Genomic DNA, 71,685 nt, shown 5'->3' with positions numbered 1-71,685 from the left:
TTATGAATTGTATTCGGTCTTTCATTGCTCACACATGGGTGTTGATATCCTATGTGCTCTGATAAGTTAATAGTACAAGAAGTCTCTGGCTAGAGCGATAAATGTGATTTATAGAAAAATGTTTCTCTAGTTGCACATACGATGTCACTATAATTTGTCAAAGATAAATCACATCATTATCGAATTCATTTGCAACTCTCGATAAACCAATAGTTGCATATTCGATCATGATATATATGTTGAAGGGACCGTACTGTATTATAATTATAACTTATTGTTTCTTGCATGCACTATCAATGATACCTAGGGGATCATGAGCGATGCTACTAGACAATTTTACCATGATCTGATAGGTGAAATCAAACTTGAGATCTGACGTTCTTGATCAATGGATTTATGAAAAGAATGGGGCTTTGAGGCAGATGAGAATTTGGTGACCTTCAATGCTAGATTAGTAGCAAAACGATATATTCAAATACAAAGAATTGACTATGACAAAATATTTTCTCCAGTTGCAATGTTCAAGTCAATTAGGATACTTCTAGATATAGCAGCATATTATTACTATGAAATATGAGTTACAACAGATAGATACGAAGATAATGTTCTTTAATAATGATATTAAGAAAGAGATTTAAATGTCTTCGCCTTAAAGATTCACATATGTGGGAAGTTAACATGAGCTATACAAAATTTAGAGATCAATTTATGGTCTCAAAAGGGCATCAATGAGTTGAAATCTCATATTCAACAACACAATCAAAGAGTTCGCTTTTGTTAAGAATCCTGAAGAACCTTGCGTGTACAAGAAAGTTAGTAGGAATGCAATGACATTTCTAGTACTTTATGTGGATGAAATACTACTCATTGGAAATGATTTAAGAATGTTGCAATCAACTAAAATATGGTTAATTTGTAAATTTTTCATGAAGGATATGGGTGAAACATTGTATTTTAGGAATACAGATCTATAAGAATAGATCAAAGAGGATGTTAGGGCTCACAAATCTAATTATATCTATATCATACCGAAGAGATTCTCTATGTTGTAGTCCAAGAGAAGATGTCTACCAATGTATCATGATGTTACTCTATCCAAGTCTATGTGCCTTAAGACTGGTGAGTATATAGAAACCATGACTTGCATTCCATATGCGTCTGTAATTGGTAGTATTATGTATGATATGATAAATACTCGACCTGTTATAGCTTTTTCATTGAGTGTTGCAAGATGATATCAGGCGACCCAAAGTCCAATATATTGGAAATACATGAAAGATATTCTTAAGTACTTGAGAAAGACTAAAAAATTGTTCGTGATATATGATGGTGGATAATTAAAAATTGGAAGTCTACAATGACTCTAGCTTCCAATCAGATGTGGGTAATTCGAAACCAACCTCTGGATTTGTATTCAAGCTCAATGATGGTGTTGTCGTTTGGAAAAGTTCAAAGTAAGACACCGCGACGGATTCAACAACTGAGACCAAATACATAATTGTATCAACATGAGCAAAAGATGCAGTTTAAATAAGGAATTTCGTCCCAGAGCTTGGCATCATTCCTAACCGATTTGATCCAGTCACGATGTACTACGACAAAATTGGTGCTGTTGCGCAAACAAAGGAGTCGAGGTCTCATCAGTGATCTAAATATATACTGAGAAAGTTCCACATAATCTGGAAGATTGTGAGAAGATGAGACATATCAATAGAAGAGTCGTCTGTGCAGATAACGTTGTTGATATACTTACGAAGCCCCTTCTAGGATCATTTTTTGATAACATCATGAACCAATGTGTTTGAGATATATGGATAGTTGGGCTATAGGGAAAGTGAGATATTATTATAGTAGGTGTTCAGCAAGTCAATTTATGACTTGAGCTTTATTGACTTAATGTAAAAACGATCTTTATTTTAATAAAATTTTACGATTTTATCCAATTATGACATTTAATTTATCTATATACACATGCAAGCTGCACATATAATGTCATTGAATATACAATAAAGTACCATGAGGTATGTCTCATAATGTAGATCGTGAATGATACCTAGGAGATCATGGGGTGATCCTACTAAATGTTTTTATCATGATCTGATGGGTGCAATCTGACTTGAGCTCTGACGTTCTTGATCATAGGGTTGATGAAAAGAATGAAGATAATTAAGGTTAGCCTGAATAAAAACAAACGTTGTCCTAAATCATATGAAGTTGTGAACTCACAACTAATTGTATCACTGAACCAATGAGGGTCACACAAATATTGGATAATGTGTTCTCTTTGATATAGTTGAATTTGATGACTTTAATTTGATGGAAATCAAATACATTGCATATAAAAGTGTTTATTAGTGTGTTCCATTTTTTGAAGTTGGAAAAGTTAGCATGACTGCTAATTTTTTGAGGAGAGTAAAACTGTCTAATTTAGTGAAAATGGTTTCCAAAATAGGCAGGTGCCATAAATGATTCGGTAGAAAATTCTGGTCTTCGAAATTTTCATTTTTCATCATAATAACGAGTTTTTTTATACACGTCACATTGGAGATGACAGATCGTCAATCGAGATTATGATAAATACGCTATCATTAAGTGTTTGAATAATTAACTTGAATTGTCTTGGTTATTCAAAACATTATGCAAGAGTTTTGACTGTGTTCTGGAGTGTTTTGATCATATTCTAGGCATGAGTTTTAACTTTGTGCGCTAGAGCGTTTAATCAAACTCGAACAAGAGTTTGAAACAATTGAGTTAGAGTAACCCAATGTAACTCTACAATTGAAAGTCAGTAAATATTAATCAACAGTCGATTAATAAACAATACAAATTGAGAATCAAAATAATCAGGGTTTTTTTTAAAAAATAATGTAATTAAAAAAAAATCAAAAATAATGTAAAAAAAAAACTTTTTCAAAACTACGGCAATCCACGCTTACGGAGCGCGGACGTTGCTCACGTGGAGCAGCGCCCGCGCTTCGTAAGCACGGACGCTGGTCCACGTAATCGACGGTATATTTTAGCGACTGGAATATATATCCAAACCGTGGCTAAAATTAAATCTGCGACGGTTAAAAAAACTGTTGCGTATTTTAGCGACGGTTTGAAAACCGTCGCTATATTTGAATCAGCGACGGTTTGAAAACCGTCGCTAATTTTAGCGACGGTTAAAAAACCGTCGCTAAATGCCAAAATACTGTTTCCCTCGGATAATTTTGAACTTTCAACGGCTTGCAACTTTGTAGCGTGCAATGTACGCTGCGGAAAAAGAATTTGTGCGCTGTGAAAAGTTATTTTTGTTGTAGTGAAGATAGAGAAAAAAAATTTGCTTAATGTTGGTCCGCAGCATCTTGTACATGACATTCGACCACAGAATGATGTTGAGGAAAATGAACAACATTCAATTGAGATCGAATAATTCTTACGATCTCTCCACAGTCCCATGAAGCACCAATCTTGGTTCCATGATCATTTCAAGATTGGCATCATCACATGCGCAGCCTCTTTTGCTCGATAAGCCATGAAAAACTTATTTTTTGTTGAACTTATTGTCTGTTTTTTTCTCTAACTTCACTACAACAAAAATGACTTTTCGCAGATCGCAAATTCTCTTTCGCAGCGTACATTGCACGCTCCAAAGTTGCAAGCCGTTGAAAGTTCAAGATTATCTACGGTGCACAGTATTTTGGCATTTAGCGACGGTTTTTTAACAGTCGCTAAAATTAGCGACGGTTACCGTCGCTGATTCAAATATAGCGACGGTTCTAAAATGCGCGACGGTTTTTTCAACCGTCGCGGATTAAATGTTAGCGACGGTTTTAAAAACTGTCGCTAAGTTAATTTTAGCGACGATTTTAAAAATCGTTGCTAAAATATACCGGCTATTACGTGGACCAGCGTCCATGCTTACGAAGCGCGGACGCTGCTCCACGTGAGCATCGTCCACGCTCCGTAAGCGCGGATTGCCGTAGTTTTGAAAAGGTTTTTTTTTTACATTATTTTTGAATTTTTTTTAAAAAATTACATTATTTTTAAAAAAAAACCCAAATAATCAAGAATCCAAAGTCTCTCTCCCCTCTATCCTCTACAAAAAAAATAGTTATATTAAAAACTATAAATATTATTTAAATTTATTAATAATATAATATTGATTATATAATATAAACATTATTCATATAAAAAATATATTAAATAAAATATAATAATTAATATATATAAAATAAAAAAAATATTTCAATAATATCATTTTTGGTGTAAGATTTGAATTAAATGAGTTGGATATAGATCTTGTATTTGGTGCAGAAATCACACTATTTTAATGTAAAATTTACACCAAAATAGATTTTGTACTTGAAGATGATCTTATAACTTTTTTTTCAAAAATGCAAAGAAGTATACACATTAGGCTAACATATATTTGAACAATGAGTTTAAATAATTTTTTATCTGGGTTTTTTTTTTTTACATTTTGTAAAAAAAAAAAATCACTTTTTATCGTTAATATAGATCGAGTCGCTTCATCTAATAATCTCATGTGAAAATACTCGAAAACTATATATAGAATTTGAAATATCATATAATATTTCGATGAATCGATATTATGTTCGAGGAGATTCGATCCTCAAAATATCTTATTTGTTGTGCCCAATTTAAGGAACCAGACAGGGAGGAGAATGGTAGCCGTCTATTCAACTCCCAAATTCCACGTGTCCCTATAAATATATGCTCACCACATATAATTCAATTTTATGTTTTTACGTTTACACAATAAAATGAAATATAAAATTAGTAACACTCAAACATAGTTTGTACTTTGTAGAATCGAACATTCGTCATTTTTTCGGATAAGTTGCATCTACCTGTCTAATGGCGAGTTACGACAAGTTACGAGTGAACCCCCGAACGACACCAAATTTTACATGAATTTGTCCATCTATGCGAGGGCAACTCTTTCCGCACTTAAAATAAGTTAGTAGCGTCAAAATCATAGTTCGTACCGTCTCTCATCAGCTCATTTTGACATCTACATTATCAAAGTAACTTAAACAATACGTTTCGATCAATTTTCGAATAAAAACAATTATTATATCATATCATCATCTAATTAATTATTAATATCTAAAAAGAAACACACCCCTCTTCATTTGACACGTTAATATTTAATAATACGTTGTGATTCCTTGAAAGGGGATACACTTTACGAATAGCTTTTTCCTCATTTTCTTGAAGTAATATTTTAATAATTGTAGATGAAAATAATAAAATAAATAAATTTATATTCGAGAAATAATATATATTATTGCTAATAATTGTAATTTTATGGATGTTATCGCTATTATTTCTCAAAAATATATATTTAGTTTTAATTTTATTGATTTATATGTTTATAATAAATACAATAAAAGGTGCTGCAGACACGTAGGAGTGGCAAAAAATGGACTATTTTTGGACAATACGTAATAAATCTGCGGCCTAATTTTTATTATTGTTTAATTTTACTTATAGTTTTTTCCTAAAATATTTATTGCCAAATATACATAAAATATAGTAAATTATTATATATATAATTCGTGTATGTAAATAATATACAATATTATATTACATTATTATATATAACATATTAGTTAATTAGCACATAGCTACTAACTAAATTTGATATGTTAATGTGACACCAAAATTCTTTGTAATTTTATTTTTTTTATAATATTTGTTAGCTAACTTCGTTGGGGTAAACTTATCACTGATTTTTGTCATATCTCTATTTTTTTCGATTTTTTATTCAATTTATTTTTAATTTATCTAAAATTTTAAACTATTTCAACAAATTTTATCAAATCTTTAATATATATAAATGTCATATGTTAAAAAATTAATATATATTTTTTTCATAAAAATTATCAAATAAAAAATTAATATCGAGTAGTTCTACTCTTACCAGTATTAGCCATTCATTTATTGCCACAGTACCTATTTTTCTGGAGGTCAACTGTGAAAAAGGAACGTGGCAAGCAATGACTAATCGGCCACAGGACTACTCGATATTTCCCAGTCAAATGGTCCTTGAAATCCTTGAAATCTACATCAATTTTCCTTTTCTGAGAACAAAGTTTTATATACCATTATTAGTGTCACAAAGATTTTCTTATCTTAGTTTGTGACGAGATAAGAGTAGGTCTTTTATAAGACGATCTCACGAATCTTTATCTGTGAGACGGGTCAATCCTACCGATATTCACAATAAAAAGTAATACTCTTAGCATTAGCCCAAATAAGAGATCTGTCTAACAAAATACGACCCGTGAGACTGTCTCACACAAGTTTTTGCCACGAGATATTTATTATAATTGAATCTTAAATTGAAGATCTCGTCTTAAATACGAAAAATTGATATCTGGCGGAATATTACTCATCGACTTAATATCACAAGATTGAGCTGAGTTGTTACATAAATTGATATAATTTAATTTGATTGACCTCAATTTTTTTACAAGCAAGAGATTTAGATATTACAGTATTGTAACTTTATAGATTACAAATCAATAGATTCAGTATTATTGAAGACTCCTTGTTTTCAATTTGGATTTGCAGATTGCCCAATTGGCATGATTTGTTAAGAGTGTGCGATAAGTAAAAAAAAAAAATTTATTAGATTTTGGGTTAAAAAATCAATTGTCTATGTTCATTAAACTCAAATTATGTGTTAATGTAAGACTGAGTGTTTTTCGCTTTACCAAAAGCTGATGCAACTCAAATATTTTAAACTGTATATCAGCTCAAAAATCATGATTCGATCGCTCTATCCAGCAGAGACAATTATTGCACGCACTTTAACAATCTCTCTCCTTATAATTGAGCTCCTTGCAATAAATGAGAATCGAACTCATGACCTTACTCTAATACCAATTGTACAATCGAGCGCTTGGCGCTTTAACAAAAATTATAGATAGTGGTAATTGTGCAACTCAATTTTTTTAAACTGCAAAGTAGCACAAGAGTTATGGTTCAATCACTCTAACCAACATGGACAATTATTGCACATCAACAGTTAGGCTTTGCTTAATTTAATTGAAATTCAAAGATTGGTCATATAGTGATTTTGATTATCCAAAAATGATTATGATAGTAGGTTAGAATTAAAATAAATTATTCATCAAATATTACTCATTTTCCATTATTATTTTTCATTTTGTTTTCAAACTATGTACTTAGTTTTTTTTCCATCTTTTCTCGTATATAAATTTAATCATTTCTACGAAAACATAATTTTTTACAAACACTCTCTTAACATGATTGGTCGAGATTTGTAAAGTATATGATTTTAAAAATATTGTAATTTGTATGAATATATTTCTAATTTTTGGTTGCAATAATTGTCCATGTTTAGTTGAGCGATCGAACCGTGGTGTTTGAAATGTTGTGCGATTTAAAATATTTGAGTTGCACCATTACCACGATCTATAACTTTTGGTAAAACGAAAAACGCTCGGTCTTACAATTGGTATCAGAGCTAATGTAAGGCCCGAGATTTTAATTACCGTAATCCGAGATTAATCTGAAATGATTTATTTATTAATTCAGATGATTATGGATGAAACGGATCAGACCGGGAGAGCCGAAAGAAGATTTGATATTTTGTGCAAGAAGAGTCCTCGCGCACATGCGCGACGTGTATGGGCGCACATGCGCGAGGTAGACAGAACCTTGCGCGCACATGCGCGAAGAAAGACGCGCATATGCGCGAGCAGCTCATGGCAAAGGCAGAGGACCTCGCGCATATGCGCGAGATAGGGCGCGCATATGCGCGAGGAGATGTTCCGACTTCAGTACCGAGTTCCTATCAACGCAGGCTACAACTGGACGTAAGTTTTGTTACGTTTTGACATGTTCTGAAATTATGATGTTGTTGGAATTGAATACACGTCATATATGATGTTCTTGACATGTTAGACATCATAGAATCGAATTCAGATTAAGAAACGGACTGATTATGTAATTGTTATGATTTTTGGAATTGATTGATTGAGATTCGATATCAGATTTGTATTGTTATTGAAATTATGAGTTGCACCGATATTGATTATGAATTCTGGTATTATATCTGTGGTGTTGGAATTGACTGGGTTATCGAGACTGTATTATTATACCGTCGAAACATCAGTTGATTGATATTGATCAGATTCAATATTGGTTGAGATTGTATTGTGGTATCGTATGTCGACTGGCATTGATCCGATTATGTTTTGATTTGAGTATTGATCAGAACAGGTTTTGAACTGAGGTATATACTGATATTGTATCTATTCGATTGTCATTATCAGATTGGGTATGGACAGAGTTGACTTCGATACTTCGTCTTCGTCGGACCGAGAAGATAAAGGTATAAACTAATGTTGAGTTGAGATTGCACAACTCGAGTGAGGTTTGGCTCGAGTTTCCCTAAATCACATACTTTACCTTATTGTATTGATTTGAGTGATATACTTGTTTTCTTGATTGATAGATAGCAGGTATTAGACGAGTATCTTGGGACAGAAGTGTCTGATAGTGGTGGGATCGCCACGGACACATTGCACGATGTCACAAGATAGTGTATTGGCGATAGTGCCAAAGTCTGTCACCGGATGATTGGCTATCGATGTGGATAGAAATGTGGCTTCTTCTATTACTGGTGATCGGTACTGTATTGATGTGGATAGAATGTAACTCTTCTATTACTGATGATCGATATCATATCGATGTGGATAGAATTGGAGTTTCTTCTATTACTGGTGATCGATACTATATCGATGTGGATAGAATCAGAGCTTCTTCTATTACTGGTGATCGATACCCTATCGACGTGGATAGAACTGGAGTCTTTTCTATTACTGTTGGTCGATATGGGAATGCTAACTTCTGGAAACCGGGATCCCTAGACTAGGATTGAGTCTAGTCTTAAATGTGAAGTCATGAGTCTAATTGACAGTTATATTGATTTATGTTGATTATGTTCCTGAATATGGTACATATTGATTTATGTTCCTGATGATGGTACATGTTTAGAATAGGATTTATTCTTGATGTGGATTTAAATTCTGATCTGAATACATGTTAGACATATCTGTTATATGCTTTTATATTGTTTTTATGATTGCATGTATACATGATTTATACTGAGAATGTAATTCTCACCGGAGTTATCCGGCTGTTGTCTTGTTTGTATGTGTGCATGGCAACAGGTGGGATAGGATCAGGGTCAAGAAGAGAAAGAGGCTGGACTAGATAGCGTGGAGATCCGGGCTTCGAAGCAACTTAGGATTCAGCACTGATATATAGTTGAACCTAGTTGAATTCTTGTAGATAATACAAGACTTGTATATTTATGTTTAATATGTAATTTGAATTGAATTACATTACGTTTTCGCTTTGTATTTGAAAAAAAAATTTAGACCCTGTTTATTATAATTGTTTGAATTATTTCTAAAGACGATTAAGGAATGAATTAGCGTCCGGGTCCCCACAGCTAAGGTCACGGGTTCGATTCTCATTGATTGCAAGGAGTGAAATTATTGGGATGGAGATTGTTGCATACAATAATTATCCATGTTTGGTAGAGCGATTGAACTGTGGTGCTTGAGCTGCTGTGTGATTTAAAAGATCTGAGTTACACCATTACCACCAGCTATAACTTTTTGTAAAGCAATAAGCGCTCGGTATTACACTAATTAGCTTAGGTTTATAACTAGTGTTTATCCCGAGGTTTGTAACTAGTGTTTATCCCGGAGTTCTTTGGATATTTGCTCGTGTTGAGACAATTGCTCATCATTTTATCAAAAAATTATAATTATTGGTCTAATGGTAACACTTAACTCTAACAATTGTTAGCCGATCTAATATCACATGTTTGATTATTATGAATTACAAAAATAATTTTATTATTAACTAGGAAGTCTCTCTCACTCACAAGTCACATCGCTTGGGGTTAGGGTTCCCCGATCACTTGTGCCAAGTCATCGACTTTGCGACAACGATAGTATTTATATTATTTGTGGATACAACTAGCTCACCCATACAAGGAAAAAAAAAACAAAAAACAAAACTCCATCGAAATGATGCAGATTTCAAACTTTGGTTAAAAAGCGTGAATATTTTTTTTTGTTAATTTTATTTTTAAGATCATGTGAAAATTTATTTTTTTAAAAAAAATATATTTGCTTAAGTGATATTTTGTTTAAAAAAAAAAACCTAATAGGTTATTTTCCCACCAAAAACCAAATCCCAAATTTATTTTCCAACTTAGCATACATGGTCGCCAACTAAACAATTTCCAATGAACAATTTCAATTTTGGGCAAAATATTCCAAAATTAGAAGAAAAAATGCAAGTTAATAGGGTGATGATTGATATATTGGAATGGAATAATGTAGAATTTGAATCAACTTTGGAATGAAGTTATAATAGGAATATAATGATATGTTTATTCAATTCAAATGATTGATATCAGAAAAAATAAAACTGGAATAGAATAAAATTAATTTTAATTGTCAGATAATTTTTTAATCAATTTTCAAAATAATAACTAATACTACTTATTATTATTATATTTATTTTTTTAAAAAAATAAAATTATCAACATTGATATTATATTAATTATTATAAAATTATCTTTATCATAAAATAAATATAACTATCGATTTTAATTTTAATTTTATTAGTAGTATTTTATTTATTAAAATAAATTTTATTGGTATCTGAAGCTTGGAAATAGTTTGGTTAATAATTTAGCACTTTTATTCAATGAATATTTTTGGGATGAAAGAAACTGTTCAAAAAAGTTTAAATGAAGAATATGATTTACCTGAAAATTTAGATTTATTATGAATAATTGGACTATTCCTAATATAGAATCTAAAATGATTTATAAATTAGGAACTTTTGAAAGAATTGGTTTTAAACAAGCAGTTAAAACTACAGAATCTTCAGTACCTCTTCACAATGAAGAAATGGTTATTAGATTGTTAAATAATAAAGATATTTTATCTTATAGGAAAAATTATAGATTTATTCATATAGGTTTAATTCAAATTGCTTTTAGACCTTTAACTTTAGAAGGTTTACCATAAGCTTCATAGCAGATTTAAGAGATGGAAGAAATTTGAATTGGAAACATCTCTTATGGGAATAATTCAATCTAGTCTGGCACATGGTCCAGTATATTTTGATGTTTATCATAATTTATCTTTATCTTTGTCTGATATAAATATATTAGATTCTTTAACATTATTCACACTAAATCCTATGTGTAAAAGAATAGATAAAAAATTAAATGAAATTATTCTCATATAAACTAATTTTAATAGATCTAATATTACAAATCGTAGATCTATAAAATGAGAAGAAATTGAATTTCCAGAAAACTGGATAATTGAACAAGCTGTTCCTAGAAATCCTATAATAAATAGAGATTTACAACAAGTTATACAAAGTAATGAAGGATCTGTTCAAATACAGTTTAATAATGAACAAAGAAAATTATTATCATCTTCTATCTATGCTAGATCAAGATCTAGTCATTCGTTTATTTCACCTTTAGATTATATGGCAGATATACCACAAACTTCTAGAGTTTCTACTTCTCAGATAAGAGAAGATGTAGAGTCTTCTGTACAAGATACAGTAGAAGAATTAATTATGAATCAAAACAATATTGTTCATAAAAGTAACTTTCAAAAAGTTAAAGAAACTGATACAGTTTCAGAAATGAATTTTAGTATTTAATGGATAGTAAAATAAAAATTAATTTTACTAAGGGATCTCTTGCTAGAGCAAAGATCAATGCAGAATTTTATTTACCCAAATGAGAATCTTTTAGAAATTGGTATTTTAAAAGTTTCTCTGAAGAAGAATTTGAATATATTGTTTCAGAATTTTATAAATATTGTGAAAACCAAAATAAATTAATACATTTTGTTCCTTGGTTTTTTAAAAATTTATTATAGATTATATTTCTTGAAAGAAATTATAAACTTTCATATAGACAGATTCAAAAATCTGTTTATCCTCCCCAACAATTTTTTATTATAGAAAAAAATAATAAAAATTTAAATTTTACTGCTTTTTCCAAATTATTTGACAATGGTATGTTACAAATAACTGTTAAACATATTAATTAGATAATTGAGAAACAGAATTTTACAAATTTATATCTTACGATAATAGGAGAGGAAATATTTTCTCTTAAAGATCGAATTGATAAAATTATATTAACCATTAATCAAATTAAACCAGATGTTCATATACAAACAAAAGAAGATAATAGTATTGTTTCTATTGCTACTTCTTCTATACAATCCCCTCCATATATAAAAGATTTCAAATTTAAATCTTCTGTTTCTGATATAGAAAAATTATTAGAAGAAAAATTTAAAAATCTTAATTTAAATACTCTTAATTAAAAGATTGAAAATATTAATTATTCTGATGAAGAATTTAATAAAATAAAATGGGCAGATAAACCTACCCAAAATAAATATTATTACGATAGACCCACTCTAATGGATGTTCTTATTGAAAAACAAGAATATATCTTTTCCAATAGTTATAATGGGAAAAGTATTTATGAATGGAATATTGATGGTTTTAGTGATAATCAAATTTATAATATTGCTCACAGAATGCTTATGTACAGTACTGTGTGTAAAACTTCAGTCAATAAAGATACCTTTTTATCTAGAATATATGAGATATCAGACTGTAATAATAGTCTTTGGAAAGCAAAATTTATAGATGGTTTACATTTTCTATTTGCTGAAAGAATTAGAAAAGTTTTAAGAAAAGATGATGTATATATTCCATATAAAAATTATACTTATGGAAAATTAATAAGTACTTGTATTCAAGAGGGTTTAGCTCTCTGTAATGAATTAAAATTAAATAATCAAATTAAAAGACAAAATTTACTTGAGAAAAAACAATTAGGTAAATTTTATGATCAATTTGGAATTGACCTACCTAATAAAAGAAAGAATAAAATAAAAGATAAAAATGAAAAATTTTATAGAAAGAAAAGACATTTGTCTGAAAGACAAAAAGAGAAAAAGAAGAAAAGAAAAGATAGCCATGAATTACGGAAATCAGAAAAGTATAAAGACAAAAATAAATTAATAATTTGTAGAAAATGTAAAAAAGTCAGGACATTATGCAAATCAATGTTAGGCTAAAAACAAAATTAATAATTTAGATATAGATGAAAATCTAAAAGAAACATTATTTAAAATAATAATGAATTCAAATAATAATTCTGACAGTGAAACTGAGAGTTCGTTAAATTCTTATATTTCAGAAGAAATACTAGATAATGAATCAGACATTTCAGATTTAGAAGAATGTAATAATTGTATACAAGGAAAATCTTGTATAAATCATATAGAAGATAATAATGATAAAAATGATGATTTTTATAAACTTATGTCTCAATTTCAAGACTTAAATATAAATGTTTTAACAAATAATAATATTTTAGAATTCCTTAAAATGATTAAGGATCCAATATTAAAATATACAATTATTGACCAAATGAAAAATACTGCTTCAACTAGTAATAACAATAACATTCTTGTTAAACAAGAACAAACTTATTCCATGAAAGAAGTAAAAAATATTTTACAACAAAAATATAGTAAATAAAATCCAGTTACTATACAAGATTTAGTTGAAAAAATAGAAAATCTTAAAGAACAAGTAAAAATTTTACAACATAATAATAGTTTAAATTATCATATTTCAATTATTGAAACTAATAATAACAAATCAGTTAATAATTCTGAAAGTTTTGATTATCATCAAGATATCTCTTTTCCTGATCCAAATCATAAACATTTATCTGTTTTAAGCATGATTATATCTCATGGTATATCAATATTACTTTATTAATTGAAAATTCTTATAAGAAAAATTTTATTGCTATGATTGATAGTGCTGCAAGCTTAAATGTTATACATGAAGGATTAATTCCAACAAAATATTTTCATAAAACAACTCATTCTCTTTCTCATGCGGGAGGAGAACCTTTAGAAATTAATTATAAATTACCAAAATCATATATTTGCAAAGATAAAAACTGTATTCAAACTAGTTTTTTAATTAGCAAAAGATATTTCTAGCCAACTTATACTTGGACTTCTTTTCATACATCAAATATATCATTTAACTTATGTTGATGAAACAGGTATTATAGAAATTTTTCAAGGTAATCCTATTTCATTTCAGTTCATAACTAAACCTGTTTATAGAATTTTAAATGAATTACAAGAAAAGATTGAAAGAAAGACTTTTCAAATAAATTCTTTAAAATAAGAAGTAAAAATTCTAACTATAGATGATAAATTTAAAAAATCATAAATTATAGGAAAAAATCAAAATTATTTACAATAAATTTTCATTAGAAATATGTAATGATCTTCCCAATGTTTTTTGGAATAGAAAGAAGCATATTATTTCTCTTCCATATGAAGAAAATTTTGATGAAAAAAACAATCCTACCAAGGCTCGTCCTTGTCAAATGAATTCTGAATATTTAGAATTATGTAAGAATGAAATTCATTCTTTATTAGAAAAATGTTTAATAACATCTTCTCAATCACTTTGATCATGTACTGCTTTTTATGTTAATAAACATTCTGAACAAAAAAGAGTAGTTCCTAGATTAGTGATAAATTATAAACCTCTTAATAAGATTTTAAAATGGATTTGGCATCATCTTCCTAATAAAAAAGATTTATTAGATAGACTATTAAATGCTATTATATTTTCAAAATTTGATTTAAAATCAAGATTTTGACAAATTCAAATAAAAGAATCTGATAGATATAAAACTGCTTTTAATGTTCCAATAGGACATTATGAATGAACTGTTATGTCATTTGGTTTAAAAAATACCCTTTAAGAATTTCAACAAATTATGAATGATATTTTTTATAATTACAGCAATTTTATAATTGTTTATATTGATGATATTTTAGTATTTTATAATGATATTGAAACACATTTTAAACATTTAGATATGTTTAAAAATATAGTTATTCAAAATGGTCTTATCATATCAAAATCCAAAATGATTTTATTTCAAACTCATATTAGATTTCTTGGTCATATGATTGAAAAGGAAAAAATAATTCCTATACAAAGAAGTATTAATTTGGTTCAAAATTTCCTAACATTATAACTGATAAAACTCAGTTACAAAGATTTTTATGTAGTTTAAATTATATTTCTCCTTATCTTAAAAATCTTACTAAGGATTCTGCTATTTTATATGATAGATTAAAGAAAAATCATTTACCTTGGTCTGAACAACATATTATAGCTGTTAAAAACATTAAGAAAAAGGTTAAAAATCTCCCTTGTCTTATGCTTGCTAATCTCCAATGTGATAAAATTGTTGAAACAGATGCTTCTGATATAGGTTTTGGTGGAAATTTAAAAAAAAAAATAGACCCCAAAACAAAACAAGAATATCTTATTCAATTTTTATTCTGGCAAATGGAATAATGCCCAGAAAAATTACTCCATAGTAGTAAAAGAAATTTTGGCTATTGTCAGATGCATTTTAAAATTTCAAGATGATTTATATAATCAAAAGCTTATTATAAAAACTGATTGCAAATCTGCAAAATTTATGTTTAACAAAGATTTTAAACATGATGTTTCTAAGCAAAAGTTTGCAAGATGACAGGCTCATTTAGCTCCTTTTGATTTTGAAATCATTTATAAAAAAGGTGAAGATAATCACTTACCTGATTTTTTAACTCGAGAATATTTATCTTAATGTCTTTATTTACAGATATGAATTCTCGAGGTAGATGAGAGTCCTCTTATAGAGGACGAGGTGGTAGGGGAAAACCCCCTAATATTATAGCACAGCATGGCAAGCAGAGGCTAATAGCCCAAAACTTATCTAGTTCATCCAGTAATACTGAGCAGAATAATGAGTTATACAATGAATTTCAAGAATTCTTGAAACAAAAGCAGAGAAATAATACAGATTCTCAAGATTCAGCATCATATGCTAATATCATGAAAGAAGAAGATAATGATTCTGCTCTATATACAGAGACAAAACATAGTGAATTAAAATCTTCTTATAGAAAAAAAAGATACTCAATGGAGAAAACTCCATGGACTATCATGGAAAGATACTTAACCAATACATCATATGTATATGGTTCCTACAAACAAAGAGGATTTTATGAAAATCTTCTTTTATCTACAAAAAAAGTTGATATAACTCACTTTTTTAGTATTACCCAATAAAAAGGAAGTTATAACTTCTCCAAGTTCATTATCAAAAAGATAATATCTATTGAAGAATGGGGTATATCTTCATTGATTGAAAAATAATTCTATTCTGATGCTCATAAAATGAGTTTTAAATTCAATTTTTGGGATTATGTTGAGAGTTTTAATAAAACTCTATTCTATGAAAATGAGAAAAGAAAACATACATAGTTTTTAAAAATCTGTGAAAATGTTTTCTATTATCCTGTCCCAAATTGGTTCTTTATATGGTGAAAGATTTTTGGTCCATCAGCAAAAATTTTGCTAGAGGTTTTTATAAAACCCATGAATACTTGGTTAAATGTTTCTCCAAGTATTAAAAAATCTTTTTCTGAACATTGAATAGATGGGAAGACTTTATGTTTATTTTTCATGGAATTTGGAATCCCATGGATCTGGAGATGGCACCCAGAATTTGGTTATACCGATGAAGGTATCCTTTGCCTATGAAGAGTTAGCTCTACTAAATTTTGGGATAAATTATTAAGAGAAGATCCAGCAACTGGAAAGCCTTATGGCTCTTAGACTCTTCATCAAATGGAGGAAAAAATTCCATTATACCAGACAGAATTCAATAATCAACAAGAGAAGGAGAAAGCCTCTATGAGTCCTTTTAAGATTCTGACTCGGAAATATTCTGAGATCTATTCAAAAGAAAAAATGATTGAAGTTTATATCGAAGAAATGAAGAAGGATCTTTATAAGAATATTGGATGTTCCGATTCAAAATCTGATAAATCTATGGCATCTGAATCCAATGAAAGTCAATTTATCCATCTAATGCAGATGTAGGATGCACAAGATCCAGAGGATGATATTCCTCAATTCTCTCAAACTAATGATATTTTTGAAAATTTGAAAAATTCCATAAATGACAATATTAAAGATGATTAAATTATTTATCTTTAATTATGATCATTGGTAGTGAAATCTCACTATTTATAGCTGGTGGCATATCACATCAACAAGTGGTGGCATATCACAATCACTATAGAATTTTTTTAATTAGTTGCTTTAATAAAGCATTGTACTGTTTATATTTTTAGTTGGAATCCGGGGTTTCATGTCCGGCTCTTCCATCTATTTATAGGTTCATTCTGTGTTCTTAGAGGACACGGTCGAGTTTGCTCCCCTCTATTTCTTTCTTGTAAACAACCCTTCTGAAGTATATTAATAAAAGTTTCAAGTTCTGAACAAAACTCTGTAAGTATATATTGTTTTTAGTTTCTGTTTTTATTTACTGTTTTAATTTTTATATTTCATAGATTAGCCTGAATGACAGGCTAAAACATTCGTGCTAAATTATTACCTTACTATGACATGATCTATATTTATTTGTAACTTGGAATTAAATTGAGATAATAAAAGATCTATTTATTTTTTAGAATTTAATGTAATTTAAGGGTTTGTTGGTTAGAACATAAGGTAAAAAGATGAACTAGGAAATGATAAACACAAGGTTCGAGTTTAACCAGGAAATTATAAATTCATGTTGTAGCCCTTCAGCCTGCTTAGCCGAGAAATGGCGTTTAAGGCATTTATGGGTGATTTTTATGAATTTATGTTTCTATGGGATCTCGGTAAAATCCTCTGTTGTTTAATTTCTTAGGTATATCTTTAATAAATCTTTTTATGTTTTGTAAAAGTTCCAAATAAAAACCTTATATTCATTATTATTCTGGAATTTAAATTCCTCCTTTTCTTAGCTCAATATGAGTTTAAAATGGTATATAGGCTGGAAACCAATAACCTCCATGTGTGCGAAAGTCACTAAGGAAAAATTTGGTAAAACAATGCCACGTATCAGATTCACTTTGATTCCAAACTTCAGATGGTATAAATAAATTTTATTTAATAATTATTTGATAATATAACTCTTTTCATGACTATTATTTATGTATTTTAGTTTCTATAAGTGTAATAGAATATTATGTTTTTCTTCAACTGGAGATGTTCTCTTAACTCTGTTTTTCAAAGAGGTTTTCAATTCAGTCTTTGAGGGGGAGTTTTTCTTTTACCCTCAATCCTTAAATTGTTTTTCAAAATCGTCTTTAATTCATTTCTTGAGGGAGAGCTTTTAATGATGTTTAAATGGACTAACCCTTGAACTGAATATAGTGTTCTTAACTGCTCAAGTTTTGTGATCATAAAAAATGAGGAGATTGTTGGAACTTTTCAAGTTCGAAATCTTAATTTTGATGTAACAAAACTTGTTATTTTGTGTTACTAATGTTTTACCTTAGTGTGCAGAAGCTATGATCAGTTACGAGGTGTCTGAATCGCAAACTGAAGATCCAATTGATCGCACAAACTGAAGATCCAATTGATCGCACAAACTGAATCAGACAAACTGATATGTTATATAAACAGTTCAACTGATTGTCCAGCTGATAGGTGGTTCAACAGGAGAACCTCAGAAGCCTTGCCAGCCGAAGGAGTGTTCAACTGATGAAGAACCCAGCTGACCAGTTCAACTGAACAAGAGCGAAATCAGTTCAACTGATGAGTCAACTGATTTCGCTAGCCCAACTGAAGGTCAGTTTAGCTGACTAGTTTGGAGCATCAGTTATAATCTTTCATTTGTAGATCAAGACAAACTCATTCAGTGGATTCCAGCTATACACAAAGGTACAAAGCAATTGTTCAGTCAAAGGACAATAATGAACGTCGCATCAGAGTATTAAAGACAAACGTTTCAGAAAGGCAGTCGAAAATTCGAGACACAGAGTCCAAGGAACGAATTCAAGATGCAACATATACAATAATTAAGTCTCACTGTACGATCAGTTTCCCGCCTATATATAGAGAAGATCAGTAGAGACGAAAATGAGCAAGAAAAAAATAGAACTGGAGAGTGTGTGGAAAAAAAAAGGGCACGCTTATTTGCCTATCAGCTTTCAAGAAGCATTCAGCCCAGAGAGAACTGTTCTCAGTCATATCAGCTTAGTTTAAAAGTTTACTTCCCTCAGTGTGTGTGAACACCTTTCTGGTGTATTCACTGTTCAGTTCTCACACGAACACACACCACCACCACTCAAATACAGTCTTGCACAAAGACGTTAAACTTGTGTATGTAGTCTTTCTCACATAGACATTAAAGAAGTGTTGGCTGGAAGTTGATGCCTTCAGTCTAGACTAGGAGTTCAGTTAGACAGTGGGTAAATCTTAAGCTGAGTGTGTTTGTACAAGTAGTTGTATAAATCAAAGTCTTCTAGTGGATCCTATCCGAGGTGGTAGAAGGGGTGACGTAAGAGCAGTTGAAGTCTCCGAACATCCATAAACATATCTTGTGTATTTAACTGATTAACTGTTGTTTTCAAACTGACTTGATCAGTTAGAGCATCCATCAATTCAGTTCTTGCTATAACTGAACTGATATATGTGACAACTGATCCCATGCTTTTCAATTATTCAGTTTATATAAGTTAAAATGTTTTCTGATTTAACAGTCTTCTCCATGAAGGATTACTTCGAGTTTCTTCTGCTTGGTTTTTAACCAAACTCGATTTAATTCATCGGTGTTAACATTCTTAGAACACGAGCTATTGCAGCTCATTGAAGAATATTTTGTTTGAAATGCCTTCAAAGACACCAGCATTGATATTATATTAATTATTATATAATTATCTTTATCATAAAATAAATATAACTATCAATTTTAATTTTAATTTTATTAGCAGTATTTTATTTATTAAAATAATTTTTATTTAATAAATATTATAGTAATTATTATTTAACATTTTTTTATTTTATCATATATTTTATATTATTACTACATGATTATTAACTTATTATTTTATTTATTTTTTTATTATTAATTGACATTTATAAATGAGAGTAATTTATTTGATAATATTATTCTTTTCATGACTATTATTTATGTATTTTAGTTTCTATAAGTATAATAAAATAGATGGAATGATTATTCTCATGAATATGAAGATCGCCATTCCCATTGGATTTATAATTTTCATTCTAATGTCATACCAATCATGTATATAAGGGATGCGACGAGAATATATAAAATAAAAGGTTGGGTCGACAATTTATCAATCCCAAAATAGTTGGCTGACTTGCCAGGATAGCCAAATTACTCACAAAATTGGCTAGGTTCGTTGGGTCGAGTTGGTTATTTCCTAACTTGCAAAAAAGACGGGTCGTCCTACATTTTCATTCCACTAGCTCTTTTTGACACATCTACAAATCATGCAGTTCAATTTTTTTTGAAAATATATTATTATTATTATTATTTCTTATTATTTTATAATAATTTTCACAAAAATAAAAAATTTATAGGTAAAAAAATCTATATCATTTAGAAAAAATTATGTCGGACAAATGTCTCTTACCATATTGAAGTTCCACATTATAGTTGTTTTCAACGTGATTTGTATATGGTTTAAATGTTCATTCGGTTTTATAGGAAAAAAAAAAAAAATTAGCCATTAAATATTTCTTGATAATATCTCGTTAACCATCCGATGCAACATAGATCCTGCCATTTTTTTTTCAGTATTGGGAAAATGTGAAGTCTCGAACTATAGCATGCCACTTACCGAATGACTGATGACGATCGTGTCATAAATTATCTTGATAATATTTGTAATTTTGTATACAACCCATATGGCAAATTTCCAAATTTAAGACGAGATCTCGAGTTCGAGATAAATTATAACAAACTCTTCCTCTCATTCAAAAAAAAAAAAAATTTGTATATAGTTTTAATTTGAATGTGTGTGGGATGTCGATTGATCTATAGATTTAGCATGATTTCTCATGCAAACATCAGTCCTCAATGCATGCATGTCTTTTAAGAAGACTAAACAATGATCAACGGTTGGCTTGCAATGGCTTGAGTTGGTGAAATAGCATGGAAAGATCATTGAATGATCTGATAGGTTCTGGTTGGCGAGTGCTAAGTGAACATCTTGAAAATATGATCGCTTAAGTGTGCTTAAAAATCTTGTGATAGTGCAAATTGAAAGGTGCACAAGAGTTCTTCTTCTTAACCTAAATCTTTATTTTATATAGTTGAAAATCTCCAATAGTCGGATTTATTTTTCAACAATCATTTGCAATTGTCTCCGACAGAATGACCTTGTATTTATCAACATCGTACAAATGTCATTAAATGTCCAATTCAATTTTTCGCCTTTAACTCGAATAACCTCTGAAAAATATTTTGAATTATGTCACTTTGAGAAACATTTTGTCACATCATGAATTAGTGAAGTAGTGTTTTTCATGCTAAAACCGGTAGTCTTCAGAATGGTTGGAAGTAATATATCCTCATTTGTTTGTTATATTTTGATCAATGTTTGGATAGTAATGGTCTTCATTTAATATGTCCGAATTTAGATGATCTACCACTTGTAAAGAATGATATAGTGGAGAGGCTGGATTTTGTATAAATGGTGGGAAACTTGAAACACATATATTATAGTGGTTGGTTTCCTGGAACAGGATTTTGTATCAATGGTGAGAAACTTAAAACACATATATTATAGTGGCTGGTTTCTTGAAACAACTTGATTTTGTTATTTTTTCAATCACCAAAACTTAGGATAAAAGAAATATTATAACAATTTCTCATTTTTTAGTGATAACTAAATCAAATTGCAAGTCTGTACAAAGATTTCTGGAATAAAAAAAAATAATGAGCTTAAAAAATGAATTCCATTAAGGAAATGAAATTTCATTGCACAGGTGCAGAAAGTAAGACCTAATACACCTGTAGTTCAACTAATGAGTCGTAAATAAGTTCAACTGAATGTTCAGTTGATAGGTAGTTCAGCAGGAGAACATCAAAAGTCCGGCCAGCCAAATGAGTGTTCAACTGATGAAGAACCCAACTGAGATCAGTTCAACTGAATAAGAGTGAAATCAGTTCAACTGACGAGTCAACTGATTTCACCCGCCCAACTGAAGACCAGTTCAGAACATCAGTTAGGAGCAATCAATTGCAGATCAAGACAAGTTGAACTAAGTGGAATCCAGTTGTACGCAAATGTACAAAAACTTTTGTCCAGTCAAAGGACAATAATGGACGTTGCATCAGAGCTTAAAGACAAAAGTGTTCCAGAAAGAACAAGACAAATTTCGAGGAACAGATTCAAAATGCAACGGATACAATAATTGAGTCTCACTGTACGATCAAACTTCGCGCATATAAATAGAGGGTGAAGATCAGTGAAGACACACATATACAATACAAGAGAGAAAAGAAAAAGGCACGTCTCAAAGTCATATCAGCTTAAGAGAGAAGCATTCAGCCCAATCGAGGGAACACTTAAACGTGTTATTATCTTTAGATTAGAAGCATATTTTCCTCAGTGTGTGAGAACACTTTCGGGTAGTTTTCAAAGATCAGTTCTCTCACACACACACCACCACTCATATACAGTCTTGCACAAAGATGTTAAACTTGTGTATGTAGTCTTTCTCACATATATATTAAAGAAGTGTTGACTGGAAGGTGCTGTCTTCAGTCTAGTCTAGAGTTCAGTTTAGGCAGTAGTGTAAATCCTAGCTGGGTGGGTTTGTACAAGTATTTGTATCGATCAAAGTCTTCTAGTGAATCCTACCCGAGGTGGTAGAAGGGGTGACGTAAGAGCAGTTGAAGTCTCCGAACATCCATAAACATATCTTGTGTACTTTAACTGTTAACCCCTTGCTTTAAACTGACTTGATCAGTTCGAGTATCTATCAATTCAGCTCTCACCATAACTGAACTGATACATGTGAGAACTGATGATCCCCCTTTTCTTCAGTTAATTAGTTACACAAGATTAAAAGTTTTTAACCGATCAGTTTTCTTTACGAAGGATTACTTCGAGTATTTTCCGCTTGCTTTAATATCAAACTCGATATAATTCATCGATGTATATATTCTTAGAACACGAGCTATTGCAGCTCTTGAAGAATATTTTGTTTGAAGCACCTCAAGGTGCCCTGCAAACGATCCTTCAACCTAGAACTTTTTGGTCCCTTTATTCTTGTAAGATTTATTCTCATCTTCGAATCGTCGCCTCTCAAAGGATTTCTAATCATCTTTCTTGGGCATGTTACAATCTACAGTGAAATGACCATTCTTTTTACCGTTAAAACAAGCTTGATTATCACCACCTTGATCCTTTTTATGATAAAGTTTAAATTTAAGCTGATTTTTCTCATGAATTTACCAAACTTTTTAACAAATAAAGATTTTAATTCATTGCTTATCTAATTGGCAGATTTCTTGCTGGAAGCTTCTTCATTTGTGGTTTGATTTGGTGTTGTGGAGGCTAGAGCTTTGGCTTTTTCTTACCAAATTTCCGGCCTGAACTCGTATGCTTTGAGAATAGCAAACAGGCCGTGCAGCTCGATCTTGCTAAGATCTTTGGACACTCTCATAGCCACAGTCTTCACTTCCCATTCTCTGAAAAGTGATCTCATCACCTTCAAAGCAAGTTCGTGGTTATAATATTATTTACCAAGTGATGCTAGTTCAATAACAATAATGCTAAATTGTTCATCGAACTCATTGAGAGTCTCTCCAAGCTTTATCGTTGCATTGCCGAAATTTTGGATTGCAACGGTCAGCTTGTTTTCTTTGGTTTGATAATTGCCTTCACAAAGTTGGGTCAAATTCTCTCATATCTCTTTCAGCGTGGAAAATTTATAGATCTTGCTAAACATATTCTTATCAAGGATCTTGTAAAGAACGTCCTTAGCTACGTTATCAATGTTAGTTTTCTTCTTGTCATTGGTAGTCTATCCTAAGTGGTGCTTTTTTTAAGAACATCAGAATTTTATTAAAAGATGTCATATCGACTATATAGTTATCATAGTTTAAGTAAAACACTATGATACCACTTTTTTGAGATCGAAAAGAGTTTAGAGGGGGTGAATAAACTATTTTAAATATTTTCTTAGTTGTTTTAACAAGTTTTAGGCTGTTAAGACTAATATCCTTGAACGACTAACTTTAATAGTCCACTAAATAATAAAAAAGTGCATAAATGGAAATATATATTATGATAGAGTAAATAATTTTTTTATAAATATTCGAAGATAAACACTCATACATCACGTCTTCTTCCACTTAAGAGGAATTTTACTAAAATATTTTGGTTTTACAATTTTTTTGTAACAACTCATTTCAACCAATACTTATCAAATGTCTAAGTTGAAACTCTTAATGACCACTTTACAAATCTGGCTGTTTAAGAACCCCTAGTTCACTAGATAACTAAACAAATACAAGCAGTTAGCTTGTAACGACTTGAGTTGGTGAAGTAACACTAAAAGATCCTTGAATGATATGATAGGTTCTGATAAGCTAGTGCTAATTGATCATCTTGAAAATATGATCGCTTAAGTGTGTACTGAAATCTTGTGATAGTGCAAATTGAAAGATACATGAGAGTTCTTCTTCATATATATATATATATATATATATATATATATTATATATATATATATAGTCGAAAATCTCTAACGGTCGGATTGATTTTTCAATGATCATCTGTACTTGTCTCCGACAGAATGACATTGTCCATATCATCATCGTATATTATAATAAATGTAATTAAATGTCTCATTGGCTTTTGCGGCTTTGGATTGAATACCTCTGAAAAGTATTCTGACTTATGTCACTTGGGAAACCTTCTGTCACATCAGGAGTTGGTGAAGTAGTGTTCTTCATTCTAAAAATGGTAGTCTTCAGAACAGTTGAAAGTAATGTATCCTTATTGATTTGCTTATTTCTTACCAAGGGTTGGATAGTAACGATCTTATATAATATGACTGGTGAGAACTTAGATGATCTACCACTAGTAAAAAATAATACATTGGAGCGGCTGGACCTTGTATCAACGGTCGAAAACCTTAAATACATATAATATAGCATCATGTTTCTTGAAACATCTTGATAATGTTATTTTGTCAATCACAAGAACTTAGGATAAAAGAAATATTCCTAACACTGCTTTGTTTAAAAAAAAATCTTAATCCATCACGCTTTAATAATAATAATAAGTTATCATCATCATCAAATCTAACTTATACAATAAACTAAAATAAGAGTACAGTGCGAACAAGAAAATTATTAATTTTTCGAGCATTTGTCTAACATTAGAATGAAATTAAATATATTTTCATATTATTTGTATACATATTTTTAACACATCTAATTTATTCAATAAATAAAAAAAAATGACATGTTACTGATTGCATGAGGCGGAAGGATTGATGATTGCAGGGGTGTTCAACTATGGTTTGACTCGGTACATAAAAATTCAAACCAAATCATATTTAATCAATTTTATAAAATTTCAAACCAAACCATACCAAACCATGAATAATTTATAACCAAATCAAACCAAGCTTGAATCATGTCAGTCAGTCTAGAGTTTTATGATCTCAACTGCTAAATCAAAGATTGACTTTCATTATTTTCAGCTATTAGCTTAGCAATCTCCTCTTTGACATTTAAACTTTCAACTGATTTTGAACTATCAGTTCTGTCATTTGAAGGATAAGTTTGTTGAGCCTTACCTTCCTCAAAAGAGATAACCATCTTGTGGTACTCGTTGACCATATCGTGTAATACAGAAATGAGTTCTTCTCGTGTAAAGTTAGTAGAGCTAAAATCAAATACCTTATCGCTACTAGATTCTAGCTCTGCATCAACAGTCATGAGGCATTTCACCTCCTCTTCATTGCTGGAGCTACTTGAGCTCTCAGTTTCTGCCCATTTTGATTTGTTCTCTTCAGCTACTAGGGCTTCATGCTTTCTTCTGGATGATTTTTTCTCATCATCGGATCTTTTCCTGTGTTCGAAGGGCTTCTTACCCTTTTCAACTGATCTCTTGCTGTGTTTCTTCGGTTTTGGATAGTCTGCGATGAAGTGACCATCTTTCCGCAGTTAAAGCACGCATTCGATTCTCTTTTGATTCATTCCTATGATAATTTATTTTGAAGGAACCTTGATTCTTTCTAATGAATCTTCCGAATTTCCTGACGAACAATAACATCGTTTCATTGCTCAGCTGTTCAGCTGTCTTCTCAATTGAAACTGTTGGCTCCAATTTCAGAGCGCTGAGGGTAGTTGTAACTAATGAGACTACTGGTTTTCACTCTTTGTTTGCATTTCGAATTCATAGGCTTTTAAATATTGAAACAAGTCATGTAGTTTCACCCTGTTCAGATCTTTTGATTCTCTCATAGCCATAGTTCTAACATCTCATTCTTTGGGAAGCATCACCTTTTAGAGCAATCTTTTTGTTTGAATGGACTCTTCCTAGTGCATTCAATTCATTTATGATGCAGCTCACTCTTTCATCAAACTCATTTATTGATTCTCTAGCTTTCATCTTGATATTGTCGAACTTTTGTACGGAAACTGTAAGTTTATTCTCCTTGGTCTGCTCGTTGCCTTCAGACAACTGAATCAGCTTCTCCCAAATTTCTTGGGCTGATTTACATGAACGTGTTTTTATCCAACGTCTAGTACAGCCTTCTTTTTATCTTCTGTGGTCCACTCATCGCATGGTTTTTTGATACGATGAGGTGCTCCGTCAATTAGAGCAACAGCTGTGTCAGCTTTCATAATTTTCATTGGTCCGTCAGTTATGACGTACCACATGTCATCGTCATGTGCATCTAAATGAGCTTGCATTTTGATTTTCCAGTCATCGAACTTCTCTCTTAAAAACACAGGGATTTTGTTGAATGAAGACATGATTATCAGATCTGAGAGTATGGAATATTCAAGACAATATTTTAACTGCTCTGATACCACTTGTTAGGATCAGTTAATGATGTTGATGTGTTTAGAAATGAGGGTTGAATAAACACTTCGGGGTTTTTTAATCTTTTCGGGTTAGCTTATCTTCTGACTTATTATTTTGATAACTGAATATCTCTAACAAATAGACTGAATGCTACGAATAAAACAATGATGTGTGAGCTAAATTGTGCGATTTGTAAATTGAATAAACTTGAAAGTAAATCACAAATAACTGATAGTTGTTCGTGGATGTTGTTTTTGTTTGGTTAACGTTTTCATCGTCTTTCTGCAACTGAACTCATCAGATATAAATAGTCTTCGATTCCAACGGTCACATTGAATGCATTTAATGATTAATATTCGTTGAATCGTCTTCTAGTCTATGTAGACGACTTTTTCTGATAGTGGTATGATGAATCATACTTGCTCTGCTTCATCTGTTCTACTTTGGTACGGACTCTCAATTTGTCTGCTGAGATTTTAAATTGCAGCTGATGACGTGGCTAACTGATCAGGAGTCAAACTAGTCGACTGATCAGTTCATCTGGACTACATCAGTTCTAACCGATGTCTTCTCAGTTTGAACAGTTGAATTAGGTCATTTCAGTTCAGTTTAGTCTTCAACTCTGATCTCCAATCTGTTTAACGAACTTCGAGTCATTAGTTTATGACTTATTTATACTTATAAGAACTTTAGTCTATTTACTTAAGTTTTTAATCCATTTAAGCCCGATAAGTCTTATTTGGTTTTGCAATCAATTACGAACTGTCATTTGCGTTAGTTCAGTTTGGTTCTTCAATTCTCTTACGAATTTGTTTGTTAAACTTTGAAAATCGTAAATTCTAACATATATCTATATAAATTTGATTGTATCCAAGTCTCAACCCCGACGTCACATCCTAAAATTGAGACCCTGATATCAGATGATTTATAAGCCATAAAGTCGATATAGAGATACATATATATTTTTAGAGTCAACTTATGATACACCAAGGGTTTTAGGTGTTTTTATAAGATGTTTAAGTGAACGTCTCACTACAAAATAAAAACATATAAATATACTTCACAATTTTGGTTTTGAAATGATATATTCGTATGAACATTTGGCTAAAAAAAAATATTCTCGATATAACATAAAATCGTTTTTTTTCCATCTGTATAGATTTGATTGTATTTATTTACTATTAAGATTGTATTTATTTAGTACATCAACTTAGGTCCGTTATAAATATATGATTAAATAAAGAGTTTCAGGTCAGATGAGCTTCAAACTTCAATTCTCGCTCTCCAAAGTAATAATGATTAGCACGAAAGCAAGCTTTTTGATTTCCTTTCCTTCTCCTCTTGTTTACTTGCTACGTTTGCTCATCAACATTTTCACTCCACGTCCAAGTTCCAAATTCCCAATTGATTCATATGTTTTCGTATCGTATTTCGATTGAATTGTCCATTATCCTGCAATTGATGTTCACGTTGAATGATTTTTTTTTTTTTTGACTGAAAATTTCAGTATATATTGACTTTGGTATAGTCTCATCGCTTTTGACCGAAACCCACAAGAGAATTGATTCCACAAACCTTTAAGATCGCATCTTTGTCATTTGTCCGCTCGTTCATGTTCTCGTGCTTGATGGGATTCAACGGTCCTGTTCTGCTTCAGTTGAAAATTTTATTCTGTGCGTTTATGTTGTTGTGTATTGATGAGTTGATTGATCTCTTAGTTTTGGCTCGCGGCAAATTGAAGAGGGTCTCTTTCTTTTTTGTTTTCCTTTTTGGGTTTTTTTGGTTTACTGTTGTGAAGACTAAAATTATTGTTTTATCGTGTTTTTCAGTATCTAGTTGAAGTCTGATCTTAATTGCTCCCCGATTCTAAAGTTTCTATAAAGGGAAAAACAGGAAATGTGAGTTTTCTTTTGTTTAACTGAATAAATGAGGGAACAATAAGGGCTACTAGCATTAGAAACGGAAGCACGAGTTGTCAATGTGTCATGCCTTTCTTGTGACATTGATGTAACCAGTTTTTTCTTGGATTTTTTTCTTCCATTTTAATTTTGATCTGAATTTCATTTCTTGTTATTCTGTTGCAGAAAGTACTGGACAAATTTACCAATCTATCTTCTGATATCTAAAGACGCCTGGTAAGCACATTTACCACTCAGCATTAATACAGTTTGACGTAATCTTGCCACCACCCGTGAGTTGCCAATTACTTTGTTAGTTGTGTAGTTCAACGAGTTCGCCTCTTTATTTTCCACCTCCACTCTGTTTTCTTATTTTCCTGTGAATGTTTTGTGCATCATTTTAACCTCTGGGTGGTAAAACAAGAAACCAAGTCTGGATGTACATTTGTACATCATAAAACTATCAAACTGCCTTTTTGATGACCTTTTGTGGTCGATCTCCTAAATTGTACTTGTGAATTGTGCTTCTGTTGGCAGATCAAAAAAATATAGGACATGGGATGCCTAGTATCAACTCCTAATGATACAGGTGGAAACAGGAGGAGGCCATCAAATATTGGGGAGGTTTCTGTATTTGTCCCAGGTTTACGGATCCCCAAGCCTGTTGATTTCTCTCAGTCATTAGGTGATCACATCTCTAAAAGCTTAGTTGAACGCCTTTCTGCTCTCAGAACCAGAATAGTAGTTATGGCAGCACATGAAGCTCCGACAATTACAAGAACAAGACGGAAAAGTGCTACTCAACATGGTTGGTCGCAGAGATGACCTAAAAATTTCATGCTATCTAAAATTGCTGATATGGATGTTTGATAATCTGTTTCTTGCAATAGGTTCAGCTGTGAGTGATCTTCTTCAGGCTCTAGAAGACTATTTGCCAGTTCTTTTGGGATTGGTTAAAAATGGTAAGCATTTCCAACGCCAATCCAGGTACCAAAACTTTCCCTGAAAATCATACTTTTGAGAGACACCCCTTTGTGTTGTGCAGGGAGTCCGTTGCAACACAAATTACAGTTTGTTTGGGTTAATCAAGAGGACGAAGCAGAGGTCCCGCTTAAATTTTGCCTTCAAATCCATAACTTTCTTTCACCTGTTCTCTTGCGTTGAAAGCACTGTTAATCTCATCATCACTATCATTATCTCCAGGAAACAGAAATGTTTAGCGCTTGGTATGAAATATTATCAGTTTTGCACTTGATGGCCATGCTATCATTAACACAAGCCAATCTATTACTTCTTCCAAGAACATCCATTGATGGCTATCAGCCAAAGTTATCGGAAGGTACTCAAGCTAACTCCAATTCTATTTAATTTTAGTACCTAGTCAGTTTTCATTATATACAATCTTTCTCACGCATTTGTCTGTAGATCATCAGACAATTTTCATATTTTCAGACACCTCAATTAGAGAAAATTATGATATTGTTTTTCGTAGGTGAATCTATGTATATTTTGTTGGCATATATGATAAAAGATCCGGAATGTGCTTGTTACTCAATTGTGAGCATGCTAGTAAGTCGTCAATGATAGATGCTATGGTCATAACCAAATTAGGTTAACTCAATCTTTTTCTTACTGAGATACTCAGTTGTTAATTGGGATTGAGTTTAAATGAGATGTTGTATAAATGAAGAAGAGATTTCACGCTCTAATTAAGTTGCATTAATTGGCCTTAGAAAACCTGAGAATTGTGAGAGATCATTGTGCGCATGCTTGCAGTCAGGAATGATATAAGATGCTGTTTCAATAGAAATTAGACCTTGTTCATTTACCTGTCTAACGATGATACAATGCACAAACAATCATCACTTGCTGGATGCTTTGCGCAAATGACAATGAGCGACACGTAATTTAAAGTGATAAAACCGGTTTAATTGCTTCTAATAGTCAATAATAAAAAGAGAAGCACTCAGTCAAGTAACTGTGGAGCAGGGGAAGGTGCTTCGATCGGCAGGAGATGAGGCCCTAATCTTATGATTTCTTTTTTATATGGTGAATGCTGAATGCTTATGTCTATTTGTTTACATATACGTTGAATATCGTAAGTATCAAATGTCATCTCTAGAAGCTTACAATTTTTATTACAATAAGTTTGCCATTCAGCATGAATCAGAGCTTCTAACCCCATTGGGTACATGAGTGAGGACAGTCTCTTTGCACCCATTAATAGAAAAGAGTTTCCCTTGCAAGTCTTAAAAGGGGCGTGCAGAAATCTTAAAAATTAATTGTACACATCTTTAATGAATTAATTTTTTAGATGAGATAGTTACAAGCAGTTTGTATACTTGAATGAACAGTCAATTATTTCAATGAAATAGTAAATATAACTAACACTTGTATCATGCATCCAGCTGGAAGTTAACTGTAAAATGTCTTGAACAAACACGATAGAATAGAAAAAACAAATTCCACCTTTGTCACGTTGAACTTCCAAGTTGTTTAGTGGATGTGCAGCATGTTTCCTTTTTTTGCTTTTACTAAATTTCTCACTCCAAATGTGCTTTCTACGTTTAACAACAGAGAATCGACGATCTTCTGTTGATGTTTTCTTGAAGGCTGCCGGTTACCTTGATTGTGCTGTCCGACATGTTCTCCCGCAGGTTCCCAATGAACTAAGGTATCTTGTTAAGGGCTGTAGAATGATCAATTAGAAGAACATTATGCGATATGGATTCACCTTTCCCCTAATTAACTTATTTCTTTAGGAGAAATCTTCCCGTGGATCTTGCTGAAGGAGTTCTGCGAGCACTTTGCCTCCAAGCACTAGGGCAGGTATTATGGTTCACGAAGTTACCACCTTACACCATATCACGATGCCACTATTGAAACTTATTTAGATATTGAAAAATGCTGCAATTTTAGATTTATTGGTTTGTTAGTCAGATAGTGTTGCAAAGTTTTGGCCCTTGAAGCTGCATGATCGATGAAATTCATGATCATGGTGAAGATGGTTTCTGAGCTAGTGAAACATCTTAGACTTCATTTAGTTTATAGAAATTTCAACAAAATGTTTGAACTTGATATAATGGAACATTCTTCGCATTTTCCTCATGAATGGATTCCAATTGGATGTGATATATGCTATCTTAAGAGGCAAGGGGAGTGCAATTGTATGAAATTGTTTGATTTCCATTATTAAGAATCATGCTTTAGTCGGGACATTTTTTGAAGAGCAGCTGCGTATATGACCAGGGAAGCATTCATTTTGTCACAAGTTTCGTAAGATAATTGGTAACAATTTTATGGATGTGACTAATGGCATCAGAGGTCATAAATATTTTGCAAGACTCTCTGACAAATTTATTAGTGATATTGCCTGATGTTTGAAGCTTATGACATATCCAGCTCTATCTTTATACACTGTTTTGAGTCCGAGAAGACTTGTAAACCTAACAAGTTAGAAGTAAATCAATAGTTTATTGCCCAAAAGGTGACATCTCGCACCTCGTACCAACAGTTAGCAAGGTGTGTTCAATCATAAAAACCTGGCCTTGCTGAGATGGATTATTTTTTTACTGTTATTCTAAAATTAAGGTTTCTTCATTGTTGTGGTCTATTAAAATTACTAATTAGTAAATATTGGACATCTTTAAAATGTAGCATATTATGCATGTTTCTGATTATCTGCTGCTGTCATTTCATGCCCCTTCTCTCTTGCATCGCCATTGTGGTTGAAGCAAGTTGATGCGTATGACTTAACTAATATTGGAGATTTGAAGGATATGAATGTTCGTTTGGTAGTTGGGAAATAATAAATCAAAATTTAATGAACTTTCTCTAATTGAGAACACACTTTTCATAGGGTAAGCATGATAGCATTTTGATGGTTTAAAACTTCAGAAAGCTACCTTTTGCTATGTGTATAATATTTGATGCCATCGCTAATAAAGCTCGATCACATTTCACATAAGATACCCTACTTTACTTAGACCATGTGGGTTTGTTTTAGTGAATAAATGTTATGGCCTTACTTGGGTATCAAGCAGTTACTGTTTGTTAGTTATAGTCATTTATGTTTCTCATTCATGTTAGCACTTGATATTTGCTCTACAGCCACATGGAAAAGTACAAGCTGTAGTGTACATTATGCTGGTTGGGTTTTCTTCAAGAATTTTGCTGTAGATTTCATATATCCCCATTATTGAAATTTTTGTTCTGTTGAATTTTCATGAAGCTGTTAAGACTCATAATTATGTTTCGTCCTGTAGTTGTCCTGGAACTGTTTGTTGATGCATGATTGCATGAATATAGCTTCTAAATATGGGTGCTTTGTTTTTGTTTGCTTTATAGTCTGGCTAAGACATGATTCCTGCAAGTTAGTTATAATTGCTATATGTCTACTTTGTTCGTGCAATTTAATAAATTTCTGATGCTTGTTTAAGTTATATCAAGTTATATTTCTCTGAGCCTTGCATCTCCTTGGAATAGTGTGTTGATATTCAGCTGGGACTTGCAATCGATAGTGCCAAGGCCACCTTAGCTGTGAAAAGAAGACTTGCTTGTGAGATGGTAAAATACTGGCAGCAGGTATTAATGGATTTTGTTTTCCTTTTTATCCGCTGTCAATAACCTTTTCAAATTGTTTGTTAGCGGTCAATTGTACTAGTATTATATATATTGTGCCATACCTCATTGTGCAGTTTTTCTAGTTAACTTTTGTGGAGAATAACTACTCAAGTTCTTATAGATGGTTGTAACATATGCACTATTAGCATGAACTAATTAGAGAACAAAGGGGGCTTCAAACTCATCACTTCTGGTTTTTGCAAGCATACATCCTCAATATTTTGTTCACTTGTTTAATCTTTTGCTGACTTAGATTCATGGGTTTTAAAAAATAATCATGGGTTTTAAAGAATAATCAATTCATTACAGTAGTGCAGTTGAATCGAACCTTTTCAATTGCTTTTTGTTTGTTCATACCAAAGGTTGAACATAGTTCATCTTTGTTTCCTTCATTAGCTCCATGATTATAACTCCTTTTTATGATTTTAGGAGGACTTAAGTTCGTGAGATTGTAACTTTGCAGGCCCAAGATAACATCATGAACCTTCCACTGGCAAATGGTTGGGGAGAAAAGCATTCTTTATTCGTGAAGTGGAAACACATTGAGGCTAAGGTATGTCTTAAAATTGCCATTATCTTTATGTTGTACTGCAAGATTCGGCCTACTTTTATCAAACTATCCAATAGCAATTACTATGAGGCATCTTGAAATGTCATACACTTGCATACTTCCTCTGCCCATCAACACCTTAACCTCTTGACACTTGAGTTATTTCTACTGTTTTGAAATTTGAAGTGCCTCAATGATTGGTCGAGTGGAAATTCTGATTACGATATGTATGCTAACCAATTGATTTATTATTTGGGATATATCTCTCGGTCCGAACTCCGAAACAAGATATGTGGGGGTTGCTGCATAACAAAGAAGTAGAATTGATGGGATGTGACTGTTCCAATTGATCCTGTCACGATAGATTATAAAGAGCATATTTTTCCACATTATTTTACAAAATTATCACTCTATTTTGATATTTTGATATCAATATGCTGTTAAAACTTGATGTCCTTTGTCATGATAATTTAGTTTTCAAAACCCCTTTCATAATCTCTAACTTGTGTTAACAGAAGATTTTGATATTATCATAGGCTGCAGCATACTACTACCATGGTTTAATTCTCGACGAGGGGAATACAGAGAAGTCCCATGGGATGGCTGTAGCTGCTCTACAAGCAGCAGACGAATATCTCAAAGAGAGCAAGAAGGCTGGTGAAGCTTTTAATGCATCAGTTCCTGTCTCTAGGTAATCTTGGTACCCCCTTTATCTCTCGTTCACGTTTATGAGGAATATGTACAATTAAACTTCCAAATTATCTTATATACGTGAGGATTCTGGTTCGCTCTCTATCCAGATACTTTACAACTTAAATTTCATGGAAATGTACTGCCACTCTTCCAACACTCGGATTTCAGAAATTCTGAAATTTTATCACTGGGTCAAGGAAATTTTCTTCTTCAATCTTCGTTCACTCGATATGGAAATCTACTCTCATCTATTCTAAAGTTCTGAAGCTTTTGTCCTGTTCCCCACCTCTCCTCTTTTCAGTTCAGTTTCCTATTGTGGTAACAGCATGTTTTGAATGGGCCTCACATATCTTCCTTCAGTCCTAGTGATCAAACGCTGGGTGTCTTTTAATGTGCATGTTAATTCGTAAAGAATTAATCCTTTCAGAAGAAATTGTACTGGTTTAAGCCTTTAACACTTCTTTTGTGGGGTGTTCTTTGTCTTCTATTTTTCTACCTGCCTTATGTTTTTGGAGCCAGTTCCTATAGAATAATGCACAGCATTGCACTGCTGTATGACATAGATGGGAATACTAAATTCCAATTTTTGGTGCAGGAACACCCCACTTTGGGGAACCATGAAGTATCTGTCTGAAAAGATTCCCAAGGACACTTCTAGCAAGGTGCGAATCAACAAGGATCTGTACACTTCCGAAAAGTAAGTACTGATGGACAAATCTAAGTATCTGATTATTTTCTTGCACTGAGTTGTCATTATTTATTAGCTTAATAAGCGGAACTTAATGCATAAGTTAGCTCATTCACGAGTTTGATGTGTTGAGTCGTTGGTCTCTAACTCTCTACTTAGGAGCTCGTAGCGTACATCTATCGTTTATATCAGTCAACGTTTGCTAATTAGGGTGAATATCTTTTAGATAGTTTGCCAGTTATGTACCAGCAAATTGATACAGAATATGTTATTCTCATTTGCATATTCCAATATTTGATTGTAGAATTATGGAAACAGCACCTACATTACCAGACTTTGCTTTGGCTCTGAAACCCGATGAATACCAGCTTCCTCTTGTGGACGCCTGTTGGAATGATGAAGAAGCTAATGCGTCCTCTAAAGTGTAAGTTATCCAATCAAAGATTCAGTTAAATTTTTTTTTGAACATTTCAAATATCTGGCTATATATAGATCCTCCAGAATAGTTGTAAAAAACACGTCCATAAATTTTTTGGGTACTATTGCTGTTGATTGTTTGTCACTTCGAAGCTCCATCTACCGAAGGATGTACTTGTTCTTCAGCCGAATATACCTTTTATGATTGAGATTTGTGTGGAAATAGACAAACTAAATCTATATCTTGTTCATGGTAGCATAATATTGTGTAGACTTTTTTTTTTTGTGTTGACTAATTGAAGTAACGAGGCTCCCAAGCTTAGCTACTTTCATATTTTAAAGGCATGTTCATTCAACTATTATTTTAGTTCTGCAAATTTGTACGTAAGCCGCCTCCATACCCATCTTTGGTATGAAGACTTCTAAGTTGATATGAGGGTAAATCGTTTGCATTTGTGTACCTGAGATTGTACAAATTCTAAGCAAAGCAATCCATAACAAAAATGGAGGAAAAGAAACAAATTTCACACACCAAACTCATGAGAAATGATGAAAGGACGCCAACTAAACTGCATGAACCTTAATCTCTAATTTAAATCTAAAGGCCTAAGGACATTTTCATTTGAATTTCCCTTCTCCTCCATTCATGCCGTGCCGTTGTCTTCTACAACTCTCCTTTTTTCTTCTTCTCGTTCTGCAGGAGAATCTAAATCAAGGCTCAATATCGACATGCAACTTTAAAAGCAATGTATATCACGAGTATGTCGGAAGATGCCGAGTAACCTAGCTAATGTACCAAGGGGATGTTACATGCTAGAAATACAGACAAGTTGAATAACTAATCCCTTTAATGTAGTCGTAAAAAGCATTTTCTTAAAGATATTTCTCAAGAAGCAAGGGGAATCATATTTTCAAGATTTCTACCTTGACTTTAAGACACAAATGTAAAGTATGCACTACAGCAATCTTTTTACATGGTAATATGTTAATGTTCAATAGCAAGATTAACAATGCATTTGATCGAGGCATATCATGTGGATGTATTGGACAGATTTCTTCTCCAGACAAAGAAAACAAATGTGTGCATCGAGTAAACTACTCTCAAGGGAAAGAAGATACAATACCCATGAGTATCAGCATTGCTTTCTGAGTTCGTCTTTCAAGCTTGTCAAGTCTCTTCTGTACATCTCTCCTCAGGTCCCAATTCGGTTTCTTTGGTGCAATGTTCAGAAATGGATCCTGCAATTTGTTCGGAACACATCCAATCACATGAGTGATACAGGGGAGAGTGAGAGCCCCGGAAGGGGGGACGGAGGAGATAACAAAACACGATAAAAGACCTCAGTTTTCTCCTCCGGTGGAGGTGCTGCCAGGACAGGGTCTTCAAATTTCGGTAGCACTGGCGGGGTGACTTTGCCTTCTTGAAGCTGCTTGTCATGAGGAAGGTAGTTTCGGAATTGCATAGTGACATTGCTGCAATCAATAAAAATACCATTTAACCTAAAAAGTAAATCTGTAAGAAGAATCAAACAATTACATTCTGAGCACCAGTGGTTTAACATCATCCGAAAGTACGACATCAACTTTATAATGAAAATCTGGAACTGGAGACAAAATCAGCGAACCTTAATTCTATTGCTCAGGAAGAAAAAGACTTCCTAATTCCTACAGATTGAGACCCCATGCCCGTTTTTCCTAGGAAAAAACAAAAAAGAGGAGGAACTTCGGAAACTTACTCCTCTCCTGCATCTTCTTCTTTTTCATCATCAGATTGAAGTTCAATTTCACGAGTATCCTCATAGTTGCGATTTCCATTTGTAGTAGCTTGTTGAGGTTTATCAACAGAAGTATTGTCATCGGGAGTGTTGAGGAGCTCCTGAGCGGCTTTCAGGGCTCTGATCCTCTCCCGCCGCGAGGCCGCCGCCGCCTCAATCGATTCCTCCTCTCCTCCGGCCATTCAGTTAGATTGCAGCTATGACTGGGAAATTTTGCAGACTGAAGAGTGAAGAAGATGGGTTTGTCCGGCCCAAAATATATGGATAAGCCCAATCGGCTAATAAAGTTTATATATTAGATGGACCCAAAATAATAAGATCAAACACCCATCGTATTTTTAAGGCCCAAATTATATGGATAGCCCAACAGGCTAATCAGGTCCGGACCAATGTATATATGGATTAGCATATTAAAATACTCATCTATTTGTCTGGTCCACAAACCAATGGGCTAAACAGGTTTACAAAACCATTTTAAAATACTCATTTTATTTGTCCCACCCTAATCATATTAAAAATATTCAGGTTGTATTTCCGGCCCAAAGTATTAGCCCAAATTAAAATACTCATTTTATTTGTCCAGCCCAAATTATATGGATAGACCAATGGGCTAAATAGGTTTACATACAATTTTAAAATATGCCCTAATCATATTAAAAATAAAGAAGTTGAATTTATGGCCCAAAGGATTGGCCCATCTTAAAATACACATTGAATTTATCTCGGCCCGATGAATATGGATAGCCCAAAGGACTAAGCCTATTTTCAAAAACTTATTTGTCCGGCCCGTATAGTCGGATGGCCTAAGCAGGTATATGATTCTCCTATTGGGCTACACCTCATTTAGTCAAAAAAAGTTGGTAAAATGTTTGTCAAATATGGCTGCAAATTTGGTCGAAAAATATGAGGATTTTTTGCATTCAAACATGAGGAATAGGTGTTTCCTCTCGTCATTCAAAGCATCTCGAACATCTTATTCTAAGCTCATTTATCTCATCTAATACATTAGAGTGTTTAGTTTTATAATATTTGTGAGATGTTGTGTGTTCTCTTTGAAAACATGGTAAGTGGTTGTACACCATAAAATATTATATTAAAATTCTTTCAATATTTCGTTGTTTTTACCTTGATAATTTTAGGGGTTTTTCATGTAAATCTCGGTGTCCAGTTTTATATTATATTTTCATATTATTATCCAAAGATATTGCAACTGAGACCAATAAGTGGTATCAAAGATTTGGTTTAAAATTTCTTAAAATTTTAAATATGCTCTGTAGTTGCAGCCTATGGTGATCTTTCACATCAGAAAATATTTTTTTGAGATTTTTATTAAGTCAAGATTATTTTGTCAAGTATATTAAATTGTTGTAGACATAATGACGGACATGTGCGAAATAAAAAAATTCAAGAGGGGCAATTTTAATAAAGATACAAATAGTTTTAAAAAAAGGAGAATTGTTTGGTGGTTATTGGAGATAAAACAAGAAAAATGACGGACGATGGAAAGAGGAATGAGATGAATGATAATGTTGTTGTTAATTTACCCCGCCTCTCCCCATTGTCATCCCTATGACCGACCATATCACCACACTAAATAATCTATTTGCCTACATCACCTCAATGTGGTATAAAATAGAGGAAAATGAACTTGTGAAACTTATATTTCAAAGTCTATCAGATTTATTGTAAGGCACGAGATTTTGATTTTTGTAATCTGATATGAATTGTGGATAATTAAGATGTGATTATAGACGGAACGCCGAGTTAAACTAATTGGGCACCAGTTACACGAGGTAACAAAGAGTTGGTGGATTGCAACTAAGGAAGCCTTAGAACAGCATGGTACCGTGATTACGTGGAAAATCTTTAAAGCTGAGTTTCATAAAAGATTTCTCCCAGTATCGTACCGACAAGATAAGAGTACAGAATTTACCAACTTGAGACAGGGCCAACTGAATATCGAAGAATATGTATCAAAATTCTCTACTTTACTACGTTTTGCTCCTCATGTGGCTGGGAATGATAAAGCTGTAGTTGATCAGTTCATCAGCGGATTGAACCCTGAAATATCTGCATTGGTAAATATGGAATGACCCCATTATTTTGCTGACGCCTTGAATAGGGCAAAGGGAGCTGAGGCAAGTTTGATGCAACAGCGAGGAATGTCGTATGTTGCTCACCCACAGAAACACCGACCTACAGCTCAATTCTTGCAATCCCCGTCTAGATTTGATAGTGGCAGTAGTAGTGGGGAAAAGAAAGATTTCCTGAAAGCTCGAAAGAAACAGTTTAAGAAATTATGGAGTGGTTCCTCTAGCTCCAGTGGTTCTAGCCCAAGTTATACGTGAGTGTATTGTAGCACTTGTGGAGGAAGACATTCCACAGAGCAATGCCGAGGTGTGTTTGGTAGTTGCAACGTTTGTCGTCAGCCAGGACATTTTGCTAGAGTATGTCCACTGAGAGGTTCCCGAAGATCTCAGGGAGCAGAACCATCTAGATCGGTGGCACCGCCTGATAGACAATCACCGGTTGTTCACTCCTTCCAACCACCGACGACTCCTCAATCACAACCAAGGCCAGGACACACCTGACGAGGTAGTGGCAGGTAATTGTTTCCTGTATAGTTATGTTGCATATGTATTGACAGATACTAATGCATTCCATACGATTATTCTTGAATGAATTGCATTGAGATATGCTTTGGTTATCGAGTTATTATATGTTGTAGTATCGATCTCTTTTCTGTTGGGGAGAGATTTTGTATCAGTGACATTTGTTAGATCTTGTATGCTACAGTATGACAGATATGAAATTGAGTTAGATTATATTGTACTTGGGTTGTTCGATTTCGATTTTATTATCGGTACTGATATGTTGACCAAGTACAAAGTTACCGTTGATTTTTCCAGAAGATTGAAAGATTCAGATGGATATGATTGATGAACGGAAATTACGGTAAAGATTCTAGATTTAGAATTCCTTGGATATGAACGATGTTGAGGACTCGATTATTACGGAAAGGAACGGAAGGATTTCTTATGTTTTCAGTTGATTTACTGAAATCGAGCCTATCATTGGCTGATTTGCCAGTGGTATATGAAATTGTTGATGTTTTCTCAGATGGGAATTCAGAATTGCTTCAAGTCAGAGAGATAGATTTCAGCATTGATTGCGTACCAGGTACAGTTCTTATTTTTGAAATACTGGACATATAGTACTGATTGAATTGAAAGACTTGAAAGACCAGTTAGAAGATTTCTAGCCTAGAGTTACATCTGATTGAGTGTTTCTATTTGGGATGCCCCAGCTATGTTTGTGGGTTGATGAACCCTGTGTTCAAAAATATTCTGATGATTTTATGCTCGTTTTATCTATGATTATTTCATCTATGATATCCTGAGATATTTGAAGCATATGACTGATCAGATCGAACATTTGAAAATTGTATTGAATATTCTGAGAATTGAAATGTTGTATACAGAAACTGTTGAGATGTGATTCTTGGCCGAGACAAAGTGTATTCGGAACATGTTAGATCCGAAGATAGTATATCGGTTGATCTTAGCACAGTTGAAGTCGTGATCAGTTGGCTGAGACCGATAGTATGGTCAGAAATTACAGTTTTATGAGTTTAGCAAATCAGTATCGATGAGTGATGTTTCGAATCTGATTGAATATTGCTGTTGTTCTGAATCCGTGTTTGAAACAGATAGTAGACAGTGGAGAATTTATATTGTACAGTCCGAACCAGAGCTGATTTTGAGAATTAAAGCAGTTCAGAAAGTTGATCAGAATGTTCAGAATTCGATATCGACAGTTAGAGCAGGGCATCGATCAGAGTAACAGGTTGGTGACAGTGTGTTATATGTTAATAATCGTTTTGTGTGCCGAATATTTCAGATTTGAAACGACAGATGTTGTCAGAAGCACATAGCAATCGATTCAGCGTTCATCCTGATGGCAGAAAATGTACAATGATCTGAAAAGATAGTTTTTGAGAAAAACAGATAAAATCAGAGATTGCAGAGTTTGTATCAAAATGTCTGAATTGCCAGCAGGTAAATACAGAAAGATAGAAACTAGGAGGACTATTACATAATTTGCCTATTCCTGAATGGAAATGGGATCACATTTCCATGAATTTTGTAACGAAGTTACTGAGATCCTCCCGAGGTTGTGATGCGATTTGGGTCGTGATTGATGGATTGACCGAATTTGCATGTGTTATTTCGTACAAAATGACGTACAGATATGATTCATTGGCAGAGATCTATGTCAGAAAAGTGGTCAGATTGCACAGAGTGCCGAAGTCGATTGTTTCAAACCGTGATTTTCGGTTTACTTCACACTTTGGACGGAGTTATAGCAAGCTCTAGGTACAAAGGACGTCTGAGTACCGCATATTATCCATTGTTGGCATGATTGATTGCCATTTTGTGAGTTTTTGTACACCTACAACTATCAGACGAGTATAGAGATGATATCGTTTGAAGCGTTGTACGGTAAGAAATGCAGATTCCCTCTTTATTGGGATAATACCTCTGAGGTTCCTGAGATTGGACCTGATATGATCAGAGATATGACAGAAAAAGTGAAGCTGATTCAGAAGAAAATGAAAGCATCTCAAGATAGACAGGCCAAATATGCCAAGGTTTGACATAGACCGTTGGTATTTGAGGTAGGAGATTGAATATTCTTGAAGATTTCACCTTTCTGAGGAGTTATCAGATTTGATAAGAAAGAGAAGTTGTCTCCACGATATATTGGGCCGTATGAGATTTTCGAGAAGATAGGAGATCGTATCTATCGACTCGTATTACCGCCTTCTTTATCGGAGATACCTAATATTTTTATGTATTGCTATTGAGGAGATATATGTCTGATACTTCACATGTTATTCAGCCAGACGAGGCCGAACTGGATGAGACTCTGAGTTATTTTAAAAAACCGATCCAGATTCTCGATCGTAAAGAAAAGCAACTCAGTACGAAGACTATTCCGCTGGTGAAAGTTCAGTAGAATTGTCATGACACTAAAGAAGCTATATGGAAAACTAAGTTAGACATGAAACAGAGATTTCCAAGATTTGTTTCACTGAGGTGAATGTTTTTATTTAGTTTCGATTCTCCATTCCTTATTGTATCTGGTGGATATTTGATTTGATATCTGATTGAATTGCCTGTGATTTCGGGGACGAAATCAGATCTTAGGGGGGGAGAAATGTAAGGCCCGAGATTTTGATTATTGTAATCTGATATGAATTGTGGATAATTAAGATGTGATTATAGACGGAACGGATCAGTCCGGAGAAGACGGAAGATGACTCGAATTATGTGCGAGGATGAGCCCTCGCGCATATGCGCGACCCCGCCGGGCGCATATGCGCGAGGTAGGCAGAAGACCTCGCGCATATGCGCGACATGGACCGGCGCATATGTGCGAGGATGGCAGAGAGTTGTGAAGAGCCTCGCGCATATGCGCAGAGCAAGGGCGCGCATATGCGCGAGCTACCGTGATGACACGCGCCGAGACTTAGTGTCTCGCGCATATGCGCCGAAGGAGGTCGCGCATATGCGTGAGACGTGCAACTTGAAGAAGTGTGCCACCCGTACTTTGCCATGCATATATAATATATAATGAGTCTCATTTCCTCAGAAATAGTAAAGAAGATGGATTAGGTTCGGGTCCCCACATTTATTTGATCAACTTATCATCAACTTAACCAACAATATCCTTATGAGATCTTTAAAATTTAACGATGTATTAACTTCGGTTCTCGGAGAAGAAAGTCGACACAAGAATAAGGAAGATATGTCGGTAACTTCGAAGCAGACAGAAGCTTTACCAATGATAAGAGGGAGATTTAGGGACCGTGACTCCAGTAGACCAAAAGCGAGGTAGATCAAAGTCAAGAAATAAGAAGAAAAATATATACTGCTTTAAATATGACGGTAAAAGGCACTTCAACAAAGAGTGTACGATTATTGAGAAGGGTTCTCAAAGAAATGTGGCATGTACTTCAAGCTGTGGTGAGATATTATTTAGCAAAGCGTGAACATTTACAAAAAGCAGACACAAATTTTCTGACACGTGGATTAAAAATTCAGGAACGACGTGGCACATGACGTCTCAGAGAGAATGGTTCGACCAGTATGAACCAGTCACTGCAAGATCTGTATTCATGGAAAATTATCATATCTTGAAAATCTCTGGGGTTGGTACTATCAAGATAAAAATTTTCGATGTCATCAATCGCACCATACAGGAGATACGACATATTATAATGTGTTGATTGAATTCTTGTTAGAAAAGAATTAAATTTTTTATTTGTATATTTTGAGTGCAAATATGCGTTGGTTGATGAGATAGAACAACATTATGTGAATGTTTATTTTCTGTTACTTCCACAAGCCCAATTTCTTTCATACTTTTGTATAGTCTGGCTGCCACAAGATTTTATTATGAATTACAATATGTAGAGGCCTTGTCGAATAACTTTCTTGACGAATCAAACACCATTAGATCATAATACTACTATGAAATGCTTAAAAAATTATATACCCTTAGATATCAAAACAAAGAATAAGAGCCGTCTACACCAAGCTAATTATGGACGAACGGGTGAAGGAGAGGGATAATATTACTCAATAGGAGAATTGTGGGAAAAAAGCCATGAGAAAAAAATAGTGGTCAGAGTTTGAGTCCAAAATTACAGTTACTGGCTTTGATGCTGATAAACTTGTTGGTAGACAGGCTATCTACAATCAACTTGCAGCTGCCTAATGTCCTTACTTTCATCAGCTTAAGCTTCCCTAATTTAATTCTGACTGGCACATCTATCTTAAGATCCAAAGGAATCCTTCCAGTCTGTTGCTGCTCTTGCAAGGCCTGAAGCAGAGTTGTCCCGTACTGATTTTGGCCTGTTAGCCCCACTTCTAGCACTGTTGTATTCTGGTGACCCTGGTAGAATCTGGGAATTGATCCCTGGCACAGCTTAGTTTCTTTATACCAAACACTAAGACGACTACCTTTCTCATAGTATATCCCAATCTTTTTGTTGGGGTTATTGGCTATGATGCTGACATCGAACCTCGCATAAAGCGTCAAGTCAAAATTAAGTGTCAAATCTGTTATCCTGAGATTGTCAACAGAGTATTTGGGAAGCTTGGGTTGGAACACAAGGTAAAGAACTGCTAAAGCAGCCGCGACTATGATGAGCAGGAGGATGAAGGTGGTGATTATCCAACAAAAGCACTTATACCAACAATTTTTCCTTTTCACTACTGGAGCATTATGTCCTGATGGATCCACCTTTACCGATGGGAACGGACCTTGAGGAGGACGTGTAGGTAGTACCGCGACCGGATGAATTCTTTGTTGATCTGCCATTCACAAGTATGTATGCACCACTGATATCAATATTTCTTGGTTTTGAAATGGTGATACTGGCATCTGCTTACGAATCTCTTACTTCTACCAATTGTTCAATGCAAAAAATATTGGTTGAATGGAGACAAGTGGTATTGAGAATGGTTAATTTATGTTTCTAATTTTGGTGGGTTAGGAAAAGTTGGTCACCTTTCTTGACACCTAATATAGTGAACTGCTACGTCAAACCTTACTACCAAGGTTTGTATAATTGAAAATGAGTATTAATTTAAAGCATGAAAGAATATGTATCAAGAAATAAGATACTATATATTTTAATTTTTTACATGATCAGTAGAATGGTAATTTAAAAATTAGAAAGGCAAGCAAAACAAAGAATTATTTTACAAAATATGTGAGAAATATAAACATAGGAGGGGTTAAGGGAAGTCATGTGCACTGATCAAGATAATCATGATATATAATTAACAACCAAGGAAGATGAATCTGGAAACTCGACAACATTTTAATCCATCATCAATATAATGGGCACTCAATAAATTTGTAATTAACAATACATAATGCATCATGCATGAATCAACTTCAATAAGATGGAATGTACAAGTCTACTTATTACAAGCAAATAAGTTATCATTCAAGGCTACATGAATAAAATTTGAGAGCTAGCTGAGATCAACAGCCTATGGTCTAGACTTTGAAGTGTGCATGAGTATCACTGCTTCTTGGAGTTCAATGCCTTATAGGATAGCTACACCAAGATGTGTCTAAATTGCTACATACTGCATCATTTTTTTCAGCATGCATTAATTCGGAAAATGAGACAGTTAAATGAAATGTGGTCGTCATACATTCATTTTCAAAATGAGATCAACAATGATACACGAAATACATACTTTTTGACAGGATATGTGCAATCCCCTCGTATCATTAAAAACAGTGATTTGAATAGCAAGCCAAAAATGTATTTCCTAGATGAGTGCAAAAACTAAAATCTTGGCACAACCTCACAAAAATGTTCTTAACTAGAGCAAACTCCATTAGCCTACAACATAATTACTGTGGAATTTGCATCTGTTTCATTGATTGTGCACAAAAAGAAAAATTGATCTCCCCTACTTAGGCATGTGCATGACACAGCGCAAGCATTGCCCTTGTCTCATCAGGTCAAATGCTTTGTTAATATCTTCAAACATCAGGTTGTGTGTGATGTACTCATCAATCTTGATTTCCTGAAGTTACAAATTACAATCTCAAAATTATTCACATCAGCATATCCCAGTTGCAAAACACATATATATTGCATTCCTAAGTCGATATATGTAGCTATAACCAGTGACAATTTTGGAAGGCAGGAGAAAAGAAATAAAACAGGTAACACCAGAATATCGCCAACCATACATATACACATGCATATGTGAAGATGATATCAAATGCAACAATTTGGAAACATATTTTATATTCTTATGCTAGCCATTTTTCACAATGACAATGACAGAATCAAGATTGTTTGGTATCTTGAGATAACCTTTTAGTGGAATGAACACTTGCCTCACATATTGCTTAAAATTAAAAGTACTAGTACTGCATGGGACAATAGACAGCATAATAATATGTAGATCATTTACAAATTTAGGTTATGCATACACAATTGTTAATTCAGGGTGTAATTTTAAATCATATACCCTTCCAATCCATTATGTAGAAACCAGGACTCGTGTTAACTGTAATTAACTTGGTACGAATTAAATATTATGGGATAATCAAGTTTTTGCTTACCTTCCGCAGGTACTTGTCAACCAGTGAAGGAAGTTCAGATTTCGGTTTCCATCCACCGAAAAGAGACCCTGTTAGTGTTCTTCCGCTGAGAAACAGTCCATAGTGAGCCGCAATCTCTGGATTCTCTTTGGGCACACCAAGGGTCACAGTCAAACCCCATCCCTAATAAATGTAAGGTTGATTAAAAATATTTTCTATTATCAGAAGTTTTGATGTCAGATGATACAGAATTTACACTGCAGCAAGACTGCAAAGCAGTGGCAATCAATCCAGTATCTCCTACACACTCAAATGCGTAGTCTGCCCCACCGTCAGTCATCTGGTGTATAACCTGAAATCGAGTTCACTTTTATAAATTTGGGAACATAAATTGTGATCATTTTATTAAACCAATTTACTTTCATTCTCGATGTATTGGTGGATTTTGGCTTTTTTGCTGGAGTGTCATCAGTTTACTTTCAGGTTATTCCTCAAAACTCAACCTACCAAACAAGGATCTTGGCCAAGGACTTGTTTGATGATTTCTAAACTTAATTTGTAAGTTGGATATTTTACCATTAAGCTTACCATTAAGCTTTTTGCTAATGGTGTGGCGACATTCGGAAGCAAGCTACTTTTTGATAAAAAGAAAGCATTTATGCACTGGAACTCTAGCACACCAACGGAGTGGTATTGCTTTTTTTTTTAAAAAAAACATGTTTCTCGCTACACCAAATGCATCTTTTGGAATTATTTTATGGTACCATTTTTTCTAATTCGTATATTATTTGCATAGACTTTGAGAACTTAGGCCAGTTGCTGGCAAATCAAAAGATGAGAACAAACCTGCTGAATCGGTTGATCGTAGTCATTTGGATTTAAAAAGTCAGTCACTCCAAAAGCCTTAGCTGTAGTGTCAAGAAAGTTAAATCAACATCTTAAAACATATTCAATGGCATTAAATCATGCACTACCTTAGACATCAATGGATCAACCATTCAGTACCTTTTTCACTCTTCTCAGGATTTATGTCGACACCAATTATGTGAGATGCTCCCCTTAGCTTAGCACCTTGAGCAACCTATCATTGATACAGTAAAACTTCCCAATCTTGATACAAATCCAGACCTTTATTTTTGCTAAAAGATATCAATGATAGTGTAATATGTGCTGATGAAAAGTTCTCACTCACAGAGAGTCCTACAGTTCCCAGACCAAAAATGACAATGGTTGATCCTTTAGAGATGTTGGCAACCTTCCAAGCTGCACCTAGACCTAGTCATGGCGCTCATTCAGATTTTCTCATCTCTATTAATGAAATTTGAAAAGGATGGTTGGAAACAAACATTAATAGAATTATAGAACGATCATATTCTAGATGGGGACACAAATTAGTGATTACTTCACAACCTTAAGACTACGGTGTAAGTGAGTCAAGTTACTCGTGATAGCTCATGAGCAACTCGATCGAAACTCGATACGAGCTCAGTTTGACCGAATACGAATAGCTCGAGTATTTTCTCTAGTCGAATTCGAGTTTCGATTATTTGTAAGGACTAAATATATATTTTTAGAAATATAAAAAATAAGGGAATTTTTGTCAATCCGAGTTCGAGTTCGAAATCAAGCTCATGATCTATATGCTAGAATTCAGACTTTCAAGCTTTTCGAGCTCGAGTAACTCGACACATACACGAGTAGAGCTCGAGCTTGAAATGGATTACTTGGTCGAGCTCGAGTAGACAAATTTTAAATCGAGTCTACTCGAGCTCGACTCGGCTCATTTGCACTTTTATTTAAGACAGTAAATAAATTTCAAGAATGCATTCACGTGTTTCAGGGAAACATGGGGGTACAGAAACAGGGGCACAACTTATGACTGGAAATATCACAAGTAAACTACCAGTGAAAAATTCCAACATGCATATGGAAATACTCAAGCATCCAATTAAAAAAAAACCACAATTTTATAAAAACAAATATTATGAACTAGATTTACTAAATAGAATCGTCTCCAACACCAACAACCACGCATAATAGAAGAAATAAAAAATAAAGATAATGACATCTATGCTCAATATGAAATGATCCTGAAATTCAAGTGAGAAAAGTACCTGCTGCAACTCCACAACTAAGAAGGCATATTTTCTCCAGAGGTGCAATTGAGCTAATCTTGACAGCACATCCAGAGTGCACAACAGTGTATTCACTGAAACTTGAAACAGCACAATAATGATAAATGGGCTTTCCTTTCACTGAGAAGCGTGTTTTCTTGTCACTGTGCATTAGACCTTGACGCTCCAACCCAAGCACTTGGCAAATATTGCTTTTCCCTGAAGCACAGTGTCTGCAACTCATGCATTCTCCAGTAAACAAAGTGAGCACATGGTCACCCTCTTCAAATTCAGTAACCTCATGGCCTACACTCTCTACAACTCTGCAGAAGTTATACTGAAAAGTTTAGCATGTCTTGCATTGTTCTTGGAATTTTGAATGAAAGAAGCGCATTTTGTAAGAGACTTTGCACTTATCTTCCTCCAAGGTAATAATGTAAAGTCCACGTGTGTGCTATCATAAAATCGATTAAAAGACTTTGGAAAGTCTATTTTCAGAAAGTAGCATCCCATATGAACTTCTATATGGCATGATATTGGAGCATCAAATAGCAGGCAGCTAAATTGGTTTTACAAGAAAATAATACTCAAGTTGGATTGATTTCATTAATCCTATTCCGCGGACGACGACAACACTCAAGTCAGACTCAAACGTTCAGATCCCAAAAGGCACCACGGCATAGGCAGAGTACGAAAAATGTCTATGTTAGATTTTAAAAAATAGAAATCTAATACTCTGAAATAAATATAAGAGAATCCAAGTAAAAATTGACCAAGAAATTCAAATAAAAAAGATGCATCAAATGTAAAAGATGTTAGAGAACCAGAAACTAGTTAGCTTATATCGCAGGCAACTGTATTAAGAAATGAACAGGCAAACAGCAATAGACAATTAGAACTCACCCTGAAGCTTCGTGGCCAAATATTCGTGGAAATAGTTGAGGTTGAGCCTGCAAAAACATTAATTAAGTTAAATTTCACGAGATTGTGAGTACGATACGCAGACCGATTACCATGAGCAGCAGGTCATGTATTAACAGTGGAAGTGGAAACAGATGCGATGAATGATTAACCAAATTTTTCTAAGGCATGAAGCAGCAACTAATCACAAGGATCAACGAATGAATTACCTCAGAGATCCAGGCAGTGAGATCGCTGCGACAGAGGGAAGTGGAGACGACTTTAATGCGGATCTCCAAGGGTGCAGGAGGGCTGAGCTGCACTTCCTCAATCACCAATGGCTCTCCGGCGGCCCAAGCCACCGCTGCTTTGCAACTGATCACGCCCCCAGCAACACCTTCTGCCGTCGAAGTGGTTGAGTTCATTATCGGAGCTGTGCTTGACCAACTAACCAACTACTTCCGTTTTTTGCTTTAGTTTTGCTTCTTCAGACTTGGCGGTAGGTAAAGCACGTGATATCACGTGAGGCTGGGCGCGTGGATCTCTCTCGATTTCTCTCTATTTATTTATTTTTTTATTATTATTAATTAAAAATAGAGAGAATATACATAAAAAATAAAAAAATATATTTTCCTATCAATATTAAATTTTTTACTTGACTTAATTCAATTTTCCTCCCTATGAAAAATAAATCTATTTGCATCTTATATTTTAATAAAAAATAATATATTTTTTAGGATTCAAAATATTTGATGCCAGTAATTTCATTCATTTTTTAAAGCTCTAATTTTATTTATCATTATGCTAATTATTTTATTATATTAAATATACAATTCCAAGACTGATATAAATATCTTTCAATTAATTTGAAAGAACTAATTCGAATTCATGTTAAAAAAAAAACTTAAACTTCTAAGTTGTTATCAATGACTTCAAGAAAATATCATATTCATTTACATAAATAGTGTTTTAATATAATTTACTCGTAATTACAATACTTAATTTACTTTAAAAATTCTAAAAATTCATATATTATATCTACAAATTACATAATTATAACAAATTTTTATTAATCAACTCGATTTATCAATTATTATGATCGTGATTCATATTCATAATAATCATTATTTTATTCGTTCGTTGGTGTCAATAAAATATCCAATACCCATTTATTATAACAAATTGGATTTATTTTTTTAGATTTTCCATAGAACTGAAGAGTGAACCTACTAACTATATGGACAATTCTAAGAATCAACAATCACTGCAGAAAACAAAATCCAGTATCATATCAATAGCAATATTTTATAAGAGTTTTGTCTCTAACTTATGGTCGATTATACAAGATGTACAACAGCAAATTTCCAAAATAAGCCTGCCTAAAGGGTGAGGGTAGCCTTACAAGAAGATCTATTGTGTCCAGGTTCCTTGCACCTCGAACAAGTGACCGTCCTTTTATCTGGATCCCATGTTTTAATCTGTTCCTTATTCTGTTGATACTGCGCAGGAGGAAGCACCTGTGCAGAACTTGAATCACCCTCTTCTTTTACCATTTGTGCACCAATGTCAGGAATAGGATTTATGGATTTCGAATATGTCATCCGGTAACTCTCAGCTGTGAAGTGCCTAGAACAATAGTCATACATGATCATCCCGGTACAGTTGCAAACGGCAATAGCATGGCGACAAGGCAGCCCCCTTTGCGTCCATTCTAAGCATGTACATTCCCATTTCTCAATATTGACGACGTGAGTAGAATCATCATGAACCTCAAATATTGTATTGGAGGAGATGAACACTCTCAGGCCACGAGCTCTTAAGGCTGCTTCTTGTAACCTTCTCTCTTTGGATGGTGTCAGTCTCGTTGTCCATGTACTCGACTCTTTTTGACGAGTATTTATCAGTTTAACCATCATGTCCGTCAGTGCTCCTATTTTCTGCATTACTGTTGATTCTCTTACTTCATCGACCAGCTTAGTGTATGGTTCTGCCACATTGTGAATAATATAGTTGTATGGTTCCCCTTTAAATGATAAACTAGTAAATTGCTCTGCCTCACTCTGCATAACCCAATCATAAGCATTCAAAGAAATCTGTTTGATCTCCTCAGTGAACTTCTTGAAACTGCTGGATCTAAGTGCACGTGCTGCATCCAAAAATTTTCCAGGTAAAACACCTCTTCCTTCTCCATGAAATGGACCCTTCAAGTTCCTCTTGAAACTTTCTAGAAGATGATACATGGAATAACCATGGTGAGCATTCTCATACACCGCATGCACTAACTTATTTAGTCCCTTTTCCCTCTCCGAGACAAAAGTTATGGGTGGGGATGTTGAGACCGCAGATTTCAGTTGCTCCAGAAACAAAAGCCAGTTGTTATCATTATCTTCAGCAACTATGGCCAGTGCAACTAGAAAGAATCCATCATCTGCATCAACTGCAGTGGCTGTCAACAAACTTTCTTGGTACTTGGATTTCAAAGATGTGGAATTGAGAAAAATAATGGGACGACAAAAATTCAGAAAGCTCTGTGTACAGGAATAAAAAGAAACAAAAAGGCATTGCAGTTGTTTCTCATCATTAGTCACCAGCTTGACAGAACTACCAGGATTTGTCTCCACCAACTTTTCACAGAACCAAGGCAACCGATTATATGACTCTTTATACGAACCCTGAAGTTGCTCCCGTGCGTCCTCCATCCCACGCCTTACTTGTGTATACTTCAGTTCAATTCCTAAGTCCTGTGAAATGCTTTTAGCAATATCATTTGGTTTGTGATGTGGGGAATCTCGTAACTTGTCCTTTATAACACTTACCAACAAATTCTTTGCCGGATGAGCATTTTTCCAAGACTCTCTTCCACAATTATGTAAATTGTTGAACTTTTTTATCCTAAATGTCTGAGAAGCAGGAACCCAAGATGCATGTACAGTCCAAGAACAGCCTTCATCAACACACATGCCACTTGCACGATTAGTGTCGTTCTTTTTTAGCTTATAAACAAAGCGGTGAGCTACAGCATACTTTTGCAGTGCCTCCCGGAACTCTTTCACACTTTTGAAATCCTGACCCACGCCAGTTATGCAATCTTTCCATGAGGCAACTAATTTTTCAGGTAAATCATCATCACATAAAGCAACAGCAGCTAGACCGTCACCATCAGTTCCATGAATAGCATCTCCTTGGCCTTTCATCTTGTCATTGACAGTTAAAGTACGACGATCTTTGATATTTTTCTTCAGCTGTCTTTGTCCCCTATCAGTATCGCTAACTGCAACAATAGTTGGACCATGGACACCAATCATCCATGAGGCAGTGCGCCGCCGTTTCTTTACAGTATCTGCTGGACTGCTATCCATTTCAAAACCAGCTGAACTCTGGGCACCATCAACTGCAGCAACTAAACGTGACTTGTAATCAGAATCATTGTCAGCTTCATTTTCAGAAGACAGGGGTGAGACTGGACATGATTGACAGTGGTTTGAGCTGTCTACGCTTTTTTCAGCAATTGCTGCAGAATTGATCGGGACATCAACTAGTTGGTTAGCATCCTCAGGTACACTGTTCTTATGGGAATCCAAAGGACCATCATGGACAACTGTATTAGCAGCAACTAAGGGTGTAGAAACATGATTTAGTGTTTCAGCCAGCTTCATACCAATATCCCTGTGGATATCATTCAAACAGTAATACGCAAACAAATTAAAAAATAACTACACAAAACAAGTTCCACAGAGTCCATGAATTGAAAGTAAAGACTAAAAAATGCTGAGAATAAAAAAAATGGTAAAAAATCAACAAAAATAAATTTTCAACTCGCGTGGTTTGATAGTAACACTTGGAAATCATAGGGCAAACGTCAGAATGCTATGTTTGAACTTTGAAGAATATGAAAATGAGATGTACTGCAATCACTTGCCTGCTAGAGTGCGCTTTTATCACAGTGGGGTCAAATCCTTCTTTTCCATCAACAAAAATATCAGCGGTAACTGAATTCACATGAAAGCCAATCATTCTCTTTAGGTCTTTTTCATTTCTCAATGTGATGAGATTTCTCTTGTTTCCTGGGAGGAAATACTTGATAGAAATTGTTGTATGATCTAAATTAGACATTTCAGCTAGCTTTAATTTGAGATCATCAAACAAAGTTCCATGGCTGATATTTACAGCATTTGCTTCTCCCCCTTCATATGACAAGTTGCCATCACCATTAGTTATTAACTCACCACCAGACTGACATATCAGTATAAGCTTTCCCTTTGCCATGATGTATATCCTGAAAAAACCAAAGAGTACAGCCTCGTCCGTTGTTGAAAACACAACCCTGCATGAAAAATTCGATGTTACGTATTAGTTCAAAATTCTTCGCGTGTAGCAGGCCCTGCCGCCAACAGAAAACAAGGAACTGAATAAAAAATAACTCTCTTTCGTGCTTTCTTTGTTTAGGGGCATAGAGAAAGTGTAAATTAAAAGTTGGGGAAAGTATAATAGTAGCAACACTATGAGGAAAAGTAGGTTTCTCATCAACTTGAAAGTGAACCGTGTTTAAAATTTCTTACAGATTATGGCAAGTAAAAGTAGTATACTATGATTCTGAATAGTGTGGCATGTATCTGCAGTGAAGAACGAGCAGAAGTGGTGACAATAACGCCAATGAACAAAATGAAATAACAAATAAACTACATTTCTGGCCCCTAAGCTGATCATGAGAACTTGCACAATCATTCCACAGGAAAGAATTGCGCAAATCAAATGTATCCCTGGGATGGTAATTTTTAAAGTAAAGAAATTTAGGTAGCTCATGCAATCACAATGCCTTTGACATAACAGCAAAGTTGAAATGGCAAAAATATTTCAGTTATTTTAGTATTACTTTATGTTTGAAGGAGGGGGGAGATTGTGTGAGAGAACCCCATAGCCAAGATCAACAACCAACTAAATCAAATACTAAATGCTGTGACATTTTTATTTTAATCTGTTTTTAGTATTATATTTTCCATTAAGTTTGTTGTGTAGTTCCAACGTCTAGACATCAGCAATTGACTAGGGTGTTTGTTTGTTTGTTCATTTTTACCAAGGTATTTATTGCCTTAATGAGTTGTTTCTTGCTTTTCTACTTATACTAAGTTATGTAAACACAATGGGAATCAGAAAAAAAAATCAATAGATATTTTAGAATTTTCCTTTCCATTTGCAATCTTCTTCTTGGGTCATTAGAATTGGTGCTGAAGCAGGATCTTGGCAACTAGTCGTGATGGAGGAATTAGAGGGTGGAACAAACTAAGGGTTGGAAGATAGAGTCAGGTGCTGAAAGAATTGGTATGACAAACAAGTAATAAGCTTACAAGAATTATCCAGCACGCCACTAATACGAATGTGGAATTTGAGCAATACAAAAATGAAGAACAAATAGTTGATGACATATTTCAGAAAACACAGATTTTTGTTCATCGTTGCATGATGTTCTGAGTAATTTGTGTATGTTACATGTCAGGTGGTTAGTTGTCGGTTCAAGGAGTTAATGTTCTGGTAAATCTCCTAGGCATGGCCAGTGTATTTGTACCCCTAATTTTTATCTTAATGATATAACCGTTTCAAATAAAAAAAATATCTTTTTATTGGAAAAAATATGAAAAAGGAAATCAGTAGATTTTGTGAGTGAATGTTGTTCTTGTCAGTAAAACAAGCCTAAAAATGCTGATTTTCCTGGCATTTTGCATCCATTACCATTACCTAAGAAAATATGGTTTCAAATCTCTATGGATTTTGTCAAGGGGTTATTTAGGTCGCATGGTAAGGAAGTTATTATGGTTGTTGTGGATAGATTAAGCAAATGTGCTCATTCTTTTTCCATTGACACACCCTCATACAGCCAAGATGTCTCTAAATTGTTCTTTGACAATATCTAAAAGTTACATGACTAGCCAATATCCATTTTAGAGTGATACAGCCAGCTCTTGCTTTTAAAATCAGTTTGGTAGCAACTTTTCACTAATTTGGGTTTGATCAATCCATCATACCATCCCAAAATTGAAGGTCCGACTTAAATATCAAATAAATGCTTGGAACAGTACTTGAGATCTATGTGCACTGACAAGCCAAGAGACAGAGACTAGATGGTTGCCACAAGCTAAATAGTGGTATAATATTTTGTTGCATTTCTTTTCTAAGGTCACATCAGTTGAAGTTCTCTATGGTTAGCATCCACCTATCTACTCAGCTAATTGTTAGAAAAACATTCGTGGGATCAGTAGATCGGGTCTTGAATGAAAGAAATACAACAGCGTGTCTTCTCAATTGTGAGAAGCTCGAAATGGAATGAAGATGTGTGCTGACAAAACCTAGACTAATGTAGACTTTGAAATTGGTGAATGTATGTGGACCTATCTCAAGTTAAAGCCTTTTAAACAAACTTTTGTAGCCTAATCCTCCAATAGGTAGTTTTCTCTTTGATTTTATGGTCCCTACTAATTCTAAAACTCATCCCGACGTTCATGTTTATTGCTCTAAATGGAAGTTGCTTGGTTGCTCCCATCTGATGTTCAACAATCACACTTTCCTTTGATCCAAGAATATCAAAGAATTTCGGTTGTTGATAGTCAGGTGGAGAAAAAGAACAATAAACCAGTTGTTCAGTGGCTCAATCACTAGTCTAATATATTTACCAAAGACGCCACCTGGGAAGATGCTTTCAAAATTGAGTAAAGGTTTCCGTAATTTCAGCCTTGATCATAACTGTTTTAAGTTAAGGGGAATGCCATGCCACATTAATTTTATCTTAGTCTACTTTTAGTATCGTCCTCATTCAAAAGTTACCATTATTTTTGTTGCTACTTCCAAAAACTTCATTTTGTTGTGTATTTCATATTTTAGATATCAACTATTGGCAATCTTATTTAACACAGTCCTGCAATGATTTCTTTTTTTTAGATTTACACAAAGTTCTGTAATCAGAATGGGCATCACAGACAAAACAAATACAACATAAATTTCAAAATTTCCATTTTCTATGGTGCAATCTTCTCCTCAAGTCATTAGTTTAAGTTCAATCATATCACTCAAAGCAACATCATGGCCATTTTAAATTCTACTTCTTGATATTAAAAGCCAAACAGATTACTATTTGCATCATGAAAATGCGCTGGGCAATAGCATACAAACATGAAATGCAGGCAGGCAAAGCCTGCGGATCACCCGTATCAATCAGCGGAACAAGCAAAAAAATAAATAAAGGGAAAATTGAATTGGGAATTTAGAATTTACCTGATTATGTGTACAGAGTGATGAGTGGAGGTTTGGGGAAGGGGCGATGGAGTGAAAAACCCTAAAAATTGTGGGCTGATTTGGAATTTGCTGCCAGGTTGCGGCGAAAGAAAGATTGGGGTACCATTATTCCTAATTACAGAAAGTTGAAGGGTTGAAGTCAGAATTATGTATATTATTTGGGTATTTTAGTAATTTCATTGAATTGTCTCTCTAAGGATGTCAATAGTACTGGACGGGGACAGGTCCGTGGAATCAAATCCTCGTAACAGTCATATTTCTGTTTCAAAAATATAAATGATATATAACAAGAGTAGGTCCGTCTCGAACCAAAAATTATTATTATCTATTATTATTATCGGAAATATTAATATTGACATTTATATTAATATTAATAACAATATTATTATTAATATTTTAATATTGTTATTATTATTTTGTGGTGGGTTCGAGGATGAGGATAATATTTTCATATTTGTCCTGAACTATTTCGCAGATTTTAAAAAATCATCGAACCCGAACTTCAACCCGAAAAAATCTAGGATCGCCGTCTCAATTTCGGGTTTTCCTCACGAGACCCCAAATCTGTGAAAAAAATTGTCATCCATGTGTCTCTTGTCAAATTTTCTCACTTGTTCTAATTTCAGTAAATTTGATTTTGGAATTAATAATATATTAAATCTTTGAGTATTGGCCAAATCCGACTAAAAATAATATAATTGATCAATTTATGTTTCAAAATTTTACATATAAGGCAATTTAGAATTGGTAAATTTTACGTGAGACTGTCTTACATATCTATATTCGTAAAATAGATAGATTGGCTTGGTTTATATAGAAAAGTAATATTTTTTGCATAAAAAATAATATTTTTCTTAAATTGAATTGAATTTAATATTTGTATCGAAAAATTGACTTGTGAGACGGTATATAGAGGTTTTTGTGATTTACAATTAATTTATTGGGTTGGCTTAATAGATTTTTGAACATAAATAATTAAAATATCTTGAGTAGATATCTTGTGAGACGGTTTCACAATTTTAATCTTTGTCAATCCTACCGATATTCACAATAAAAAGTAATACTCTTACCATAAAAAGTAATATTGTTTTATGGATGACCCAAATAAGATATCTGTCTCACAAAATACGACCCGTGAGACCGTCTCACACATGTTTTTGCCAAATATCTTATATAATTACATAGTTTAGAAAAATCGATAAATCTATATAATGATTTTTAAGAAGAGGGGTTGAAACTAAAATAATAAAATATTTTTCTTAAAACAGAATTTTCAACCAATTTACATAATAAAATAAAACAAATTATTAAATCATTAAATTTAAATAGATTAATTTATTGGAATTTTTGCACCACCATAATTCATACTATATACAACTAACGAAAGTGCTTGTGTAATGAACTCGATGACTACTGGCTTCTTACAATGGATAAAAAGTTTTCATTTGTTCTAAAGAGTTTTAAGAAACTTGTTTGAAACTATTGGATCATGTGAGTCATTTATTTTTTTATAAAAAAATTTCATTTTTAATTTTAAAAATTCAATAACAATTAATTGATCATCTTATTATGATGAATTTCACACTTTAAAAAAACGATGAGATCAATCAAATGCGCGCGCGAGCTCGATTAATTTTTTTTAGTGATGTAAGGCAAATACGAGGTATGCAGACGTTCGATTTCTCTTATAGCGATATATTTGAGGGTTTTGGGTCTGAATATATGCACAACAATTTATTCATATTTTAGTTAAAAGAATAAATACATAAATTATATTTGGTTTAAAAGACGAAAAAAATATAGAGATATTTAAGGAATTTGACATTTGTGTGTCTCATGTGTTGTATTTTTCGTACTTAATTATTATAGAGGTAAGTATTCAGGGTCGTTTCTATTAAGAGGTCTGAAAGTCATTGACTCAGACCCATTTTTTTAGGCGACCATAATTTTAAAAAAAAAAACCCTTTTAAAAAAACCCTATTATATAGTAGTGCAAATTGACTCGATATTAAATTTATTAATTTCCGCTACATCTTGAGTGCGAAAAAACGGTATTTCAACAGTGATATCAGAGCCTAGGTTCTCGTCTATATGATTTGTATTGTTTATTGTTTGAATCGTGTTGAAACGTTTGTTTCTAATCGCTTAAGAAATTCTAGAAATAAGTTGTCGTAAAAATCAGATTTTGAAAAAAATCTGAGTGTGGTTGCCTTGAACAGTTATGGTTAGCGCATGAATCATTTTCGGGCAGGGCAATACACTTCCTCACCCGAGGAAAAGGTTGCCTGCCGCAGCTACCCGTGGACCTCGGACAGGGGCGGCGCATGAGCAGCCTTAGTCCACGAACTTGAATTATTTGGTCACGAGTGCGATTTTATAATTTTATAAAAAGTTTAGATTAAACTGATATTTTGTGAAAAAATGACAAATTCATCCTTGAAATTAATTTTAATAAAATTATAGATTTTTCTTATAAAATAAATAATTACAATGTAAATTTTAATTATATATAGTAAAAAAATGTTTTTACAAGAAATTTAATTATTAACAAAATAATTGGAATATTAAATAAAATTATTTATTTTGTATTATGATGGTTAGTAAAAAATTTGTAAGATATATGATTTAGTGATAATATATGATATTATGTTTTTTATTTATATAATATGAGACATTATGTATTGCCCAAAAACTTGTATTCGTAGATCGTATGCATAATTTAATGATTAATTAATTTAAATGATTTAAATGGATTGAATGATGCATTCAACATGTTTAATTTAGCTTAAATATTTATACGTTTATTTTCTTTGGATTTAAATGTATTTCTCGAGTTTAAGATTTTTAGGCAAATATTTGATGTTTGGTTGGGGATAGGAGACTGGAGACGACTAAGGTGCAAAAATCAAATGTTATTTTTTTTATTTTAAGCCAAGAAATATTTGTTTTAAATGATTTAATAATTTTATCATTGTAAAGTCAAATTTAAATTATTAAGTGATTTAAAATATTATTAAGCGTGATATTATCAAATTTCCATAAATATGAGATTTTATTCTTGAGCGTGATTTTTAATATTTTATAAAATTATTCTAAGACTTAACAAATTTGTTTAGTTAGTATTTAATTAATTTGAAATTTTTTAAAAATATAAAAATAAAATCACACAAAACACACACACGTGTGAACACACACCAAAGCACACACAAAAAACATGAACGCTGGGATTTGGCTCCGAGTAGCCTCCTCCACTTCTCCACATCTACCTACAATATTTTGGTGAATTTTCACAAATTTTTGGCAAATAAAACGCATAGCAATTGTTCTTCGTTCATCCTCTACGTTCTCTCGCGCCGGTATGCGTTTATTCGAGTGTTTAAATGCAAAGACGTGTTCTAAACCTTTCTTGACGTATCTATCTTGTTATATACTGTTGTTTGATGATATTTATGCATGAAAAACGATTATGTACATGAAATATTTGAATCAAAACATGAATTTGTATGGTGCAATTTTCCTGCACAAGAGCCTTCAAGTTTTCACGAGTTTTGATGCGTAAGCTTCGCATGGATCATCCGGGCTGTTGCTGCTGTATATGGGTATGTATTAGGATGTGTTTAGATGTTATTTATCAGTCCTTGAAGGGTCATAAGTGGTCTGGTCGCGCGAAAAAAAGGTGGAGCGCAAGTTGCCGCCGTGTGCACGTGGGGGGCTGTTTTCGGTATTCGGCTGGTTGGGGCAGGTTTTGGCTGGACTAGGGCTCGTGGCTAGGGTATGTACTGTGTCTTATGGTGTTAAGGTAGGTCTGGTCTTGGTCGTTTATAGGCTGGTCGGGTATGAAAGTTGCTTGTGACAAAAAAGGACAGCACACGAGCGAAGCGCACGCAAGGGCATGTCACGGCCGGTTGCTCCATGACGTCCACATGCGACCTGAGTTGGTAAGGACCATATCAGTGGCTTGGTTAGGGTATATGGTCATGGTATAGGGCGGCTTGGTTAAGGGCTGGTTCGAGCCATGGTAAGTTTGGAGCCATATAGAACTCGAACATGTAAAAAAGATGCCGAATAGAGCCTAGTGTTGCTTGTCTTGTTTTGGGATGGTTTCGGGCTGTTCCAGAGGTGATTCTAAGGTTATGGACAGTTTTTTAGATTGCTGGTCAAGGTTGAGTCGAGTCCCGTTCATGGGGGTAGGTCGCAAGTCGTTTTATTTTAATTCAGGAGTTGTATGAGTAAAGATGCAAGTTTATGTGTCGTTTTGAGTTGTAAGTTTTAAGTTGGGGCAGCATACCGGGGGTCGATCCAATGAGATCCACGGCGTTAGTAAATAAATATAACGTGCAAAAACATTATTTTTTAGGTATGTATAGTCAAGAAGCCAGAGAACGTGTCCGGAAACTTTCCAACTTATCTTATAATTATCTTATTATTGGTAGTGGATATCCAGTTCAAGGACTGTGGTGATCCTTGCCAGCCAAGCGCTCTGGTGTCAGTTTGATCAAACGAATTATGTTATGGTTCTACATTTCAATGAGCAGAATTATACGCAAAATGTTTAAGTTTATGTTATGTCAAGTGAAGCAAGTTTTATGAAGAATGTTTATACATGAAAGTCACTTCATATTTATTTATGCTTATGTAATTTACGTATCAAGTATGTTTAAATTGCATGAATTTTTATTATGTGATATTCTTTATTCACGGTTTATGCATGCGAAGTCTTTAGACTCAGTAGACTTGATTGACGCATATGACGTTGTTGAGGAGGCTAGAGGTGATGATCGGTGAGGAAGGTCGGACCATAGGCAGTGCACGTCCAATGGACTTGCAGTTTATGAGTTTTATGTATGTTAAAACTAATTTAGTACTCTGATTTATTTTATAGCATTTTTTGTTGGGAAACAAATTACTTCTTTGGGTGTTCTAAAATATTTTATGGATGTCGATATAGATCATTTTTACGCCTCAAAATCATCCGTATTTGAATTGTTTATTAGTCTTTATTCGAATTTTTAGGTTTAATTATTGAAAGAAAACTTGATTCCCAACCAATTCCGAACCCTGAACCAGAGATCATTGCCAAACGAACATTCCCGGAAGAGATCATTTCTAAACAAAACATCTCTCTTGTACATATGAACATCATAGAATCTATATCAACAAAATGTGGTAAATGCTTCCAGCCCACTCATCACTTAATTAACCGGTTGTTTGGGACTTGAATATCAACATTCTACAATGGGTGACTGAAGAGACACTCCCCACAGGGTGTACAAAGAGATATAACTCGCATACCAAAAGAGAAGGTTACGTCGAGGATGAAGGGGCGAGTAAATGAAGCCTCCCCATCAGTACTATAATATGGTAGATCATAGTGCATATGTTCATAACTTGCACATCTACAGAAGTTCGATTTACACTTTCAGTACTTGAATATATATTTGCCATGCGCAAAACTTCATTCCATCTGTACAAAAAATAACACGATATGGATGTTTCATATCTGCAAATTCATACCTGATCAAATAAGCACTGAATATGCTGTGTGCGAGGACTTTCAGATCCACATCAAGAGTATATATACATCAGGGACCGCCAAAGTTTCTAGATGAAAAAGATCAGCAATTCAAGACTTTTAAGATATTGACTTAGTCAGATGATCTTGTCCTATATTCTCTGGTTTTGCAAGAAAAATGACGAGATGTAGAAACAAGTAAATCTGCAGATTTCTGCTCTACAAGCGTTAGATATCTGGGACATAACAAAGTTTTTAGACACAAGCATCAGTTGCATAATCAATCTTTTTAATATGCTGGCTCATCCCATTGACCAACTGCTATATACTGTTTGATTCATCATGAGTCACGTCCATAATAGCGAATTCATGAGATCCATCATCCAACTCTATCGAACTAACTCCAGATGGATTTTTGTCGTCTGCCTTTCGCATCTGCATTCTTGTGTTTGAGACATTTCCCCAATCTCCAGACGCAGCATATATATTTGACAACAGCGACAAATTTCCAGCATTAACTGGCTCGAGTTTTATTAATTGATTGAGTACCTTCTCAGCAAGGAATGCATCATTGTGCATTCGACAAGCACCTAACAGAGAACCCCAAATAACAACATTTGGTTCAAATGGCATGTCATGCACAAGCCGAAAAGCTTCACTTAGACACCCACCACGACCTAAAAGATCAATTAGGCAACCATAATGCTGAATCTCAGGAACAATCCCATAATCTTTTTCCATACCATAAAAATAACAAATCCCCACCTTAACCATACTGGCGTGACTACAAGCAGATAAGACACCGACAAATGTCACTTTATCTGGTGTACACCCCTCTTGTTTCATCCTAGCGAAAAGCTGAAGAGCCTTCCGTTCATATCCATGCATTGCCAGTCCATGGATCATGGCGTTCCAGGTTACTACATCTTTTCTTTCCATCGCATTAAAAACACCCCATGCCATGTGCAAGCTGCCACACTTTCCATACATGTCGATCAAGGCATTACTCACCAGGATACTACACTTACGTCTACTCTTTATTATAGACTGATGAACCCTCTTCCCTAAACCTACTGAACCAGATTCAGCACTAGCAGATAAAATACTAACAAAAGTTCCATCATCCAAATTGAACCCTCCCTCCTCCATTTTATCATACAACTCTATTGCATCCTTCAAAAGCCCCATTTCAGCATATCCAGATATGATTATTGTCCAAGGAACCAAATTTTTCACTGGCATTTTATCAAACAATACCCTAGCCATTTCGATATCACCCATTTTTGCATAGCCTGATGTAATAATAGACCATGAGATTACATCCCTCAATGGCATCCTCTCAAACAGTGCAAATGCCTCGCTCATCTTTCCAGCCTTCACATAACCATCCAATATCGTGTTCCAACTCACCTTATCTCTCTGTGGCATTTCGTCAAACATATGCTTAGCTTCACTCAACTTACCTGTCCTCACAAGCCCGTTAATCATCGAATTATAGGTAACAACATCCTTCTCATCCATCGCATCAAACACATTCCTGGCCGCTCTAATACCCACTATCCCACACTTCAAGTACGCATCAATCAATGAATTACATACAAATAAATCCAAATAAAGATTGAGTTTTTCCACATGGGCATGAATCATTCTCACGCATTCAAACCGTGAACATGCCTTTAGAAGAAAAAGATAAGTCCAGTTGTCTGGAGAAATTCCAGATCTCAGCATTTCACTGAAAACATCAAAAGCTTTCAATGAATCAGAATTTCGTAAATGAGCTTTGATTAAAGTATTACATAAACGAGCATCTGGGCAAGGAACTTGATCAAACACATTGATGGCCAACCCCGTTTGGCAGCAAAGTGATAAAGCTGAGACGAGTTTCAGAGCCACAAAGGGATCTGTATGAAGATTATATTTGTAAATGAGAGCATGGAGTTGTTTTAGTTCGTTGATGTTTGTGCATTTGTCGAGGTCTGCGATTTTTTGCTCAAAAAACCTTCGTTTGGAGAAAAATACCGGAGCTCGAACTGTGGCAGGCATCTGCATTTGTTAGTGTTCAGTGAGCAAACGTGTGCCAAAAATGGAAATAGACCAACAAAAACTTAGCAAGGGACTGTGTTTCTGAACACGCAAATCCATTACTCTATTCAATGACCAACACCCAAAATAATTTTCAAATTACATATCTAAAGTTAAATTATGTTCTTTTTTATATGCTACATATGATGCATTGCACTTTACCTTCCTATGTAACTGAAAAATACAACTGATATATTATCTCTGATATTTTAAAAGAGAGGTAACATCATGTTAGTTTCTATTTACAAGTGTTTTTAACAATATCAAAGTGCTTTTGCAAAACTTAGCCCCCCACAATGCAACCAAACTAGCGTCGAGGAGAGGTTTAAATATAAGTTAAAACTGCTCAGTGACTAGATTTTTTTGGTTAACCTACTCGAAGGTGAAACTATTGGCATAAGAATAGGGCTAAAAAAGATCTGTGAAACATAGTTGGAAAAAAAATCTGACCACCTAATTACTATAAATAAACTCATATATACACTTCAAATTTCAATTCAATTCAATGGATCTGGAGCAAGACAGAGCGATCTAAGTTTCTAACAAGCCTGAAACTCTTTTACAACAAATCAAAATCTACAAAAGTCGCAAAGGTTCAGTCTGCTGAAAAGAAACCAAATAAATACTTGATATTCCTGTCAAGACGTATTAAAGAAAAGAAATTCAGATGCACTAAAGAAAAGAAATGGGAGAAAAAAAATGAAAATCATATAACAGATACCAAATTACAAGTGACCACAAAACATGATTGATAAGTGCACTTATTTTATATGAGAATCTATTTGAATTATGTTAGTTTGGATGGAATTATGCGTGGTATTTGTTATTTTCATGTCGTGCAGGAGATGAACAACTATTGGATGATTGATAGCGACTATAGGTATTTTTGATGTTGAACTGTTGATGAACTAGTAGATGATTTTAAAGCAGACTCCCCGTTCATTAGGTAGAGAGATCACCGAGATTGCGCAGGAGAAAAAGAAGCGCTACATGTGGATTTTACGGGCGCCTAGGCACTACTCAAGCAGCGCCGCCTGCGCGGAAAGACAATTGGGCTTTAATTTACGGGCTCGGGAGAATGATAAAAGAAGAATAGGGTTTTAGAGAGGGGCAGTCGTTTTGGGAGAAAAAAGACTTGAGAGACAAGAAGATACATTGGAGAAGGAATTGGAACGTCGTGATTGATCTTAACGACGAAGAACGACGAATCTGGGGACAGAGACGCCACTTCTGATTTGTTATCTAATCTTCCGCTTTAATTTCTGGCGTTGAGATGTCTAAATCTTCAAAAATGCTTTGTTTTTGTTTAGATTTCGTTATGCGCTAACTTTTCAAATCTAGAGGATGATGTAGCTTCGTTGACACGATAATTTTGACTCAGTTGCTTATATGATTGAATTCCTATTTATTTAATTTTGTTCTCTAGTTCTTATTGACTTCAGTTTACTGGCCATAAATTGATTGTGATCAAATTAATTCTACAACTCGGGAGAAGGATTAGAATTATAGATCACTAAAGACACATCGTTAAATGTTTATACTGTTCGGAAGACGTATAACTTTAGCGGGACTTAGGTAAGATCATCGTTTGCATATATCATTTGAACTTAGACTTTTATTAGGAATGTTTGAATCGAAGTTTGAATGATACACTTTATTCGTCAGTTGGGAAAGAGGGAATAAAATAATTAAGTGTTCTTGGTTATTAAATGACTGGGCTTATTGAATATAAATTCAACTGGGAACAGTTATCGTGGAAATTAAATGAAATCATTCCTCTAGATACTTTCTCTCGTTGATTAATTCGGTGACTCGATTAATATTCATTTCATATTAATTCGTTTTCAGTAAACTATACCTCTTATTGATTCTTTTAAATAAAGTCGCGACTATTTTAATTACAAGCACTGATATACTTTTATATATACACTTCTCGTGGGAATGATACTTTACTCTCTTATATTAAAACTTGACAACCGTGCGCTTGCGAGCAGAAAATACGCAACAATGATACAGAAGATAAGAATAGCTTTTACCTTGAATATGGGTGGTTGAATGGTATTGGGATTGAAGAAACACGCCATAACACAAAACTCACGGCACTTAGCTAAGGGATCACTCCTTCCCAGATGCCGCTGATTGGAGGTGAATATTAAATGTTTTCCAGGTACAAAAGCCTGGGAATTGACTGCCACAGATTGAACATTGACGTAGTAGCATTTTGACAACAACAACAAAGATCATAACAAAATAAAATGAAGTAGATTAATTACAAAAGAGTAGATAAGGTGGATTAGAGATAATCATGCTGCAAAAAGGGGAAGGGGAAGGTGAATTTGACTTAATGGGGCAGAGCATGCTGATAGCTCCATAAGCAAAGCCATTCCCTTCCCTAATCTGCTAGTAACATCATATACTATCAGTCAGCTTCCAATTGTTTTTTATTTTAATGAATTGTTTTTCCATAATAATATAACCGTACTACAATGACAGGTAGTTTAATGCGGAGTCGCTCAGTGATCTTAAGCTAACATGGAGCCTGTTCTTGGGACAGCACAGCTAAGCTAATCATGAGTCCATCAACAAAATTTCTAACAAGAAAGAACAGCCTCACACGCCGAATTTATCCCCGAGATAGCAATTCTGAAAGTAACGAAATCTAGGTAGCCCATTCAGTCGCAATGCCTTCAACATAACATCATCAAAATACACAAAACAAGAGCAGCTTCCCATTTCTAATCAAAACAGTATAAACTGTTCTATTATTCTAGTATGCCACGATCAAGAAACCAAATACTACATTAAATGGTATAACTTACAAGTAATATTTGGAACTTTATAAAAATCTACTTCAAGATAGTAAAAGCCAAAAAGGTTACAATTTGCAGCAAGAAAATGCTGGGCCATAACATACAAACATGAAAAGCAGGCAAATAAAGTTGGTGAAATCCACTCTATTAACCAGTGGTCCAACAAACAAAATAAAAGAAGTGAAAATGGGATTAGGATTTAAAGAATTACCTGATTATGGGTAGATAGCGATGCGTGGAGGTGACGATGGAGGGGAAAATCGAGGGCCGACTCCGAATTTGCCTGAAGATGGCGATTGGGTCCGTTATCAATTTTCATTGAAGCGCCTCTTATCCTAATTTCTTGTTTGCTTTTTTTAGAGAGATTTTCTTATTTGTTTTAGCACGAGTAAAACGTACATATACATATATAACATTTATGGGGATTAGCCAAATCTAACTCAAATTAATCAATAAAATTTTGAAATATTATAATATATCAATTTATATTCAAAATGAAACATTTAACTTATTTAAAATCGATTAATTTGCCTCATTGTCACTTTGTCAAAACATCGTAAACATCTCTTTTTTAAGAAAAAAAGTGAAACGACCAGAGTAAAATTGATCGAGTACCATTGCCTATGAGACTAGGGATGACAACTTTCCCCACGGGTTTGGAGCCCCGCGGGGAAAGCCCAAAATGGGGATGGGGATACTCGATTTTTTCGGGTTTGGGTTCAGGTTCAGGTTCGAAGATTTAAAAAAATCTCCGATGTAATTCGGGGCAGATATGGGATTCCCCGAACCCGCTCCGAAAATGATATCAGTAATAAAATAATAATATTATTAATATTAATAATATAATAATATTATTATTTTTTAAATATTAATAATCTTATTATTATTAATATTGATATTGATATTAATATTATCTCTAATAATAATAGATAATAATAAGTTTTTGGTTTGAGAAAATCCTCGAATTCGTCATCGTTTTGCCATATTAATATTTTTGAAACGGGGATGAGGGCGAGGATGGGAAGCTGATCCCCGAAATTTCAGGTTTGGGGATTCCCCGAACCCGAAAAAGCGGGGATTGGGGCAGATATGGGGATGGGGATGGAATTCGGGGATGGGGATGGGGATGGAAATGGCAAACCCGCCCCCGCCCCCGCCCCGGCCCCGGCCCATTGTCATCCCTATATGAGACAGTAAGAAAAAGTACGTTGATATTATGAAGTAACGCCAGTTAGTTAAGAAAAACTATGGAACGATCCTTTTTACGAGTGAGCTGACGGTGACTTCGAACTGTCATCTGGTTTCTTTTGCTTTTAGAGGTGCTGAATCGAATCCTGCTTGTGACAAGGCTTTCGAATCTATGTAAACAGGAAAAAAAATCCTCAAAATGTCACTTAGTTGTAGTTGGCAAAATATGACAGAGGGGTCTTTTATGATGAAAGAAGAGACCAAAAAAATGGAACCAAGGAAATTAATCTATAAAATGTATCATCATTAATTTCTTTTCATTCCAAAATTTTCTCATCCATCCTATAAAGAGAGAGTTATAATTTGATATTAATGTACCGAACACCATTGTGTAAAATTTTTTTGTAAATTTGAATTTATTTATAATTTTTTCTTTTATATTAAAATGTTGAGATAGTGGTAATTAGGACTCGGGATAGTGGGAAGAGAATGCGAGAAGTATTTGAGTGATCAATTTATTTTTTTTACACCCTAATTATTAAATATAATAGAAAAATGATAAATATAAATTTGAATATCTATTAAAATTACCAAATATTGTTTCTCCGACGATGAAAACACTATGTTGGGTCGACACTGACAATAAGAGACGAAAACTAGGGGAACAAATGAGATTAGAGATACCCCATTAATCCTAGCAGTAAACAATGGATACTAGGCGCTGTGCGTATCGGCCCGTGCAGTGTTTTACCTAACACATTAAGTATCATGTTGGGGGAGTACGTTCGCAAGAATGAAACTCAAAAGAATTAACAGGATCCCACACAAACAATGGTTATATTCGATGCCTTTGGAAACACGGACACAAGTGGTGCATGTTTATCGTCAGCTCATGCCTTAAGGTGTTGGATTATATCTCGCAACGAGCGCAACCCTTGTACTTAGTTGACATCGTTGAGTTTTAGGCAAACGAGCATATCAAATACCAGCTTTCTGTCAATAATCAGTGCAAATATCTTTTAATCGAGAATCAGAAAAGTTGTTTAATTGTATCCAATAAAATTATAAATGAAGAACAAACATATAATCTGGTCTAAAACTGCACACGAAGCTATCCGGGATACACATCAAAGAACAAACGATATAAAAGAAAGGAAGCTGGGTAATTCTGGTGCCGACTTTGCGTAGACGGAAATTTGTTCCTTTCAAGTGAATGCACTTCTTTAGTTCCTATTTTAAGCAGCAGACAAGTGTGTCGGACTGCAACACACCAATATTGCAGTCCAGGGCTCGAAAGCGAAGGATTTCTTCGCCTAAAGAAAATACGGGACTCCGGTTCTTGGTCCTCGCATGTGGTTGTTCTCCTCAGTCTCAGTAAAAAACTTCACTTTTCTTTCCTAATCAAGGGGAGTGTAGAAACCGAGAATGATTAAGTTCACATGAATAATACTTGAAACAATGGTTTCCAGTTTTGCATGCTGTTAGGTTTCAAATATTATCCATTTCCATGCCTAACAATGCCTCGTTGCAAAGGAGACCTTTGCTTCAAAAGTGAATAACTTATAGCCTAACAACGTTTTGACGCACAAGGCATCCTTCTAAATATTTGCTGAAAGTTTTTTTCCCTATACAGCCTAAAACATGATTTCCCCAGGTCATTTAACAATCATAAATAGGATCTAATTTCAGGCAGTAAAATATAAGCTAAATTATTCCCTAGGTCATTTAACAATCATAAATAGGATCTAATTTCAGGCAGTAAAATATAAGATAAATTATTCAAAAACTAGTAGACAAATTCACTTTACCGAGACACAAAGACAGTAAAACATAAGCTAAATTATTCAAAAACTCAGATAAATTCACTTTACCGAGACACAAACAGACATACACAGATAAAGAGAACACCACGAGGATATGAGCCTAATACCATGTTTTCATTGAAGCTCAATATTGAAGCAACATTTCCGCAACGGTAACAATAGTTAGGGGCAGACCACACCTGCATGATACACAGACGCAAATAAAATATAAAACAAACACGAAATTCTATATTTGAGCATGGGATACAACGTCACCATGATACAGAGTTAGCAACTCACAGTCACAAGTCCTTTATCTTGAAACATATACTTTAAACCTTCTTGGACAAGTTGGTGGGCCCGACAAACTAAATCAAGTTTGTTAATATGATTGAACTGCAGAAAACAATAACTATGTTAACCTGACTTCTCATATATTGAAATGTGCTAAGCAATCCAAAGGTCATTGAGTGTTATGCCATCAAAAGTCCATAACAAGCTAATGGTCATGTGCAGCTATTTTGGCCATTTTGTCGGACATTTCATTGCCTCACCTCAGATGTAACCCTTGATCCAAAAAGCCAGCCTGCTCCTCGAGGACTGACTGCCCACGTCTCAATATCTTCAGGATCACTCCACATTAAGTCACAGAAGGGCCCTTCATGAGGGATCTCACAGTTCCGCTCAATGACACGAATCTGCCAATCAAAACCAAACAAAAAAGAACATAGCAAAACTTACTAAGACCGATAATTTACACTACAATGCATATCAGATCAGCAGTATCATTTCAATATAAGTGAATGTTAGTTATGACAGGATCAGATTTTGATTAACAAAAGCAAAAAAATATTGTATAGTCATGACATGCTCAACTCCTTATTCTCCTCGGAGAGCATATCGTCACAATCTCATCTTATATCTGAGCTTATCATTCTGTCAATTTGAGATTTTGATGCATATGCACAAAAATAATATTCTTCAAACTGATGTTGATCTAACCTGATCAACAGTTCTAATATCTGGGGATAAGCCACCATGCACGCAAAGTACCTGGAATTCCAAAAAGGTGATACTTACTACTTACTACCACCAGCAAACATAGGGTGCATGAGAATA

At 33.9% G+C, this 71,685-nt stretch overlaps 7 protein-coding genes across 11 annotated transcripts in view; 1 reads left to right on the top strand and 6 right to left on the bottom strand.

The window, feature by feature from the left end:
* Positions 1-28,337: 28,337 nt before the first annotated feature.
* LOC142520488 (uncharacterized) lies at positions 28,338-36,281 on the top strand. 3 transcript variants are annotated; one of them, XM_075623470.1, is made up of 15 exons: positions 28,812-28,830; positions 28,916-28,984; positions 29,171-29,221; positions 29,522-29,627; positions 29,716-29,792; positions 29,875-29,946; positions 30,030-30,088; positions 30,188-30,323; positions 31,562-31,658; positions 31,747-31,813; positions 33,470-33,568; positions 34,071-34,160; positions 34,694-34,848; positions 35,446-35,547; positions 35,843-36,281. In XM_075623470.1, exons 5-15 carry the CDS (start codon positions 29,732-29,734, stop codon positions 35,964-35,966), a joined length of 1,062 nt encoding a protein of 353 aa, XP_075479585.1. In that variant the 5' UTR covers positions 28,812-28,830; positions 28,916-28,984; positions 29,171-29,221; positions 29,522-29,627; positions 29,716-29,731; the 3' UTR covers positions 35,967-36,281. The 3 variants fall into 3 exon arrangements, with proteins under 3 accessions (XP_075479582.1, XP_075479585.1, XP_075479584.1); XM_075623469.1 differs by having other exon boundaries at positions 29,522-29,792; XM_075623467.1 differs by lacking the exons at positions 28,812-28,830; positions 28,916-28,984 and adding an exon at positions 28,338-28,743 and having other exon boundaries at positions 29,522-29,792.
* A 174-nt stretch (positions 36,282-36,455) lies between these two features.
* On the bottom strand, positions 36,456-37,967 carry LOC142520489 (uncharacterized). The gene is made up of 4 exons (XM_075623471.1): positions 37,692-37,967; positions 37,296-37,428; positions 37,080-37,194; positions 36,456-36,649 (listed from the first exon to the last, which is right to left on the bottom strand). The coding sequence occupies exons 1-4, from the start codon at positions 37,910-37,912 to the stop codon at positions 36,600-36,602; spliced, it is 519 nt and encodes a 172-aa protein (XP_075479586.1). The 5' UTR covers positions 37,913-37,967; the 3' UTR covers positions 36,456-36,599.
* A 5,457-nt stretch (positions 37,968-43,424) lies between these two features.
* Positions 43,425-45,124, bottom strand: LOC142521034 (NDR1/HIN1-like protein 6). The gene has a single exon (XM_075624217.1). The coding sequence runs from the start codon at positions 45,117-45,119 to the stop codon at positions 44,421-44,423; it is 699 nt and encodes a 232-aa protein (XP_075480332.1). The 5' UTR covers positions 45,120-45,124; the 3' UTR covers positions 43,425-44,420.
* An 819-nt stretch (positions 45,125-45,943) lies between these two features.
* On the bottom strand, positions 45,944-50,380 carry LOC142521033 (alcohol dehydrogenase-like 6). The gene is made up of 9 exons (XM_075624216.1): positions 50,119-50,380; positions 49,892-49,938; positions 48,989-49,311; positions 48,067-48,149; positions 47,880-47,955; positions 47,721-47,782; positions 47,131-47,226; positions 46,896-47,057; positions 45,944-46,348 (listed from the first exon to the last, which is right to left on the bottom strand). The coding sequence occupies exons 1-9, from the start codon at positions 50,311-50,313 to the stop codon at positions 46,232-46,234; spliced, it is 1,161 nt and encodes a 386-aa protein (XP_075480331.1). The 5' UTR covers positions 50,314-50,380; the 3' UTR covers positions 45,944-46,231.
* Positions 50,381-51,153: 773 nt separating this feature from the next.
* LOC142520496 (uncharacterized) lies at positions 51,154-57,301 on the bottom strand. Its single transcript, XM_075623487.1, has 3 exons — positions 57,152-57,301; positions 53,808-54,212; positions 51,154-53,554 (listed from the first exon to the last, which is right to left on the bottom strand). Exons 2-3 carry the CDS (start codon positions 54,152-54,154, stop codon positions 51,268-51,270), a joined length of 2,634 nt encoding a protein of 877 aa, XP_075479602.1. The 5' UTR covers positions 54,155-54,212; positions 57,152-57,301; the 3' UTR covers positions 51,154-51,267.
* Positions 57,302-62,619: 5,318 nt separating this feature from the next.
* Positions 62,620-67,904, bottom strand: LOC142520539 (pentatricopeptide repeat-containing protein At3g29230-like). Of its 2 annotated transcripts, XM_075623558.1 has the most exons (4): positions 67,788-67,904; positions 66,803-66,954; positions 64,531-64,727; positions 62,620-64,416 (listed from the first exon to the last, which is right to left on the bottom strand). In XM_075623558.1, the coding sequence occupies exons 2-4, from the start codon at positions 66,848-66,850 to the stop codon at positions 63,006-63,008; spliced, it is 1,656 nt and encodes a 551-aa protein (XP_075479673.1). In that variant the 5' UTR covers positions 66,851-66,954; positions 67,788-67,904; the 3' UTR covers positions 62,620-63,005. The 2 variants fall into 2 exon arrangements, with proteins under 2 accessions (XP_075479673.1, XP_075479672.1); XM_075623557.1 differs by having other exon boundaries at positions 62,620-64,727.
* Positions 67,905-69,772: 1,868 nt separating this feature from the next.
* LOC142520919 (phytochrome-associated serine/threonine-protein phosphatase-like) overlaps positions 69,773-71,685 on the bottom strand; it is a 7,245-nt gene continuing 5,332 nt past the window's right edge. For both annotated transcript variants that reach the window (XM_075624076.1, XM_075624075.1), the window contains 5 exons: positions 71,569-71,619; positions 71,121-71,264; positions 70,867-70,962; positions 70,695-70,766; positions 69,773-70,161 (listed from right to left, as the gene is read on the bottom strand). In XM_075624076.1, coding sequence (XP_075480191.1) covers positions 70,078-70,161; positions 70,695-70,766; positions 70,867-70,962; positions 71,121-71,264; positions 71,569-71,619 — 447 coding nt within the window. In that variant the 3' untranslated portion in view covers positions 69,773-70,077. The remainder of the gene's footprint in view (positions 70,162-70,694; positions 70,767-70,866; positions 70,963-71,120; positions 71,265-71,568; positions 71,620-71,685) is intronic.

Source organism: Primulina tabacum, chromosome 12 (genome assembly GCF_025594145.1).
Source record: "Primulina tabacum isolate GXHZ01 chromosome 12, ASM2559414v2, whole genome shotgun sequence".
NCBI classification, from domain to species: domain Eukaryota; kingdom Viridiplantae; phylum Streptophyta; class Magnoliopsida; order Lamiales; family Gesneriaceae; genus Primulina; species Primulina tabacum.
The sequence above is the reverse complement of the archived record's forward strand: the minus strand, read 5'-3'. Positions and strand labels throughout refer to the sequence as shown.

Bases quoted from the DNA above. Each gene is read 5' to 3' on its own strand.
- LOC142520488 (XM_075623467.1), top strand. From the start codon at position 29,540: ATGGGATGCCTAGTATCAACTCCTAATGATACAGGTGGAAACAGGAGG. The intron at 29,793-29,874 runs GTTGGTCGCAGA...TTCTTGCAATAG, and splicing joins GAAAAGTGCTACTCAACATG to GTTCAGCTGTGAGTGATCTT. The intron at 35,548-35,842 runs GTAAGTACTGAT...ATTTGATTGTAG, and splicing joins GATCTGTACACTTCCGAAAA to AATTATGGAAACAGCACCTA.
- LOC142520489 (XM_075623471.1), bottom strand. From the start codon at position 37,912: ATGGCCGGAGGAGAGGAGGAATCGATTGAGGCGGCGGCGGCCTCGCGG. The intron at 37,195-37,295 runs GTCTTTTATCGT...AACAAATTGCAG, and splicing joins CACCGGAGGAGAAAACTGAG to GATCCATTTCTGAACATTGC. The intron at 36,650-37,079 runs GTATTGTATCTT...ATTCTCCTGCAG, and splicing joins AGCAATGCTGATACTCATGG to AACGAGAAGAAGAAAAAAGG.
- LOC142521034 (XM_075624217.1), bottom strand. From the start codon at position 45,119: ATGGCAGATCAACAAAGAATTCATCCGGTCGCGGTACTACCTACACGT.
- LOC142521033 (XM_075624216.1), bottom strand. From the start codon at position 50,313: ATGAACTCAACCACTTCGACGGCAGAAGGTGTTGCTGGGGGCGTGATC. The intron at 48,150-48,988 runs GTACTTTTCTCA...CGCCATGACTAG, and splicing joins TAGTTGTGGAGTTGCAGCAG to GTCTAGGTGCAGCTTGGAAG. The intron at 47,783-47,879 runs GTACTGAATGGT...TTGACACTACAG, and splicing joins TCCTGAGAAGAGTGAAAAAG to CTAAGGCTTTTGGAGTGACT.
- LOC142520496 (XM_075623487.1), bottom strand. From the start codon at position 54,154: ATGGCAAAGGGAAAGCTTATACTGATATGTCAGTCTGGTGGTGAGTTA. The intron at 53,555-53,807 runs GCAAGTGATTGC...TGATATCCACAG, and splicing joins ATAAAAGCGCACTCTAGCAG to GGATATTGGTATGAAGCTGG.
- LOC142520539 (XM_075623557.1), bottom strand. From the start codon at position 66,850: ATGGCGTGTTTCTTCAATCCCAATACCATTCAACCACCCATATTCAAG. The intron at 64,728-66,802 runs GTAAAAGCTATT...TAACAAATGCAG, and splicing joins TTCAACCACCCATATTCAAG to ATGCCTGCCACAGTTCGAGC.